This window comes from Lytechinus pictus, chromosome 6 (genome assembly GCF_037042905.1).
Source record: "Lytechinus pictus isolate F3 Inbred chromosome 6, Lp3.0, whole genome shotgun sequence".
NCBI lineage: Eukaryota > Metazoa > Echinodermata > Echinoidea > Temnopleuroida > Toxopneustidae > Lytechinus > Lytechinus pictus.
The window spans coordinates 21,795,183-21,860,578 of record NC_087250.1 but is presented as its reverse complement, the minus strand read 5'-3'; the positions used below and the strand labels follow the sequence as shown (position 1 = coordinate 21,860,578).

General features: G+C 37.3%; 3 protein-coding genes and 1 long non-coding RNA gene across 4 annotated transcripts; 3 read left to right on the top strand and 1 right to left on the bottom strand.

Annotated features, from left to right (window-relative positions):
* Nucleotides 1-948: 948 nt before the first annotated feature.
* On the bottom strand, nt 949-4,944 carry LOC135154431 (uncharacterized). Its single transcript, XR_010293824.1, has 4 exons — nt 4,897-4,944; nt 2,993-3,094; nt 2,457-2,576; nt 949-1,967 (listed from the first exon to the last, which is right to left on the bottom strand). It is a non-coding gene; the product is annotated as an uncharacterized LOC135154431 (long non-coding RNA).
* Nucleotides 4,945-13,746: 8,802 nt separating this feature from the next.
* On the top strand, nt 13,747-22,451 carry LOC129263138 (monocarboxylate transporter 6-like). Its single transcript, XM_064100477.1, has 5 exons — nt 13,747-13,945; nt 14,455-14,595; nt 19,498-19,647; nt 21,042-21,932; nt 22,320-22,451. The coding sequence occupies exons 1-5, from the start codon at nt 13,747-13,749 to the stop codon at nt 22,448-22,450; spliced, it is 1,512 nt and encodes a 503-aa protein (XP_063956547.1). The 3' UTR covers nt 22,451.
* Nucleotides 22,452-32,274: 9,823 nt separating this feature from the next.
* Nucleotides 32,275-45,817, top strand: LOC129263677 (uncharacterized). The gene is made up of 5 exons (XM_054901577.2): nt 32,275-32,981; nt 36,662-36,839; nt 41,449-41,687; nt 43,048-43,220; nt 43,869-45,817. The coding sequence occupies exons 2-5, from the start codon at nt 36,692-36,694 to the stop codon at nt 44,455-44,457; spliced, it is 1,149 nt and encodes a 382-aa protein (XP_054757552.1). The 5' UTR covers nt 32,275-32,981; nt 36,662-36,691; the 3' UTR covers nt 44,458-45,817.
* Nucleotides 45,818-51,532: 5,715 nt separating this feature from the next.
* On the top strand, nt 51,533-62,362 carry LOC129263678 (dual specificity protein phosphatase 3-like). Its single transcript, XM_054901578.2, has 5 exons — nt 51,533-51,713; nt 53,194-53,346; nt 55,630-55,744; nt 56,741-56,855; nt 58,174-62,362. The coding sequence occupies exons 2-5, from the start codon at nt 53,219-53,221 to the stop codon at nt 58,362-58,364; spliced, it is 549 nt and encodes a 182-aa protein (XP_054757553.2). The 5' UTR covers nt 51,533-51,713; nt 53,194-53,218; the 3' UTR covers nt 58,365-62,362.
* Nucleotides 62,363-65,396: the final 3,034 nt, after the last annotated feature.

Sequence of the window (65,396 nt, the reverse complement as noted above, 5' to 3'; positions counted from 1 at the left end):
ATTGTATCATAATTGTAAATATGAAATTGAAAGTGGAAAATAAAATAATTGAATTGAAACTAGACTCTAAATAGCCGGCAGAGGCCGCCGAACGGATCAAAGGGGGCTGTTGCACTGACCCAAAAGTCTTGTTTTCTTTTTTTTCTAGGGGGGGGGGGCGGGTGGGGGCAGAACATGGTTATTACAATTTGATGGTAATTTTCACTGGTTGAGTATGGTTACTGAAAAAAATAACTGTCACCACTAATAGAGTACATTTCTTGTTACAAATTTCGAGAAGCAAAAAAAAAATCTTTTGTTCAAGGTATAATACGTAAGGGGCCGGCCCCCTCATGGATCCCCGTGCCTGTTTTCTTCATCTGGCGTCCGTTTCATAATGAATTACAGCTATTTAAACATCGCTGTTATTGTGATTACCGTGGTAACCTAGATTATGATTGGTTATAGCAGTTACCATCGTAGTTACCTACGATGGTAACGGCTATAACCAATCATAATTACCATACTTGTAACTCATGATGAAACGGGCCCCAGTTTATTATGTTTAATACGTTTCCTGTCCCCTTTATTCTCCAGCATTTCTTGCTCTGTTTTTCCATTTAATAATTTTCCCACTCACGTTCTTTTGGTGCCGCCCTTCTCCTACATATATTTCCTTCTTCTTTTCCCACTTGTTATCTGTCTCCTGGTTTCCATAAATCTCATCTTATTTCTCTTCCACCCCTTTGTTCCTACTTTCCACCATTCATGCTCTCTTACCCCTCCCCCTCTAAATTATCTCTTCATATGTGCCCCTCCATTTCTTTCTCATCTCTTTTCAACCCCCTTCTCATCACTCTTTCTCTCGATCTCCATCTCATTTTGAATTTTGCCAATTCCAAATCCCTTTCATTTTAGCTCTGTACAAATACTATATGAATACAAATGAAAGACATGAAGGCATTTTCTGGTTAGTTGTGAATTTTATTAATAGCCAGAAAAAATATCACATTATCAGAGGATTTAGCCTTACTTTTTTTCTTAAGCGTATGTTAACACTTTGGATCGAACGAAAATGTTTTTTGTATGCAGGGGCAGCGATCCTGGGGGGCATAGTTCCCCCTACTTTTTGAAGCACTGAAAAGTGCCTTTAATTTATGTAAGAAAAATGCCCCCTCACGAACGTGTACTGTGTCCCTTTCACCTGACGAGAACCTGTTTTAGGTGTTACCAAGTGCTCTTCCTTGTATGCAAATTTTTACCAAAAAATGCCCCCCCGAACGTGTTTTGTGCCCTTTCATCTGAGGGCGCGTTTTATGTGTTAAAAAGTGCCCCCTCGCCTTCTTGTAAGTGCCCTAGCTTTCTCGAATGACTGCCCCCTTTTACCAAAGAAAAGTGCTCCTCAAGAACTTGTTCTGTGCCCCTTTCACCTGAGGACCCGTTTTATGGTCACCATGACGAGTGCCCTTTGAAACAAGAAAACAATAAGGAAATCCTTTGTGCATTAAGTTTAATAATTCATGTGAGTGGGGGTAGATAAGCAGTTTCGTACACTACAGATGGAGGGGGGGGGGCTTGAAGGACTCTTGCCCCCCCCCCCCCAAAAAAAGGGTGAAATATATCATTCTGAATATTTTGTCGAAATCTATCACAAAATTGGATTTTCTTTTTTAAAATGTCAAAATTTTGCTCTCTCGCAACTTCTTAAAAATTTCACATAATACAGCATTTTCCCTGTTCCCCCCCCCCCCACTTTCAACTTCACTTCGCCGCTCCTATTTGTATGTTTATAGCTTCTCCTTTTGCAATCAGTTTTAATGAAAATCAACAGGAAATTTCATACTTCATGAATTTGGGGTTGTGATAATAATATTAAAAAAATTTGACTTGAAAAAAAAAACCTTTTCCATCTTTATCAAGTGCTTCCTAAGCTAAGTCACTCTTCAATTTGTTGGATTTCTGGAATGAAAACATCTGTTACACCAGTCCTGCAGATTGAAAAAATATAGAAAGAAAATCAATGAATTTAAATTAAAATTGTCATGATTTGTAAAACATAAATGTTTTAAGAAAAGTAAGACTATACATACCGGTATATATATTTCTTCATCACATAACATAGGAAATCTTACTTCTACTAATTATAAACTTGTACTTCTACAAAGCATATCACTTAAACCTGTTCTATGCAGTTTACATACCACTCTCCATTATAACTACATGTACTCTATAAAAAAAAAAGTCAGAGATTTCCTATAAATATGAATATATGAATTAACATATATAAATTATATATAATAGTCAGAATTAAAGTTGATATGTTTTGTTGCACAGAATATTTTTATCTGCGAATAAAAACGACACCTAACTATAATCTAAACACAGAATTGAAATGGTTTTTTCAAAGGCAGGTCTATTTGTTGCCTAAAAAATTGTGAAAACCCCCCATTATTACAAATAATCACTAATTAACTCACTCATATAACTGCTGTAGGTTGTATTTCTCTTTGTGGTCCTATCACTGTTCTATTAGGCCTACTTCACCAAATGTTTATCATCATCAATCACCTCCATGGAAATTGTAGAGCTGCATCATCCTATTGGACAAAATGTAAAATAATAAGATTTAAAAAAGATTGTAAATCTACAAATATGAAATATGAATATCACACTAAAGAATGAATAAAATGAATTTTATAAAATATAAAACATGAAAAATAAATATTGCTTTGTTTATAAACAAATAGGAAATAAAAAGGCCATTTAAATAATAGTAGATCAAGGACATGACCTTATTTTATAAATTTGAACAAGGTACATAACTTTTGGCATTGGTTCTATTTTAGACTCGAGAGAGTCGAGAGCCTGTATATATAAGAAGTGTATATTCAGTATAGATCCTACCTCTTAGCAGTTGCTCAGGTTATTTTTATTTAATGTAAACATGGTTAACATTCATTTCAATGCATGTAATGTATCTGTAATTTTGTATGGGTTAGTATAACTTTTATACCTGGATGAGAATCTGCAAAATGATGCATGCACTTATGATCATCATGTTTAACCATAGGTACCGGGTAGACCTCTACTGTTTTTCTTGTTCTTCAAACTCAACCTGTTTGTGAAAGAAAAGAGAGAACAATAAGTGTCAAGTGATCTCTTTCATGGCCGTATGTACACTGTTAAAAAAAAAACTGATTTTACAGAAAAAAAACAAGATTTTGCAGAAAGCAATAACAATCATTCTGTAAATTCATAAAACAGGAATTTTTCTACAGAACAGGTCTGTTTAAAAAGGGGAAAATGGTGTTTTATTTAAGGAAATTTGTAAGGTTCCATACACCAAATACGAATTTCCTGTAATTTTACATGATATGATGTAAGATTATGCAATCTAGCTGGTAAAATTACAGGTGTTCTCGAGACTCTGCTGCAGGAACTTCTTTTATTTTAAGGATTAATTTTCTAACACTGTAGGGGGAGGGGTTTGGGTGGGAGCTGAAATGTGAAAACCTTCATAAAAAAAAGAATTGCATGAAATCCAATTTAGAAAATGCAAAAAACAGCCCTAAAAAAAGTTAGGCAATATTGGTTGCTTCGGGCCCTCGCTTTCTGAATTTCAGGTTTCTCTAAATTTTTCACATGTCTGCCCCCCCCCCCCAAAAAAAAAAAATCTGCATCTTTTAATTCCGAATCTTAATTCATTTGATTTTAACAACATAATTTCATAATCTCATGCACTAGGTCTAGATCTATTTGTAAAAAAGTATAGATCTAGTCCAACCAGAATCAGTGCTTCGTGACAGCATTCATGTATCTAAATAAGGTCTAGATCTAGACTATCGATAGACTCTCGATCTATCTAGCTAGACCTAGAATGTAAAGCTAACCCTTCGATGACTTTACCTAGATGTAGGCCTACCGGTATATCGATTTAGAAATTTTTGATGTCTGATTTAACCTTCATTGCCATTATTGACCGAGAGTAGATCTATAGATCTCCTTGGTCCACTAACAGTCATACTCGTACATATGTAAATGTAGTCGTTTAGGCCCAGACCTACATCTAGGCCTAAAATTATAGACCTAGATCCTAAGCCCTGGGGGTACGTGTCGAGGGTTGGGAAAGTAAAAGTTAGATGACTAGATTTTAATTAGGTAGGCCTAGATCTACGTACAACTACAAGCATCGATGGATAAAAATAACATAAACTGATGAAGTAAAATTAAGAGGCAAGACTAGGCTCTGTTAACCATGTTAGAAATTAGATCTTGATCTATTGATAATAAGAGTAAGACAAACATGCAGAGCAGCATGTTATTTCTAATAGTATACCGAGTCTAACTATATATTATAAATAACAATAAGAATTAAAATGGGTGGGGGGGGGGTAAATGCAGAAGAAGCCTGAAGTTATGCAAAATAAATTTGATATCTGAAACTGACGAGAATCTAGTGAGGATTGACACAATGATGACAGGCATATCTTCTTCCACACTCCGCTTCACAGTTTATTCCTGACTGAGTCTCGATCTACTGAAGATAGATGCAGATCTCCCTCTAGATCTATACGTTATACAGTGTACAAAAAGAAGCTTCATTCTTCTTGTTTTAATCAATCATGGGCTCCCGGCCCGATTTTCTCTCGATGCCCAGCCGGCTAGGAGCCCGTACAAAATACATGTGGTTGACACAGCGGCATAACCACTGAAAAGCAACATACAGGCTGCACTGGGCCGGGCGACGATGACAATCTAACTTCAATTTAAAAGACCAAATTCTGCTTTTCTTTAACAGAAGAATGATAGCAAACTCTCTAATTAGTTAAAGAAATAACCTAAGATCACAAAATACAGTGTGAAATATGTAAATAGTCCACTGAATTAATGTGGTTATATCAATTTATACGTACTCACCGGAGTGTTCGTAGGTCCATTTTTGTGTGGAAAGAAAAGTTTCTGAATGAATAAATTAGATGACGTAATGAGGTCAAATGAATACTTAATTCTGTAACACGATACCACTAGTATCGATGACAAAGAATCGGGGAAATCGCGTATTAATGACGCTCCTAGCCAATGAAAAGGCCGGATTATGAATATCTTCATGCTCATGAATGTCAATGAGGGCTTATTTTTGTCTTCAAATGATCGCGGTAGGCGGAGCCTAATCTCATTTGTTTTGTGCTGAACGCGCACGCAGCTTTCGGTCTAGTAATATATAAGGTCTTTGCCCTTGACTCATCGATGATTGATGATTCATCGACAGTCAGATGAAATTATAGTTGGCAAACCTTGGCCACACAGTTCTCTTTTGTGTGATCATATTCCTGTTATGTGCACTCTTAACTTATACAAACCTACGGAAGCTTAGACGTGCCCCCAGAAGACAAGATGAGAAGACGAGAAAAAGAGCCAAGATGACAAGAAGACGAGGAAAGAAGACAAGAATACGAGATCCTCAATCTTGTCATGTCGATTTATTTAGGATGAGAAGGCGAGATGACAAGATCCATTATCTCGACATGTTGACTTATTTTGGATGAGAAGATGAGAAGACAAGATCATCAATCTCGTCAAGTCGACTTATTTAGGATGAGAAGGCGAGATGACAAGATCCATTATCTCGACATGTCGACTTATTTAGAATGAGAAGGCGAGATGACAAGATCCATTATCTCGACATGTCGACTTATTTAGGATGAGAAGGCGAGATGACAAGATTCATTATCTCGACATGTGGACTTATTTAGGATGAGAAGATGAGAAGACAAGATCATCAATCTCGTCAAGTCGACTTCGTCAGGACGAGAAGATAAGAAGACAAGATCCTCAATCTCGTCAAGTCGACTTATTTAGGATGAGAAGACAAGAAGACAAGATCCTCAATCTCGTCAAGTCGACATGTTTAGGACAAGAAGATAAGAAAACAAGATACAGAATCTCATCAAGTCGAATTATTTAGGATGTGAAGATGAGAAGTCAAGATCCTCAATCTCGTCAAGTCAACTTATTAAGGATGCGAAGATGAGAAGACAAGATCATCGCGCTGGAGTTATCGACCAATAACGCCCGACCAATAAGGATTTTGAAGATAGCGGACTATAAATCATTATATTTTGCGTACAGTGTCTACAAAAGCACGAACTGAAATTGAAATTATATTAAAAGATATCAATTATCTATTGAAGTTAAAACTAAAAACTTATAAACATCTATTAACCATTAGTAATAATATAAGAATAATAAAACTCTCAGTGCAGATTGGTGGTTGCGGGAGCGAGCCAGATTAGGGGCGCGCATGGATGACAACGTAACAAAAAAGGTGATTTTCCTTTTTTTAAATCTTTATATGCCCACAATGCAAAAACAAGGATAAAAAACACATAGAACATGGCCCATCAGTTGGAGTAAATAGTGTGTGTGTTTGGATGGGGGATGTGACAGACACAAATTTTGTTCTCTTCAGTGAATGAGGATTTTTTTTTGGGGGGGGCTAGTTGTTGTTTTTTTGCAGGCGTAACCGTCAGTAAAAAATAATTATGGGTCACGGAGGGGGGGGGTGGCAAATATGGCATAAAAGACAAATTCTATTAATAAATGCAAGAGAGCAAAAAATTGAAACTACGGGAACATCAGCCTCATCACCCACTTTAGTTTGTTGCACAAGGGCGTAAATACGGGGGGATTCATGATCCGCCCATGCCGTTCTGTTTGTTTCTGTTTGTTTGGCATATAAATACCCCCCTCACTTTTTAAGACAGGAACGATATTTTTTAATCATAAACTGATTAATATAGGCTACTGCCGTTAATTCGTGGATTCGTCTGTTAATGCATTTGGAGTGCTTCGGTCGCTAGGCTCATTCGCTTAATCTATATAATATATCCCAATGTTAAATTCATGCACTGGCAGATCAAGGGGGGGGGGCACATCCCTATTGTGGAATATTCTTTTAAAAATAGATATTGCCCTTTTCCATGATAAATTTCACGTGCTGCAACACCGGGTCTAACTCTTATTGTTGCAATTAGAAAACTAAATCTAAGACCCCCTTAATCATGAAAAATAATTAGCGGAAATCTACGGCAAAATTCAATATTTTTCTTCAAAATAAAATATCGAGAGACATACCGCCATTTCGCCCAGTGAAGGTCCCATGCTGGAATCAGAGGTAAAAATGGCAGAGATAAAAATGGCAATTAATGGCCATTATTACCTCTGCCATTTTTACCTTTGCCATCATTACCTTTGCCCGTTTTTACCTCTGCCATTATTAGAAAAAGATTAACATTGTTAACACAAGGCGTAACTATCAATAACATTTTATGAACATTTATATTCTTTATCACCAGTTTTATTATGATCATCGTTTTGGATTATCATGATCATCATATTTATTTTTATTACCAGCAGAAGCTGACATCCCCTCCCAGTGGCGTACCGTGGGTCACGACATTGGGGGGGGGGGCACCAGCAAAATTCTTGAGTCACTTAGTGAGCGCGCGAAGCGCGCTCAGTTGTCAGGTATACTGACCTAATAGAGACATTTTAAGGAAGCACTTGTTGTCATTGTAATCATGAATAATATTCGCATCTCAGCAATCAAATAATGCGAGCGCGAAGCGCGAGCTGAAAATATTTGATATTCAGACCTAAAAAGGAACTTTATAATCGAATTTTTGTGATCATGATACGTACCTGTTTCGCTAAACAATGCGAGCGCGATGCGCGAGCCGAAAATTTTTGTATACATTGATCCCAAACAGGGAGATCTTAAGGACTATATTTTAGGAATCTCTTAATAGTATACATATCTCACCAAAGTCATCTAATGCGAGTGCCAAGCGCTTGCTGATTTTGTTAGAATTACATTTAAACACATATGAAACACTTGTAGTCATTGTAATCATGAATAACATAGGCATCTCACTAATCAAATATTGCGAGCGCGAAGCGCGAGCTAAAAAATCAGGAATTTCAAACACGAAGAGAGGCAATTTAAGGATTGTTTGTAGGAATTCGCAAAACCATACGTATTTCAATAACAAAATGATGCGAGAGCGAAGCACGAGCTGAAATTTGTGTTTATATTGACACAAAACAGGATTTTTTTTTAAAGGAGTATACATATCTCACTATAGTCATGTAATGCGAGTGCCAAGCACTTGCTGATTTTGTTAAAATTACATCTGAACACATGAAGCACTTTTTGTAGTCAAAGTAATCATGATTATCATACGCATCTCACTAATCAAATATTGCGAGCGCGAAGCGTGAAAATTTAGATAATTCAGACCTGAAGCGGGGCAGTCTAAGGCTTGTTTGTAAGAATTCACTAAGACCATTCGTATTTCACTAACCAAATGATGCGAGCGCGAAGCGCTAGCTGAATTTTTTTGGATATTTAGATCAGAAAAAGGGACATTTCAAGGACTGATTTTAGGAATTCATGGAGAGCAGACATATCTCACCAATCCACTGAAGCGAACGTAATCACGGACAGGAAATGTTTTATATTAAGACCTTAACATGGGGCAATCACTTTAAGTAGTCATGAAAAAGAACCATATGTCACTATATAAAACAATAATATATTTGGTGTATATTGACTTGAAAACAGGAGGTTTTCGTACAACAGGTTTATATATCTCTTTAAACAGACAATGCGAGCACCAGGAACAATGAAGATATGGACCCTGAGCAAATTATGTTTCATAAAGTTATATGATAAAAATGTTTCCTATGTAAAATAACATAACATGACCATAATACAATATACAATTATAATGAATAATAATTTCTTCTTTCCCACTACGTTCCTCTTCTTTTCTCCCTCTTTTTCTCCTTTTCCCCGTTTTTTGGGGTCAGCCGATGGGGGGGGGGGGGCACGTGCCCCCCATGCCCCCCTGTAGTTACGCCGTCCTCTCCAATACAAATCCTATTTTATAGAGGTTACTCGCACGCGACCAACACACTTAATCCCCTGCATCTTTAAACCATTTGCTTGGGGTGCAATTGCTCAGATAAAATCGAAATTAAGCGTATGCTTGATCCGACCGCTTATTCTTAATGCAATACATGTTTGGAAACAAAACAAACATGTCTCATCGTTCGTTATTTTATTATTTCATAATATCATGTTATCTTGTAAGGACATCACCTTTCTTTTTATCAAAATGAATTAATTTCATTTTCGGAAATACGCACCCTATTTAATTTTCGGATTAACGAACCTTATTTCGTTTTCAGACTAACACACCTTCGGATTAATGAACCTTATTTCGTTTTTCGACTAACGAACCAACGGAATAGCGAACCTCATTTCGATTTCGGATTAACGAACCTTAGGAATAACGAACCTACGGAATAACGGAGCTTCGGAATTACGAATGTATGCAAAATCTATGACCCAATCCTGGAAATAGGCGAAAATCGCAAAATCAAGCCAAAATTAATATTTTTCTTTGATCGAAATAAAACATACCGAATGACATATATTTGGAATAGTGATTGGCGTTTTCTAAAAGCGCAGATACTGTCCTTTCACTTAGTATAGGTCCCATGCTGGAACACTCAATCTAACTCTTATTGTTTACGATTGAATCTACGACACCTTCCAGGAAATAGGCGAAAATCGCAAAATCCCGCCAAAATTTATCTTTTTCTTTGATCGAAATAAAACATATCGAATGACATATATTGGGAATAGTGATTGACGTTTTCTGAAAGCCCAGCATGGAACCTACGACAGGTGAAAGGGGAAAATCTGGGCTTTCAGGAAACGCCAATCACTATTCCCAATATATGTCATTCGATATGTTTTATTTCGATCAAAGAAAAAGATTAATTTTGGCGGGATTTTGCGATTTTCGCCTATTTCCTGGAATGGGTCATAGAATCGTTTGTATACATTAAGAGTTAGTTCGAGTGTTCCAGCATGGGACCTACGGCAGGTGAAAGGGGAATATCTGGGCTTTTAGAAAACGCCAATCACTATTCCCAATATGTGTCATTCGATATGTTTTATTTCGATCAAAGAAAAATATTAATTTTGGCTTGATTTTGCGATTTTCGCCTATTTCCAGGATTGGGTCGTAGATTTTGCATACATTCGTAATTCCGAAGCTCCGTTATTCCGAAGGTTCGTTAATCCGAAATTGAAATGAGGTTCGCAATTCCGTAGGTTCGTTAGTCGAAAAACGAAATAAGGTTCATTAATCCGAAGGTGTGTTAGTCTGAAAACGAAATAAGGTTCGTTAATCCGAAAATTAAATAGGGTGCGTATTTCCGAAAATGAAATTAATTCATTTTGATAAAAAGAAAGGTGTTGTCCTTACAAGATAACATGATATTATGAAATAATAAAATAACGAACGGTGAGACATGTTTGTTTTGTTTCCAAACATGTATTGCATTAAGAATAAGCGGTCGGATCAAGCATACGCTTAATTTCGATTTTATCTGAGCAATTGCACCCCAAGCAAATGGTTTAAAGATGCAGGGGATTAAGTGTGTTGGTCGCGTGTGAGTAACCTCTATAAAATAGGATTTGTATTAGAGGGGACGGCGTAACTACAGGGGGGCATGGGGGGCACGTGTCCCCCCCCCCCCCCCCCCCCCCATCGGCTGACCCAAAAAAAAAACGGGGAAAAGGAGAAAAAGAGGGAGAAAGGAAGAGGAACGTAGTGGGAAAGAAGAAATTATTATTCATTATAATTGTATATTGTATTATGATCATGTTATGTTATTTTACATAGGAAACATTTTTATCATAACTTTATGAAACATAATTTGCTCAGGGTCCATATCTTCATTGTTCCTGGTGCTCGCATTGTCTGTTTAAAGAGATATATAAACCTGTTGTACGAAAACCTCCTGTTTTCAAGTCAATATACACCAAATATATTATTGTTTTATGTAGTGACATATGGTTCTTTTTCATGACTACTTAAAGTGATTGCCCCATGTTAAGGTTTTAATATTAAACATTTCCTGTCCGTGATTACGTTCGCTTCAGTGGATTGGTGAGATATGTCTGCTCTCCATGAATTCCTAAAATCAGTCCTTGAAATGTCCCTTTTTCTGATCTAAATATCCAAAAAAAATCAGCTAGCGCTTCGCGCTCGCATCATTTGGTTAGTGAAATACGAATGGTCTTAGTGAATTCTTACAAACAAGCCTTAGACTGCCCCGCTTCAGGTCTGAATTATCTAAATTTTCACGCTTCGCGCTCGCAATATTTGATTAGTGAGATGCGTATGATAATCATGATTACATTGACTACAAAAAGTGCTTCATGTGTTCAGATGTAATTCTAACAAAATCAGCAAGCGCTTGGCACTCGCATTAGATGACTTTGGTGCGATATGTATACTATTAAGAGATTCCTAAAATATAGTCCTTAAGATATCCCTGTTTGGGATCAATGTATACAAAAAATTTCGGCTCGCGCATCGCGCTCGCATTGTTTAGCGAAACAGGTACGTATCATGATCACAAAAAATCGATTATAAAGTCCCTTTTTAGGTCTGAATATCAAAAAATTTCAGCTCGCGCTTCGCGCTCGCATTATTTGATTGCTGAGATGCAAATATTATTCATGATTACAATGACAACAAGTGCTTCCTTAAAATGTCTCTATTAGGTCAGTATACCTGACAACTGAGCGAGCTTCGCGCGCTCACTAAGTGACTCAAGAATTTTGCTGGTCCCCCCCCCCCCCAATGTCGTGACCCACGGTACGTCACTGGGAGGGGATGTCATTTTTAATAAGAGCTTCTGCTGGTAATAAAAATAAATATGATGATCATGATAATCCAAAACGATGATCATAATAAAACTGGTGATAAAGAATATAAATGTTCATAAAATGTTATTGATCGTTACGCCTTGTGTTAACAATGTTAATTTTTTTATAATGCAGAGGTAAAAACGGGCAAAGGTAAAGATGGCAAAGGTAAAAATGGCAGAGGTAATAATGGCCATTAATTGCCATTTTTACCTCTGATTCCAGCATGGGACCTTCACTGGGCGAAATGGCGGTATGTCTCTCGATATTTTATTTTGAAGAAAAATATTGAATTTTGCCGTAGATTTCCGCTAATTAATTTTCATGATTAAGGGGGTCTTAGATTTAGTTTTCTAATTGCAACAATAAGAGTTAGACCCGGTGTTGCAGCACGTGAAATTTATCAGGGAAAAGGGCAATATCTATTTTTAAAAGAATATTCCAACTATAGGGATGTGCCCCCCTTGATCTGCCAGTGCATGAGCTTAACATTGGGATTTATCATCGCGAAATCCAATAAGAATATATTATATAGATTAAGCGAATGAGCCTAGCGACCGAAGCACCCAAAATGCATTAACATACGAATCCACGAATTAACGGCAGTGGCCTATATTAATCAGTTTATGATTAAAAAATATCGTTCCTGTCTTAAAAAGTGAGGGGGGTATTTATATGCCAAACAAACAGAAACAAACAGAACGGCATGGGCGGATCATGAATCCCCCGTATTTACGCCCTTGTGCAACAAACTAAAGTGGGTGATGAGGCTGATGTTCCCGTAGTTTCAATTTTTTATTAATAGAATTTGTCTTTTATGCCATATTTGCCACCCCCCCCCCTCCATGACCCATAATTATTTTTGACTAACGGTTACGCCTGCAAAAAAACAACAACTAGCCCCCCCCAAAAAAAATCCTCATTCACCGAAGAGAACAAAATTTGTGTCTGTCACATCCCCCATCCAAACACACACACTATTTACTCCAACTGATGGGCCATGTTCTAGGTGTTTTTTATCCTTGTTTTTGCATTGTGGGCATATAAAGATTAAAAAAAAAGGAAAATCACATTTTTTGTTACGTTGTCATCCATGCGCGCCCCTAATCTGGCTCGCTCCCGCAACCACCAATCTGCACTGAGAGTTTTATTATTCTTATATTATTACTAATGGTTAATAGATGTTTATAAGTTTTTTAGTTTTAACTTCAATAGATAATTGATATCTTTTAATATAATTTCAATTTCAGTTCGTGCTTTTGTAGACACTGTACGCAAAATATAATGATTTATAGTCCGCTATCTTCAAAATCCTTATTGGTCGGGCGTTATTGGTCGATAACTCCAGCGCGATGATCTTGTCTTCTCATCTTCGCATCCTTAATAAGTTGACTTGACGAGATTGAGGATCTTGTCTTCTCATCTTCACATCCTAAATAAGTCGACTTGATGAGATTCTGTATCTTGTTTTCTTATCTTCTTGTCCTAAACATGTCGACTTGACGAGATTGAGGATCTTGTCTTCTTGTCTTCTCATCCTAAATAAGTCGACTTGACGAGATTGAGGATCTTGTCTTCTTGTCTTCTCATCCTAAATAAGTCGACTTGACGAGATTGAGGATCTTGTCTTCTTACCTTCTCGTCCTGACGAAGTCGACTTGACGAGATTGATGATCTTGTCTTCTCATCTTCTCATCCTAAATAAGTCCACATGTCGAGATAATGAATCTTGTCATCTCGCCTTCTCATCCTAAATAAGTCGACATGTCGAGATAATGGATCTTGTCATCTCGCCTTCTCATCCTAAATAAGTCGACATGTCGAGATAATGGATCTTGTCATCTCGCCTTCTCATCCTAAATAAGTCGACTTGACGAGATTGATGATCTTGTCTTCTCATCTTCTCATCCAAAATAAGTCAACATGTCGAGATAATGGATCTTGTCATCTCGCCTTCTCATCCTAAATAAATCGACATGACAAGATTGAGGATCTCGTATTCTTGTCTTCTTTCCTCGTCTTCTTGTCATCTTGGCTCTTTTTCTCGTCTTCTCATCTTGTCTTCTGGGGGCACGTCTAAGCTTCCGTACAAACCTCCACTGCCTTCTAAAGTAATGTCATTCCGTAGGCTTGGAGTAATTGATATTGATGCGATGAAGCTTGATATAGCTGATAGTAATCTTTGCAAACATACACCTTGTGATCTTGAGGAATTGGTCTCATTACACTAAATAGTATCTTAGATAAACATGCACCTGTCGTAACTAAAAAAGTTGTTCTGCGAACTCAAGTGCCTTGGTTCACTGATAATGTAAGGATTTCAAAAATACAGAAAAGGAAAGCTGAAAAGCGTTGGTCAAAATCTAGGACGGAGAGCGATTGGAACAGGTATAAGTCACTGCGCAATCACAATGATTTAATTATGGAAAACAAAGTTGATCAAAAACAGTTATTTCGTGTTGTGAAGTCTCTGTTGAATATTGCTAATAAGCAACCTGTAATACCATGCATTCTTGACAAACAGGGCTTTGTGGATGATTTAGGCAATTTTTTTCAGAACAAAGTAATACAGATCCATGAAAATATTGAGTCAAGATTGAATGCAAGTAGCAATCCACGGATAGATTACCTTCAGGTTTCCTCCCATGATGTACCTGACTTTATTAACTTTACTCTTCTTTCAGAACATGATGTTAATAAACTGATAACCAAGTACAGCAAAAACTCGTGTGCATCGGACCCAATGCCCACAAAGATTCTTTTACAGTGTACGGACACACTGATTCCCACCATCACATCTCTAATTAATCTTTCATTGTCATCTGGTAATTTTCCTTCGCTATGGAAAACCGCTCTGAAAAAAACCTGTTTGGAAACAAAATTCTGTAATCTTCGGCCTGTAAGTAATCTGAAGTATGTATCGAAGCTCGTGGAAGGTGCTGCATATACGCAAATAATGAATCACCTTGACCGCAACTCTCTTCTTCCAATTAATCAGTCAGCCTACAGACAGTATCACAGTACTGAAACCACACTGTTAAGAATTAAGAGTGATATTCTCATGGCTATGGATGATAAGAAAGTCACCTTATTACTTTTATTAGATCTTATTAGATCATACTAACCTATTGCATGCACTAAACAAATACTTTGGTATTAAGGGTGTAGTACTTGACTGGATAGAATCATATTTAACTGACAGATGTCAGCGGATCCAAATTGATGAAACTGTTTCTGAAATTTTCCCAGTACCTTTCGGAGTCCCGCAAGGGTCCCGTCTCGGCCCTCTACTGTTCACTTTATACACAAGTCATCTCATTACAAATATACATAGTATATTTCCTCAAGTATCTTGTCACTGCTACGCAGATGACACACAGGTCTATCTGTCTTTTACGTCAGACTTGCTTGCTCAGCAGCAGAGCATCTCTCTTCTAGAAGATTGTGTTGGGTACATACATGAATGGATGTTGCATAACAAACTTATGCTAAATGACAGTAAAACAGAATTGCTAGTTACCGGCACATCTAAACAACTGAATAAGCTAGATTTTGACGGGATATCAGTTGGCAGTTCAGTCATAGAACCAGATTCTAATGTATGAAATCTTGGAGTATTTTTTGACTCGCAATTGAATATGGAAGCACATATTACCAATGTGTGTAAATCTTCATTTCATATGATATACAACCTCAGACGTATACGAAAATACTTTGACAATGAAAGCATGAAAACAATTGTCCATGCATGCATTATTAGTAAGGTAGATTATCGTAACAGTTTGCTGTATGGGCTCCCCTCGTCTCAAATTGGGCGTCTTCAGCGAGTACAGAACGCATGTGCACGGCTGATTTGTAGTCAATCTAGATTTTCAAGGATCACCCCTGTCTTAAAAGATCTGCACTGGCTTCCAGTTCGCCAACGAATATCTCTCAAGATTTTGTTAATCGTATACAAGGCACTAAGTGGCCAAGCCCCCAGTTATATTTCGGAGCTTTTACAAAGAAAAGCTCACAGACACTCTCACAATTAACCTGCGCAGTTCTCATGATAATTTGCTCCTTCATATCCCCACTCATAATACAAAGATAACTTTGGGAGATCGTGCTTGTGCCTGTGTAGCCCCAAAATTATGGAATGCTTTGCCGTATGTAATAAGATCCTGTCCATCAGTAGAAATGTTCAAACTTAAACTAAAAACCTATCTGTTCAAATAATTCCCATACATTTCTTTACCCCCTTTTCTAAATTTGTTCTCAAGCATTTCACCAGCTCTTAATTGCAGCTCAGTAGAATATATGCACATAGTTTCTGCGCTATATAAATCAGTATATATATGTACATATAATACTAGAAATTCAGCTGATGCTCGTGCAATATAATGGTCATTATTCTTTCTCAAACAACATATTTTTATGTAGGGGTCCTATTATTTGGAATAAGTTCCCTCAAAATATCAAGCAGTGCAAAACCCTTTAAAGCTTTAAAAGACATTTAAAAATACATTTCATGCAGAAAGTCTAATACTAAAAGTAATACTGATATAGATACAATTGTATACATGTTGTGTGTGTTTGTTCTGTATTTTCTCACTGCATTTGTTTTTCAATTGTGTTGTTTTGTGTTAATTTCAGGATCACTAATTTACAAGTTCTTTGTAAGTTTTCAGTGATCCTCCCACTATTCTTAAATATACTCACTTGTGTTATAATGTATTTTATTGATATATTTATACTTCTTGATTTGTATGTTTTTTATGAAGATTGTGGTAAATAAAGTTTCAATTTCAATTTCAATTTAAAGCAAATTTTTGCCGAACAAACAACTCATGAAAGATCAAGTCAACATCGGAAAAATGTTGATTTGAATCAATAAAGAAAACAAAATCATACAAGCATAGTGCTGAGAATTTTATCAAAATCGGATGTATATATATATATATCTTTAACTACATATATATATATATATATATATATATATATATATATGTATCTTTAGACCATGTAATTATAAGGCTAGAGGATAAAATACTCTCCAATTTCAACAGATGGTAGTAAAATGAGTAAAATGAGAATGAGTTAATGATTCTCGGTAATTATGCTGAATTCATGCTTATCCCACTTTGTTCTAAATTAGTGGATTGGTCGATTTTGAAGCACTGTTGAGGGAGTCATCCAATTCCTACTGGTACACTCGCGCCAATAAATTATATCGGGTATAAATAAATGTATCTTCACGTAATACTCGAAATCAGACTTAGGGCCTTTTCACACGTGAATCTTGAATCATCATTGTAATGATGATTGCAATTCGTCTTTAGAATCATCGGACCTTTCACACGGAAAATTCGTACCGTAATTTGAGTAAAACTTAACTGAAATTCACCTCAGGGGTAGAATTTTAATTCTTTATTTGTTTTCACACGTGCAAAAATTCGTCGTTTACCTATATTTTTCACTGGAATCATCATTCAAATTACTTTTTTTACCGTGAGAAAGGGTGAAAAGTATCGTGAAATTATTTTTTGAAAATATCAAAATGCTGACGTTACAATTGTATGTACAATTTAGGATTCATTTATTTTTCTCCTCCTATAGTCAGTGTAGTAAAATCACGCGAAATCGTCATTACGCAAACATGTCATAAAATGAGGTCACCACAGTGAATCGATAACAGCGAGAGCACTGCACATTGCCAACGGTTCACAGATATTTGCACGCAAACCCTATGAGAAACAAGCGAGAGCGAACGATTCCACGAGCTCTTCCCCCTTCTTTCCCTTCCCGGCGATTTGTCCCAAAACAAAAGGATTTCCGCAAACTACGATACTTTGTTTTTCAACTTTATTAGCATCCGATCTATCCATGCCGATTAGATTTTTACCGTGCCATTTTGTTATAAATTAGCAAAAGAACATGTACATCAGTTTTGCAAAGCTGAATAAAACGTCTGGTAGGCGTTTATGACAGCCGTCATTCACGTAAACTTTTGTATCCGATATGTGAACTTTCATTCTACACCGGCGTAGTGTACTGGTATGCACACAACGTCGTACTACTACAGTGATATTGAAGGTTATTTGCGTTAGTATTAATATTCAGAGGTGATATCAACGGGAGCATAAGATTGACATGTACAATAAAAACCATTAAAAACTATATAAAAATGATGTGTCCTTGATGCAGTTCACTGACACAGTGAAGGAATTATCAGGATCATCAATTACAAAACAGAAACATGATGAAATTATAAAACTTACATGACTTGTCCAATATCACATGAATCATAATATCCCTTATTTTTTCCTTTGGCTTTATAATGACTGTTAAGTGCAGAAAAGGGGGAAACGGTGACTATTTTAACTGGTATACTGGCTGGTTGGTCCCGTATAGTCAGTTAAAATGCATGTTTTGTAGGCCTACATTCACAATGATTACGATGGTCAGAGAACAATTTCCCTCATTCCTCTCAATTCTCTCTTATCATGCTTATCATTACATGTATCATGTGTATACCAGGGAGATGGGGTTTGGTGTGTGCATGCAAGGGAAGATACCTGAGGTATAGGCCTTAGTTTGTGTGTAAGTTCATTGAGCATGTTGGGTCGGCTCTTCGGTCAAGAACGCGGGTGCTGTGTGCATCATCGCACGGTGCAAGCTTCTGTGTCAAATACGCGCGAAACGACTATTAACAGGCTACAAAAATCACTCGACCATGCTGCCGCTATGCGAATTCGGTGTGCGAAGATTACGTAACTTTCACCGAAATTAACGCTACACCGTAATGACGATTTCGCGTTATTTTACTACACTGATAGTGATCTTCTCTTTTTTAATATTGCAGGCATTCGTGGTTCTAATCATGTTCTAGTATGGTTTCACACGTGCTAAGTATTCGTCATTAGCCTTATTTTTCACTGCAATCATTCAAATTACGATTTTTTTTACCGTGTGAAAGGGCGGTTTGTCTCCAACCCCCCCCCCCCCATTTTCGTTTCTCTTGTACTATAGGCATTCATATAAAAATGATACTGTTATTAATCATTAATATATCTTGTATGGTGTCCCTCTTCTATACGCAAAACAGCAATTCTGTCGATATATTTGAACGCTATATCTGAATACGATTTTGTATTCTTATTTTTAAGGTGTTCTATAGTTCTATTATTTCGCATTCCCTTCACCCCCCCCCCCTCTCTCTATCTCTCTTTCTCCTTATCACTCTCCTTTCCTCTCACTCTCTTGATTTATCTTCCATCTCTTTCTTTCTCTTTCTGTCCCTTTTATTTATCTACAATTTTCCTTCTGAACCTTGCACTTTTTCACTTCCCGTTGTCAATTGTCTTTGGCCTCCCCTCCTTTTCATCATCTTCTTTTCTCTTTCTGATCCTTTCTTTCTTCTCCCTTTCCCTTTATTTTTCCTTTCCTTTTCTTTCCCCTTACTTCGGTTCTTTTCTCTCTCTCCTTTTCCCTTCTCCTTCTCTTCGTCTTATTTATTTCCCCCTTTTTTATCTTCGTTTCCCTTTCTTTTTTTTGAGGGGGGGGGGGATACTCCTGGCACCCCTTTAAATTCGCTTCCGGGGTCCACCACTATACATGTGTAACAACTATTGTTGCATGTTACTGGTGCTTCTGCTGATACTAATCAGCCACTCTATACTCTTTCCATAACTATCATTCAAATCATTAACTGTTTAAATCTAAAATACAATCATTGTATTTCACAGGACCAATGGTAGAATACCTTTACCAAAGACTCCGCGGCGGATTTCGAAGGTGTCTCGTGATGGCTGGTGCAATGTTAGCAACAACGGGGCTCTTGCTCGCATCGTTAATTACCAACTGCGTTCAATTAGGCCTGTGTCTTTCTGTCGCCGGTATGGAATGTTTCAATGATAGCAATAAAGTATATCATTATTATAATGTTGTAAAAAAATATCATAGGTGGTGATGACATGTAGTGGTGATGGTTGGTTCTATGATATTTGCTCCGGTAACAACTGCTTCGCTCTAAATTTCACACATAAATCGAATGACCAACTTCAACCCTGGGTTTAACACTATAATCTACCCCAAACCTAACCCTAAAGCTATTAAATGAAACCCTATTGCAACCCTAACCCCTACCCTACATCTTAGACGGAATTAAGCAATAATCGCAGGAGCAAATGTCGTGTCACCTGGTGGTAATGGCGATGATGGTGACGACGATGAAAATAAACAGATTATTCCATTATTTATTTTATTCAATTATTTTAAGTTTAATTAGTTTCAATAAATAATATCAATACATACGAAATTTACGAACAAATTTAGAAATAAAAATTTCAACATTCACACAATAGAAAGAACATAATAAGTGAGGGTATGAGGGAACTAGAAAATGCCAAGGGCTTATCACACGCTGGTCCCAAAATAATTAACTTATTGAGTTTTTAATTAGAAGAAAAAGATCAAGAAAAATAAAAACAAACAGATAATCCAATATTTGTCTTTGAGAAAGCCGTTTATATACATTCTATTGATATCCATGCAGAGAAAAAAAATTATACTACAATTACGTTTAAAAGACGATCCAGTGAGCAAATTTTTTTATTTGGTATGTACAGTCTAGCACTTTATTCCAACAAAAGGGGTCGTGGTACAAGAACAATTTAAATTTGTAAATGATAAACGATTACTGGTCCATGTTTCATAAACATACTGAATGTACTAAATTAACAACTTCAGAAAAGAGACTTAACCTAATACAAGTCCTATTTCTCTTTTCTTCAAACAATAATTGGGACATCATCTGGTAAAGCGGTAAACTGCCGATTCGTATATTGCCAACTCGTCCACTAATCACGTGGTCTACTTTCATTTGTTCTAGTGCCATTCCGCCCATCAACATTTCATCTATCGACCATTTTGGTCATATAAACATCATTTCGTCTAATCACCAGTTCGTCTATGACCATTTCGTTTTATAAACCAGTAGGTATAATACCCATTTTCCATTCATTTCCCCCAATGAAGACTTAGTCCAATTAGACTAAATGGCTATCGGAGAAACTGGTTATTAGACGAAATGATGAGTAAACGAAATGGCATTCGGACCATGTAAATAGTGGACGAACCGATGGTAGAACAAATAATAGTAGACGAGTTGGGAATTAGACGAATTGGAATTATACCAATCGGAAATAAGCCCATTATCAGATCCCATTCGCTGCCTGAGTAGGGATTAAAGAAATAACGTCACGTTATTGTATATATTTGTCTCTTGCAGGACTCGGTGCCAACATTCTGTCGATCTCGCTCGTTATCACCTTGAGCAATCAATCTGGTGAAGCCTTCGGGATCTTTTACGGAATTGGCAAATCAGGATATGCCTTCGGGATGGCCCTTGTCCCTCTACTTGCTGACTACCTGATGGGAATATATGGCTGGAGAGGGTCTTTATTGATCATCGCAGGCATCATGGCACACCTTATACCTTTGGCCTTGATGGTGGGTCTCAACGTAGAGGGCGTCCCGCTTGGGGAATTCAGTGCAGAGGCAAGCGAAGATACAGCTTTAATACTGGGGTCATCCACTGGTAAACGGGATGAAGACGTTTCGAACATGAATAATGTGCATAGTGGAAAAGGGCGTTGCAAAAAAGGTCAATCGATTTGTTCCGAGCTTTACGCCACTGGATGCCGAATCATCAAGGACTCCATCTACAATCAAGATCGTATGATGGTCCTTCTGATGTTCCTTGGTCTGGTGTACGCCATTCTAAATGGTGGTTGGTACTCCTTCCTCATCCCACGTGCAGTGGCATTGATCGGGAAACCTACATCCAGGGCGTTATACATTGCTTACTCAGTGGCTACTGCAGCCTTTATCGGCCGTTGTTCCAGTGGAATGCTTATTGGTTCCAAACTATTCAATGGCAAATGCTTATTTCTTTTCCTAACTTTACTCAACATCATATCGCTTCTTGTAGATACCTTTGTTCCTGAACTTGCTGTGATGATTGTGACGTCATTCATTACGTCACTGACGATTGCCGAGAGGAACGTTCTCCTATTGGTGATTTGTAAAGAGAGGGCTCATCGTTCACACTTTCCAGTTATACTAGCCTCGTATGAGATTGTGTTGGGAGTCGGAACTTTTCTCGGATCTTCATTTTCTGGTAAGAACCGCCAGATTCAGTTAGAGCATTTTCATTTACACATCTAATAGTGGATGTACTTATTAGATCTCGTCCGTTAGTAGAAGTGCAAGACGTCAAGTCCTAACTGCAGATAATTGTCGATAAAATCACTGATAAGTAATTAAAATGCTGACGATTATGATGATGATGGTGATCAGGATGGTGATGATAATATTAATAATAATAATGATGCTGATAATGACGGTCGAAGATGAATGTATAACAGAACAAGACTGATGTTCCTTTGTCAAGCCACTTAATATACCAACACTTTTTTGCGACCTTTTGGGTATTGAAAGTCATTTAAGATTGGTGAGTGTTTATTGTGTCGATAAACAATATTCTACTGTTGATTTTTGCATACAGGTTTTATTGCAGATGTGTCAGGAACCTTTAACGCTTCCTTCATGTTCATCGCGGCGGTTGATGGCCTTGTCTTCTGTCTAATGCTTACTCCAATAATCATAGACAAGTGGCAGCAACACAGCATTGATTGACAATTCACTTTACGCACAGTCATCCAGATTGGACGCCCGGGGGGCCACTTACATTGACGAGTGGATACCATGCGCGACCAAAAAAACACGTAAAAAGGATGTCTTTTTCACGATAGGGCACGTTACGTACGTAACGTGATAAGGGTGTCAAAAACACAAAAATAATGAAAAAAGGGTATCTATTTCGCTAGGACAATTACGTGTTTAGGGTCGAATTTGCGGGGATGATAAATTAAAATTAAAATGTTTTATAAAGGATGTCCTTTTTGCCCCAACACTTCGTGTTTAGAGTCCAATTTGCGCGAGGTGTAGAAGATGGGGTCGTACTAAACCAAATTAGGTAAAGCCGACGACCGAAGGACCCGTAACAATAAAACATTCCTGTACTTGTTTAGGGGTTCATTTCAGGGAATATTTGCCAAGAGTATCGTTTTGTTTCCAATACTTGTTAAGGGTAGGGTTTCACACGCCAAAACTTGTTAAGGGGTGCATTTTCAGAATATGGAAATTACGTGTTTAGGGTGCTTTTCGAGACCCCATGGTCGCGCATGGTATCCACTCGTGAATGGAACTGGCCCCCCCGGGATTGGACGTTGACATTGAGCGGAGGAAACTACCTTTCCTAAAGCTATCGTAGAGGGCCAACTGACTCTGAAATGGTTCGGGTTGTGCTGAGAAGATTAGCACACCGGGTGGGGGAATTAGGGAGTCAGTCCCTCTACGGAAAGGTAACTTTTCTCTATCAACTTCAAATCTGAACTCATTTTTTTTCTTAATTGGGCGTTAATGGTAACCTTTCCAAAAGCTAACGTAGAGGGATTGAGTCCCAATTCCCTGAGCCCAGTGCAAATCCTAAGCAAGGGCACTCGGAAATCGAAGAATCCGGTGGGCTTTTCATAAAGCTGTTCGTAAGTTACGATCGACTTTACAAACGATTGGTGATCCTTTCTTGTGGTAAGTGATGCATGCTGAATTTCTATTTGCGTTGATTTAGCTCCTAAGAAAGGATCACCAGTCGTTCGTATTAAAAGTCGGTCGTAACTTACGAACAGCTTTTAATGAAACACCCTCCCGGGGCCCGTTTCATAAAACTTGTTAAAATAACAAATTTGTAATAACAGTTTTAAGCTACCGAAATCCTTCGATATGATTGGCCGATAGTAAACTTGTTATAGAAATTGGGCATTTGTTATAAATTATAACAAGTCTTTATAAAACGGGACCCTGGTCATATACTTTAGAATATGCTTTATCCCTACCTGTGACAGTATTCGAGGTACACGAATGAAATACAGACAAAGGCTTCTACGGGAGCTTCGAGACTTTATTCTTGATTCATCTTATTTCGATTTATCATCTTCAAACTTTGATAGCTCCAAAAGCTCCGTGAAAACTCTATCAAGGAAACATACAAAAAAGCATCATAAATACGTTGTGTACGCTTATGCGTGATCATCTGATAATTCACCCTTTCTTAAAGCAACAAACTAAACAATTATTGAGAAATGTGCTTAATCTGATAAATAAAATATATGTATATTGACACGTTGATTTACACAGCAATTAGAGTTGCCACTATACTATCAATAACTTCAGGTGTATCTTTGTGTTTTAAATATGAAGCTATATACCATATCTTGACTTTCAGCTGACCTACATATAGTGTAATCTTTCTGGTCATTAATTCCACAAAACAAAACCTGAATCTTATTTCAGTAAACTAATTATATCAAATTCAGTGAACATACATGAATCTCCTAATCATCACAATATCATATAATTTCATCTTCAAATGTGAGGATCCAATGTATAAGCAGACTTGACCTTATTTCTTGCTTACACAATCTTATAACACACATGTGAATGTATAATTGTTATGTAATCTACATGCACAGTAGCTGGATTTAGAACCTAAAACAATTCAACTTATTTTCATCTTTAACATTTATCATTTCATAAAATAAAGACTTCCTATGAGACACTAACCTCTTTGCCTCCTTATTGTATCAAAGTCAATAACCAGGTTTCCAGGATTCACTGGAACTTGGATGATATTGTCACCTCAAACCTGTCAATTCTTCCATGTTCATACAGTGATTGGTGCAATAGAAAACACTGTCCTATAGAGAACACTAGCTGGCGCTATGTCAATAAATGCCTTGCACAAGCAATGTTAATGACATATATGCACTGTGCTATATACAATCATTTGACCAAAGGTTTTTATAAAACATAACCAGAGATAAATGTTATATCATCATGGAAATATGAAATATATTAAATACTGTTTCTGCAATATTTCATATCAATATCAAATGAGAAATCATATATTTCCAATCAACTTTCACAACCCCCCCCCCCCCCTCCCTTTTCCCAATCCATGCCAGAATCTCATTTTATTTTTGGCAAAACAAAAAAGTTTAGAAAAATGCGTCAGTTATAACACCCAAGTCTAGTCTGTATACAGTCGGTTTATTTCCAATTAGTCCAATGCCAATACGTCTAATTACCAAATCGTCTACTATCAGTTGGTCTATCATCAATTCATCCACTATCTACATGGTCTAATTGCCATTTCGTCCGCTTACCATATCGCCTAATAACCAGTTGGTCCAATAGCCATTTAGTCCATAAACCATTTGGTCTAAATGAATGAAAAGACAATGGTATTAGACCAACTGGTTATTAGACGAAATGGTCATAGACGAACTGTGATTAGACGAAATGATGAATGGACCAAATGGTTATTGGGCCAAATGGTTGTTAGACGAAATGTTGAGTGACAGAATGGCATTTGACTAAAATGAAGGTAGACCATAATGGTAAGTGGACGAGTTGGCAGTGGACGAAATGATAATTTACCTTTACAGTGTACAGCACTTTCATTCGAATCACTCTTTTTATTAGGGTGGACCAAATAGTCCGTTGCCCTAGTGTAACAATTTATCAAGTGCTAACGAAGGTCAACAGATGTCCCCCGGGTCACAGCAACTAAAAGAGGATGCAAGATTCTAAAGGGATCGATAGGGGTTCAAAATATTTCGACCACCGTTGACCTTACGCAGAGCAACTAATTTTATGTAATTGTGGACATCGAGGGCCTACTATGGTATCACTGTTAAAGGGGGAAATTCACCCTGAAGAAAAAAAAATATATTGGTGAAGGTTTGAGGAAAATCCATCTAAGATTAAAAGAAGTTATTGAAATTTTAAGTTTTGGATTTGTGACGTCATAAATGAGCAGCTGCCATGACATGAATAACATGAATAAATTTTATTCTTCTTAAATGGTTCGTGACGACTTTTTTAGTGTTCTTTTTTGGGAAACGGGAGTGAAATGAGTTGGCTATTGAAATACTGAATGTACAATCAAAATCATTTTCAATTTTCTGAGAAAATGACATTTCATTGATATCTTACCATTTGATGTCGGAAAGCTGCTGGCATATGACGTCACAAATAAAATGATTGAAATTCTAATGATTTTTTTTTTTATTCTTTGATGGATTTTTCTCAAATCTTCGGCATTATTTCTTCATGAGTTTTTCTGTTGTATTACAATGATCTTTTTGTCAAGGTGAACTTCTCCTTTAAATATAATAATGGGTAGTTTTCCCCCTTTCGCCTTGCCTCCGATCCAACTAAACTAACAATGGTCATCAACGGATTTGTCTAAGATTGATTATTGATCTCTGCTAAGAACGTGCGTCATGATTCTATGGTCAGATATCGATTTTTAGGGGAGTGCATTTCTTTTGGGTTCGGAGTGACCTATCATTGACAATTCTGTCACTCTTGTCTGTATCGGACATCTACTTCATCTCCCCCCCCCCCCCCCTCCTTTCCTGGTTTATTTTTATTTTTTCGGGGGGGTGTTTTTTTTTATATTATTATTGTTTGTTTGCCCGTTTGTTGTTTTTCCTTTCCTCTTCCTTTCTTTCTTTCTTCTTATTCGTCGTTTATCGGGGGGGGGGGTGAAACGTGGCTGAGTGTGTGATTTGCTTATGTTTTATTTGTTTTTGTGTGCTGGTATCATAACTTCCTCAAATTATTTCTATTCAATGATACTGTAAACGAAAAAAATTGTGTTCAGCTTGAAATTTATCTATAATGTGTTTGTTTTTTCTGTTCTTATGTATTTTTAAAAGATTCTGTTCTGTATTCCTATTCCCTCTGTTATTATAAGTTGTTTAAAGAAAATGTGTACAGATTGACTCTCAGCTTACTTCTAGAATAATCAAGTTAAAATGTTTAGGTATGAATTGTGAATCAATTATGTTCAGGATTTCATGCTATACATTGTTTTTCACATGTTATTCATGATGAAGAAGAAATAAAATATTATTTTAAAACACTTAAAATGTCTTGCTTTTATTACTTATTTTTCGTTTCTCCTTTAATTTCTGCCCTTTCTCTTCCTTCATCTTCCCCTTACGGGATTTTCTTCTCTTTTTTTTTTTGGGGGGGGGAGTTGTTTTTGTGTCTTACGTTCCTCGGCATCGTCCCGCTTTTTTTCTTCTTGATTTTGTTTTGTATTGCATTCTTGTCTCTTTCCTCGTTTTCTTTTCTCCGTATAGCTTCTCTATTTTTCTTCCTCCCATCTCTTCTTTCCTTCTATCCCTTTCTCGAGTCTTTATTTGTCTTTTAGACTGTTGCTTAACTTTATTTTTCTCTATAAAATATTATTTTAAAACACTTAAAATGTCTTGCTTTTATTACTTATTTTTCGTTTCTCCTTTAATTTCTGCCCTTTCTCTTCCTTCATCTTCCCCTTACGGGATTTTCTTCTCTTTTTTTTTGGGGGGGGGGGGGAGTTGTTTTTGTGTCTTACGTTCCTCGGCATCGTCCCGCTTTTTTTCTTCTTGATTTTTTTTTGTATTGCATTCTTGTCTCTTTCCTCGTTTTCTTTTCTCCGTATAGCTTCTCTATTTTTCTTCCTCCCATCTCTTCTTTCCTTCTATCCCTTTCTCGAGTCTTTATTTGTCTTTTAGACTGTTGCTTAACTTTATTTTTCTCTATAAAATATTATTTTAAAACACTTAAAATGTCTTGCTTTTATTACTTATTTTTCGTTTCTCCTTTAATTTCTGCCCTTTCTCTTCCTTCATCTTCCCCTTACGGGATTTTCTTCTCTTTTTTTTTTTGGGGGGGGGGAGTTGTTTTTGTGTCTTACGTTCCTCGGCATCGTCCCGCTTTTTTTCTTCTTGATTTTTTTTTGTATTGCATTCTTGTCTCTTTCCTCGTTTTCTTTTCTCCGTATAGCTTCTCTATTTTTCTTCCTCCCATCTCTTCTTTCCTTCTATCCCTTTCTCGAGTCTTTATTTGTCTTTTAGACTGTTGCTTAACTTTATTTTTCTCTCTCTTCCTTACCACCCCACCCTTCTCTCTCTCTCTCTCTCTCTTCCTTCTTCTTTTACTATCCCTACCTCGGGGGAGTGTTTCATCAACATTTTCATCCGACAAGTTGTCAGATCTGACAACTTTCCTTGATTCTGGTTGGTTGAGAAGCACTGTTACTATAGTAACTGTCGGATAAAACAGGACTTGTCGGATAAAACGTCCGACAAGTCCTTTCATGAAACGCCCCCCGGGTATTCGCCTTCCTCTTCTATCGTTTGGTCAACTTATTCATGTTCCTTTTCTCTACTTCTTCTTATGCCCCTCTTGGCCCTCTCTCGCACTCTATCTTCCTTCTTTTATTACTAGCCCTTCCTCGATTCTTTCTCTTCTGCTTCAGCTTCTGCTGTTCAACCTGCTTTCGTTACTCAGTTGCTTTCTTTGATAACTTAATTTTCCTTTCCACTGTTTTTCTTATTCCTTCTTGTTTCCATTTCCAACCTCTGATGACCACCTTGTTCTTCCCCAGCTTCATCAGACTTATCATCAGCTACGGCTGGTGGGTGTTTCATAGAGTTGTTCGTAAGTTAAGAACGACTTTACGAAAGACTGGTGACCCTTTCTTACGCGCAAAACCCTCGCCAATGAAGGTTTTTGTGTATGTTATTTACCCCAAGAAAGGATCACCAGTCGTTCTTAAAGTCGCTCTTAACGTACGAACAGCTTTATGAAACGGCCCCCTGGTGGGTGTTTCATAAAGTTGTTCGTAAGTTAAGAGCGACTTTACGAAAGACTGGTGATCCCTTCTTGTTGTAAATGGTAAATTCATTGGCTATGGTTTAGCGCGTAAGAAAGGATCACCAGTCACATTCTTAAAGTCGCTCTTAACTTACGAACAGCTTTACGAAACGACCCCCTGACATATTCTTTGGTTTCCTCTTTTGTCCCTACTCTTCCATGTCTTCACTTGTGTTCATTTTCCATCCTGTTTCTTCTTTCCCCTATTTCTTTATTTTGTTCCTACAATGAATCTGACCAACTACAATTGCACAAAACAGACAATACACATCTGGCTTTACCAAGGTTTCCGAGACCTCTTGGTCATGTTGGTGAAACCTATAAAGTGTAAGTACTTCAGAAAGCTACTGTCAAAACATGCGTTATTGATGTATGATGTACTGATTTTAGAAGATATCCCATCCTCAATAATGATAAATTGCACATTCGTCTATTGCCAACTCGTCCACTCATCACACCGTGTACCTTCAAGGCGTCATTAAGTCTATGCCATTCCGTCCATCAACAGTTCGTCTAACAACGACTTTGGTTCAATAACTATTTGGTCCAATCATCATTTCGTCTGATCTCCAATCCGTCTATGACCATTTCGTCTGATAACCAGTAGGCTTTATTTTCATAAATTGTTTATATTTATAATGGTATAAGGACTAAATGCTATTGGACCAACTGGTTATTAATGTTAGACGAAGTGGTGAGTGGATTAAATGGCAATTAGACCATGTGGGCAGAGGATGAACTGATGGTAGACCAAATAATAGTAGACGAGTTGGTAATTGGACGAATTGGCATTAGACCAATCGAAAATGAATCCTAATATTTACCCTCGGTCTAAAAGCTCAGGGGTTCGTTGCAGAAAGAGTTGCGTTTAAACGCAAGTCAAAATATCAATCGCAAGTCCCAAATGCGCGCTGTTGATTGGTTGAAAATCAAGTTGCGCATGATTTTCGAAGTTGCGTTTGATTGCAACTCTTTCTGCAACTGGCCCCAGATCATTAATTGCCTGCATGATGTAGGTATTTCCGAACAGTTGCTATGTATCACAAAACAAGCAAATATAGAGAAAGTATAAGCTCAGGTGGGCGTTTCATAAAGCTGTTCGTAAGTTAAGAACGACTGGTGATCCTTTCTTGTGGTAAATGGTACATTGGCGATGGTTTAGCGCGTAGGAAAGGTTCACCAGTCGTTCTTAAATTCGCTCTTATCTTACGAACAGCTTTATGAAACGGCCTATTGTGTTCTTGGCAAACAGGGTATTCAAATCTTGTAATCATCAAAAGGCCCCCAAAAAAAACACAAACAACAAAATATGTAATTCATGCCTATATAATTTTGCTAGTGAAAATAATGTTTATGCGTGTATTATCAGTTTATTCAGATGATTTACGTCGAGGCCGTTTGGAGGTGATAAGAATTACTTAGCTGTGATCTTCAGTATTCCATGCTGAAAAAAACAATTACATCTAAATAAATCGCATGATATTCACCAGTCTGAGAAGAATTATGAAATTTTCATCAAAATTTGATAACAAATAACGAAAATATTTAATTTTAAAGATTAGCAATACATATATATTTTAAAGTTATGTTCACGTCATGAATAAGCAATAGGTGGTGATGATGCCGTGTTCTTATTTTCCTTTTCTTATGTTATTGCATGAAATCATAATTATTTCATATTTCAATGCATGTGTGTATAACGTGTGTTCCTCGTAACAAGATAATTTGCAGCAATTAATGCCTAATGCGTTAAAGTTGTCAATCCAAATGTGTTAATTCTTGATGCACACAATTTTAATAAATATTATTTCAAATTATAAAACAAAAATAATAAGAGGAGATATCATACCTTCTTCTTCTTCGGTGTTGAATTCCTCCGTTCACCGGAGAACTGCAAGCCTTTAGTGCAGTACAGCATGGTAAAATAATGAGCTATTAGTCACTCACGTACTGTTTGCAGCAGCATGATCAACAAGGCGCTGTCTTGAGAAATGTATATCAAACACAAATTGAAGAGTAACAGGATGAAAGTCAGGAAACTGATACGAGACATTGCCAATGACACCAAGGAGGATAAGTCTGGTTCTTGCAACATGAAGATATGAGTCTGTATTTGAAAAGCTTGAGAGATCATTACATATTATTCAGACCAAGTTTATGAAATTTACAGTCTTTTGTTTGTCTGATTTTACTTTATCTGTTCAAATCAAATTATATTTAGTCCGGAATACCCCCTTACAAGCCTTCGGCCTTGCAGCTTCCTCCTGCATCCAATTCTGCTGTCTTGGCCCCTGTACCGTTATTTTTAGCTTTGAAAGAGGTGACTGAGCCAACAGTCAGATGGTAATGTTGACGTTCTTGTACAAGTAATTGTAGAAAGTGGATGCTGAAGCCCCCCCCCCCCGTTCCACTTAAGAAAAATAAGAGTGCAGTGACCTTTACACTTCAGCAGAGTCACGGACCCGTCTTACAAAGAATCTCGATTGATCCGATCAACCACAACTATGGAAAGCCAGCAACGTCACCATTTAAAATGCATGTTTTTATTCAAAATGTATTCTAGATATCCTGTATATGCATACATTCATCGTTTCTCAAACATTAAGTGTGCTTCTTTTTTTATTTGCAAAGGAGTCTGCAAACTTCCGAAAAAAAAATTATTGATGGAGTAGAGGTTGATCGGATCAAACGTAACCCCTTGTAAGACGGACCCGGGGTCCATTTCAGCCCGATCGCACTAAGCAGCTCAAGAGATACATGTTTGTTGTCTCGACCTAATCATAATCTTAGCAAAGATTAGCCTTCTAAAACATTCGGAAGATAATAAAGACAACCCTTCTCATGACTTGTATCTGTTGTTTTTTGGGGACAATGAAGTTTTAGATACCAAGAGTGTCCTCTCATGCAGTGTATCTTTTCTTTGGTTTAGCGAGATTCATTCGAGCTCTCATCCTAAAAAATAATGTAATGAATTAATGTCATATGTCTGCAGAATAAATTCTAAAATTTGCAGCCTATTCTATGCTTGAGAAGATCGCACAAATAAAAAAAATATACAGATATATAATCTACATCGACCACCCAATCATACAAATTTCATACAAAATGGCATCTTTTATTAACTATTTAAATAACGTCATAAAAGCTTAATGGGGTTGGACATTGTATCATGTAGTAATGAATTGAACTACTGTATATCAACTGTGGCATGGTTTTTTCAGGATAATAGTCATTAGATATTATATTACATATTTCCAAAAAATCAAGTTGAAAAGTAACGTTGAGTTTCAAATTTCTTCCTTCTGATATAATGATATACATTATCAAATAAGCAGAATTGAATGAAAATAAATGTAGATATATGGAGTTATGGACGGAACATGAGAGCTGATTAAAGTAGGCAGTTAGAAAGTTAATAAGTATGAAGTGTAAAAATGACTCTTAAGAGCCTTACATTTTGAAATTCTTATTTTTCATCGCGCCTGTTTGAATAGTTACTTACACAAACAATCCTATTATACTAGTTAACATATATGTAAATTCCTGGTTCATCTTCCAACTTTTCCACCTATTGAATATACGGGTGTTTGTCGTTAATAATGCTTATTTATGTATTCCATCCCCATCTGTAATTCGGCATATAATTATTAACCCTGACCACTATAGTTACGCCTTTGTTGTGAAAAACTAACATTCGAATGATTGCAGGTATACGCATGGGTTTTATTAATGGGAACAAACGGGTCTGTCGGCTACTGCAGTAGACCTAGACTTCCCTTTGAAGACTTCTCCCAAAATATTGACTTTTTATTGATTACCTTTTTCTAAAAAAAATTCTAAAGACGCATACGTGTACTTTGACCAAGATACTGCCATCTGTGCATTAACTTAAGCCTATGCATTGATGCGTGAGTCGAGTGATACACAGAGGGTCGGTACGTACCGGTTTGTCATTGCGGGAAAGACTCTTCAAGCTATCGTGATGTGGGAAGTGGTTATGAAGGATGACTTTCTCACATTGAACATCGTCTAAAAAGGATTAACATTTTGTTTTCATTGGTATTCGTCATAACGATGTCATCTTCATCTTTGATGCACGAAACCAACACTGTTTGCGCCAGAAACACTAGATGATACTGGCAGTTTAATCTTTGTGTGGTAACCATCCAACGAGAGAAAGACGGATGCCCTTCTATTTCCGCCCCTAAGGATCGCTCTCATATCATCATCTTTGACACGTGCATCAGATATATGTTGGAAATATTGGGAACGAATGGGTGATATCGCAATGACTACACTGATAGCTGAGATACTATCGACAATCATATAGTTTCGATCATAACTCATATATGTCGATGATGTTATAAGAAGGTTTATATTTCGTGCAATTACCAAAGTAAGTATATACGTTCATCTACATTCATTTTCGTTTTGTTTTAAGGAGAATTATAAAGAGAATTAGTCGGTTTCATTTCTTTTTAATTTCCACAGAGCAAAAGGGGTAATGAATATATTAAGAAAAGTGCGGCATTTCTATAACATTGGATATAAAAACGATATGGGAGAAATAGGGAGAGCGTAGAATTGTAATTATTGTTGACCAATCGAACAATGGCTGATATACTAGTATCCTGTTCTCTCTTAAGCGATACTTTTTCAAAAGCGTTGTTGCATACTCACCTTAATTCCCAAATCGCCGCTATGATTGTTAAGAATAGGGCCTATGACATAAAACTACCTTATCCATGGTAAAAGTAGGCCCAACACATTAAAAAGGACGTTGTTTAAGCCTGTCATTCGAATAACAAGTTGTTTATTTATTTTTTCTTTTTTATAACCTTTTTAAACAACTTGTTTACCAAATTTAAACAGTAGTTGTTAGAGTGACGGGCTTAAGCAACGTGCTTAAAACAACGTTTTTACAGTGAATAATATAGGTTTTCCCGCTCAATTTCGCACTTAGTGCATGCAAGAGTATAAATAGTTCATTCAATCTCGCTAAAGAGCAACCAAAAATTCAAACTAGTCATTCAAAATCGCCATAGGGCCGCCAAAAATTCATAATGGGCAATCAGTTTGGCTATAGAGCAATCAAAAGTGTCAAAACATCATTCAGATTCGCCATAGTGCACTCAAGTTAACACCGGAGGTCACGTGACTGAAGACAGAGCGTTCAATTTCGCTATTGAGTATCCATGTTCATAACTAGTGCATTCAATTTAGCACTGTATCTATACATGACTTGTAATACATATTCAAACATTCTTCGCTTGTTTTTCCCAACCTGAAGTATGTGTGCCACCAGTGACCATTCATAAAACTGCACTGGACAATTTACATTATTCTTTACAGATGCTTGTAAAAAATCATGTAAATTACATAAAGAAGTGGCCTGCTTTTTTAGGAAGTTATACACCATCTGCAATTACGATATCATATTAAGTATATACATTTAGTTATTGTTTTTTAAGAATATAAAAGGTTGAAAAAGAATTATATAAGGGAAGAAAACCGTAGTCAATATCTTAATGTTTTATGAAAAGATTATTGTTATAAATGATTAAAGGCATATGAAAACAGATACAAGATAAAAAAAAAAAAAGTATGTTATGAAAGAAGAAAATCATGATATTGTATACATGCTAAAGTAATCAATGGCTGAAAAAGACCGAGTTTTGTGCTTTGAACTCTAACATGTAAATTTTCTTACCAAAGATCTGTAAAATATAACCATCTGCAATTACGATATATACATTTAGTTATCATGTTTTTTTAAGAATATAAAAGGTTCAAAAAGAATTACATAAGGGAAGAAAATCGTAGTCAATGTCTTAAGTTTTGATGAAAAGATTATTGCTTTAAATGATTAAAGTCACATGAAAACAGATGCAAGATAAAAAGAACATTAAACGTAAATATGAAAGAAGAAAATCATGATACATGCTATGATTATGTCTCTAGTCAATGCATATATCGAAGAGATGGTGCAAATGACAAGAAAATATGCATTAAGAACAAAAAATTACAAAGATAAAAAAGACATATGAATTAACACAGGGAAATGTCAGGAAATTTTCCTTCTGTTAATTTATATGCCTTTAGCCATCCAATATTTATATTTTTTTCGGTGACTTAAAGCCCATAAAATGGAAGATAATATAAACATGAGAAAGTTATAAAACAAATAGAAAAAATTACGTGTGCTAAATTGCATGCACAAATTGTATAATTGGATGCACAATGGCGAAATTGAATGCTCTAACATAGCTCGAGGGGGTTTCACGGGCAAACTTGGTTGCACTATGTACAAATTCGTATGCCGAATGGCGGATTTGGTTGCTCTAAAGCGATTATGAATGCCAAATGGCCATTTTGGTTGCACTATAGCGAATTTGAATGCCGACTGGTGATTTTGGCTGCACTGTCTAATAGATTGAATGACCTATTTATACTTTGTCATGCACTATGTGCAAAATTAAATGACCTATCTTTACTTTTGCATGCGCTAAGTGCGAAATTGGACGGGAAAACCTATACTAAAAGCTAGCAATGGATCATTCAAGTGGAAATTTTACACACGAAATGATACTCGATTCAAGTTATGTAATCGTTATTTGTTTATTCCATTGGTAGCACATTCCATGGCGCACAAATTGAATTGTTCGGGTCAATAAGGAAAACAACATTATTATTCATGAAGCAATTCAAATGTTTTTGCAGTAAACACCGAGGTTTCCTTTAAGCCTGACATGCGAAGAATAATAATTGACCGGATCCTACAATATGTAGGAAAATAGATACGGTTTCTAAGCCTATACCCACAGGTTATCTTTAAACGAATGTCCTCGACAAAAAGTTTCTAACATTTTTGGGTAGTTCTAGAAACCAAAGGAAGGACATGATGAGAAAATTGCCTGGATACGAGTAGACGATCGTCGAGGAATTTTCCTTTCCGTGTAAATAAAACCTTTAGTCGAATGGTATTAAAAAAATGGGGTGTGAAATACAAAGAAATCTTTCAAGAACTAGTCTAGGGAAAATATGCTTGCCTATATTTACTACACAGTGGGAGGGGGGGGGGGGGTTCGGGGTACAGTTGAATGACACGCCAATGCAAATGGGACTCTTACTAATGGAATCCATGCTCACATTTATTCGATAAAAATGCAGTGAAGTGTGGGTGGCGGTGTTTCTTTTTTTTTTGGGGGGGGGGGGGGGCTACCTCTATTTGACCTTCAGTTTCGAAGCTAACAAGGAAAATAAAGAGTAAAACTACTCAGACAGTATTTTGATAATGTTGACACTTTTTTTCCTTTTACTTCTGTTAGCAATGCTGGAAATGAAACACTGGCACACATTGGGTTCACATTGTATATTAGACCATGTGTAATTGTGATTCACACTGTTGAAATATTCAAATTGAATAGTGTGAAGGTGAGAATTGTGTTCCACACTGGGTGATTCCAAAGTCCGGTGTTGCCGTTGGTGTTGGAATCTGGATTGCTTCCACTAGCGCCGAAACCTATTCTGAGCTTGTTAAATTGATCCAGATCACACTATTGACATCTCAACAACTAGACTAGTGAGTGACTTTTCAGGACCATTTTCATTTTATGTTTGGTGTTATACTCGTGTATATTGACCTAAAGCCAACACCAAGAGGTCAACACTGAACTTGAAATCAACCACTGTGTACCTACTGCGGAACACACTGTGAGTTACTGATCTTTCTACAGTAGTACACGCTCCTTAAGATCTAATTTAGCTCTTAAGGAGCGTGTATAGTGACTGCACTTCGGAGTGCTGATTTGTCTATAGTTCAAATTTGAACGGGAAAAATCAGCACTCCAAAGTACAGTCACCATACACGCATCTTAAGAGCTAGATTAGCTCTTCGTTTTTTAGAGTGTAGGGAATTCCCCCCCCCCCTAAAACATTAGTCCTACTTAGTATTAACCCCCCCCCAAAAAAAAAAAAATACTCATGTGGACGTGCCACCGCCCCCTGTAACGCCCCTGTCGTAAAATCCCGAGACTACGATGATGTTTTGCCTTTCTTTGTGTTTGACTTATGCAGATTTTAAGCTCGTGATCGACGACATCGACGATGAGTAGCAGGCGGTCCATCGCGTCCTTCCTCGTACCGGGGAGGCTTCTCACTGTCAGGATGTTCGTCGTCGTGGTCGTCATCCAGATGGCTGTCGCGCTCCTCGTCGTCCTGTCATCCCGATACTTTGAATCTTCAGGAAGAGGAGGTAAATTAAAAAAAATAATAATAATACTAATAAATCATTTATTGTTCCAAATATAAACAAAAATACTCAAAAAAATCGTTTTGCCCAATTGATGGGGATTTCAACTTAACGATTTTTAATAAATCTAATCCCTATTATGATAACATTGGTAACACTACAATAAGCTACGATCTTGCATTTTACAGCATCTTTCCTATTGTTATACCATTTCAACATTTTATTTTCATTGTCATTTTACCATCTATTTGTTTATTTATTTATCTATGCATTGATTAATGATTGAATGATCCATTAATTCATTCATTTATGGATTAATATATATTTGATTTATATTTTTTAGAGAGAAGGGACATTGAAGATACTTTTAGACGAATATACCCACACATACACACACGCGCGCGCATCCCCCCCCCCCCCCCCAACTAACGCAGTACTTATTATTATGTCCACACCGTATAGCCTAATTGAGTCATTTGAGTGTTGAGTGATCACAAGCGACTTTAAAGTGCACTAAATTTATTAAACGACCAATTTTACACACTTAATGCACGATAGTTATTAGGTGCAAAACTGTTACTCAACTCTTTCTCTATAGAAGCATTCAAACGTGTCTAGTCTGATCCATGGTCTGAGCAAGCAAAACAGTGAACTGGATCCTGGTTAATCAAGTATTGAAAACAAAATAATGATTTAGTTATTTTGTTATGAGGCATGGCGGAAATCTGTCCCCAAAGGTAAGGAGGGGCTGGAAACTTTGACAAGCAAAAAAAAAGAATATCACCACAAAATTAAGGTCATTTTAACCCTCCCCTCAAAAAAAAAAAAAAAGGTTTTCAACCAAATATACATGTATTATTTCCATTGTTAATGATGTATTTTTCTTCATCATAACAGACCAAAAATAGTATAGGGGGCAATTGATATTGTGTCCCCCCCTACTTTTTTGGTAGGGGGACGCGTCCCCCTGTCCCCCTGGGATTTCCGCCAATGTTATGAGGGAAGAAGAAAATAGTGTAAGGAGGAATGGGAAGTTTCATACATACTTAAAAAGGAAGTTCACCCTGACAAAAAGTTTATTATAAAAAAACAGCAGGAAAATGTTTAAAAATATTGCCGAAGGTTTGAGGGAAAAATCCATCACAGAATTTAAAAGTTGTTAAGATTTTAGATATTTGATTTGTGACGTCATATGCGAGCATAGTTCCTTCATAGCGAATGGTAAAAAAATCAATAAAATGTCATTTTCTCAACAACAAAAAAATTGCTTTTACTGTAACTTTTGTTTATCAATAGACATATCATTTCACACCTGATCATAAAAAGAAAACAAAGATAAGTCATCAGGAACCATTAAAAAATGACATCCATGCATTTTATATTACTTAGCATATAGGGCAGCTACTCGATTATGACGTCCTAAATCCGAAACTTAACATTCTAAAAACTTTCCTAATCTTTAACGGATTTTCCTTACACCTTCAATATTTCTGCATTATATTTTTCTTCCATTTTTGCAACAAACTTTTTTCAGGGTGAACTTCCCTTTGTTTAAAAGGGAATGGTCAATGCAACTAATATGTTGGTAAATATGTGCACTGTCATGTTCTTGGAAGATCATGTTAATCTAATTGGCTAATAACAGCCCAATGTCATCTAAAAAATAAATTAGCGTCAGCAGCGTAATGAGGCCAGAATAAATCGGATCGGGGAAAATGTCTGAAAAGTTGTTAGCGAGCAAAAAAATTGAGGTTTTGCTTTATTACAAATATCCAATTTTGTGATAGATTTTAACATAGCAATAACAAAATGATATCATACTTTTCTCTTCTCTTCTTCCTTTTCTTTCCAATTTTTTGTTGTTCTTGGTCGAGAACTTTTTAAACTTTTATTTATATATTTCCTTTTGGGGGGCAAGTGCCCCAAGCTGCCCCCTCCCCATTTGTACGCTGCTCAGCTTCTTTAAGAAAATGTGCTTAAGCGTTGGCTATTTCCTAGCTGATGATGGTATTATAAACCTTCAAATCTACTGTTCTAGTTTACAGAGTATATGGTGAATGATTAATGTAACTGGTTTCAGAGGGAAAAGATTATGCCGATTTCAAGGGGCGACGGAGCTAAGTTGAAAAGTCTTAAAAAATAAAATAAAAGGCGAGAATACATACCTGCTCCTACTCGAAAACCTGCTTACTTTAACAGGGGCCCGTAACACAAAGGTTAGCGATTAATCGTACGCTTGATTTTTACGATTGATTGTACATTGTAGTCAATGGAATCAATCGTTAAAAAAAATGTTTTGCGATCATTGCTAAGCTTTGTGTTACGGGGCCCTGGTGATACTCATGGAGAGCTGTCATCACATACTTAAAGCCCCCATCACACTTATTCCGAATCAAGCAGAATTGGCCTGAATGAAAGGACTATTGTTTGACCACCAATTGGTCATTTAAATCTACTTCCAACATCGTTCGAGAATACCCCTCGAATGTTTTGAACATGACCAAAACCATCGGGACGGCCAAAAGAAACGACAAAAATATTTCGAATGCACTCAGAATGCAGTCAGAATATTTAGAATGCCCCTAGAATGTCCAAGAACGTAGCACGAATTATCAAGCTGACTCCATTGCGGTTCATTTTGACTAGTGTATGATGATACACCTGGTCAATTTACTGAATTTCATCTCCAGTTTGATGAATTCATAAGTTCCTCCCAAAAATTTCTAGATTTTTTGAATATTTTTTCTTTCCAGCTTCTGCTCGATTCCTGCTGATTCCGAATAAGTGTGACGGGGGTATAAGGAATCTTCTTAGATTTAAGAAGATATAGCTGAATAATAGCCGACATGCGTGCCATCATTGTCAGCCATGAAGATCTGACAGTTTCAATCCGATTAGGAGACTGGTTCATTGAATATATCATGGTCATCCGAAGGGTCCACACGGTCAATCAGAGAACTATATAGTTTTTCATTCTAGGTTTCCTGGTGGGTGTTTCATAAAGCTGTTCGTAAGATACGAATGACTTTACGCACGACTGGTGATCCTTTCTTGTGCTATGTGATATCCCTATATAATTGATTTATGACCTAAGAACATGTTCCAGTCGTGCGTAAAGTTGTGCGTAACTTTACGAACAGCTTTATGAAACACCCACCTGGTCACAATTCTCATTAAAGGGGGATCCAACCCAAATAAAAACTTGTTATAAGAAAAAGAAAAATCAGACAAGTTGATAGGTGAAAGTTTTAACAATATCGGACAAACAAAAAGAAAGTTATGATTTTTTGAATTTGTAAATATTGGTAATCACTATACCCATGGAGACTTCAAATTGGCCGCATATGTGATGTCATAGTGATGTAAGGCAAGGACTACTCTTCCATGTACTCCAATACATATTTTGGCTAGAATGTCATTTTTCCCAAAAGTTTTATTTCAAATTAAATTTTTTTTTCATGAGGACATAAAACAATATACTACCTGGGTTATATTTAGATTACTGCCCCACAAATCCCTGATAATAAAGTACATGGTCTATGGGAAAGTTGTCCTTGCCCCTTGTCATAATTTACTTACCCAGTTGCCAATTTGAAATCTACATACTATTAGTGATCTCAATTTTAAAGCAGCTATAACTTTCTTATTGCTTGTCCGATTTCTTTCAAACTTTCACCATTCTGTTTAATTTATTTTTCTCCTTCCCAACACAACATTTTATGGTCAAGGCTGGATTCCCCTTTAAATTTGGGGCCCTGGGAACGATTTATTTACTTGGGGTGCTGTAGTAAATGTGACAAGCAAAAATCAAAAGAAAAAACATGAGGGGGATTTCCTACAAAATGAAGGTTATTTCGTTCCCGAGAAACTTGACGAGCAAAAAAAATACAATCAAACAAACAAACAAATTTCACTACAAAACCAAGGTTATATTGGTCCCGAGAAAGGTGAAAAGCAAAAAACCCCAACTACAGAATAGAGGCTCAATTTTGTAACACCTGCCAGAATTCGAGGAGGTGCTTCCTATGGAGAATAATACACGCAGCACCCCTGGGAAAAAATATCGGGGTGCTTCAGTATCCCCAGCTCCCCGGCTTCCCAGGGCCATGCTTGTAGTTTATCATCATGCCATTTTGGTAAGACTTAAGAACACATCGAAACGCATTTCACTCATACAGTAAAAACTCATTCGTTTTTAAGAGGATTAGATTATTCTTTGACTGAACCAAGCACGTACGAATCAATGAATTAATGTCGATCAACCCAAGGCGGGTTGTAGAGTTTACACAACAATTATGAAATACATGCCTGTATTATGCTCCTGATTTAAACCTCATCTAAATGAAAGGTCCGTACGTATAATTCATTAGGCCTATCTGGTACTGGATAACTAAAATGATCGAAAACATAAACGAGGGAGCAAAGAGATCGACCTTAGAGATCGAGCTTACCACCGTGAGGTTTCTTGCATTACAAAGTTGAAAAGGGGGCTGCTTGGTGCAAACTTCTAGTAGAAATGTTGTAGAAATTCACAAAACAGGCACTTTACAAAATTAAACAAGAATTTGACCTAGAGACAAATCGATAATTGTTATATTTGATTTCTTTTCAGGTATCGTGCTAAAAAGGAGTCAGATACGTAAACAGCGCCCCCAGGGACAAAAACCAGCGCAGCCGGAATGGAGACCCGTGTTTAAGAGACCAACGCACAACGAAGACGTTATGAAGAAGTTCAGAAAGCTTGGCTTTAATGTGTCATTTGTACACCGTGAACCTATCATACCCGTGCCGAGTAAAATGGCCGAACTCAAAGAAGCCCTCTCGGAGAATGTACTTCCGGGGCTTTTCCAGGTAAAGAATGGGTCCCATGACATTTGCTCCGGAGACAATTGCTCCGCTCTAAATTCCACACACTAATCGAATGACCAACTTCAACTCTGGGTTCAACACTTTTATCTATCCTACACCTAACCATAAATCTAGCATAAAATCCTATTGCAACCGTTACCCTACATCTAAGATGAAAATAAGCCCGGAGCAATTGTCTCTGGAGCAAATGTACTGTTACCAATGAGTGACGATAGACACCAAAAGCAGCCCGAAATCTGTCAGGGTGTGTCAAAAACGAAGGGAAGCTTATTCATATAATATTCAGTGATGATGAACACTATTCTACTATCAAATACAACTCACTGGTATCTTTAAAAAAAATTGATTCAAGAGGCAGACGACCCCACCAAAAAGTTTATTTTCATTAAACTATTAAAAAAAAAACGATAAGAAAAATTAGCGATTTAATCAAACTTGGATGTAAGAAAGTTTCGCTTAATTTCACGGAACAGTTTATGGATAGGCACATTTTTGTCGCTACTCAAATGAAGGAACCGATGGCGTCGACCAATCACTACTTTTGTATCTTATTGTACGAATTGTTAAATAGTTCGTATATATCCTCATTATGATAGGAAACAAAATTTGATTCTTCCCTGAACAGTATGTGAATTGCCTCCAATGTAACCTATTGGGATTTAATGAACATTCTTTCTTATCGTCAAATCTGAAATAAAAAGAATCTGTCAAGGGTTGTCGGAGCCCTCCTCTATATTATGCAGAATGGCCCTGACTAATTATTAAATTTGTTCTCAGATCCGGTATGTGGACATTTCCAGATTTTTGTGACGTCACTATATAGCGTGGCAGCGGTGGGATAGCTGCACCAAGACTGTTACAAAAAGGGTTTATATTCACTTTGTGCACAAGTAGTCGCTTCTTCTACCTCATGAGGTAAAGGTATACATGTGCTAAAGCACAACTAGGTCTGTAATCAATTTAGTCTAATTGGCGTTTGGGCTACACTTGGTCTAATGATCACTTGGTCTAATTCTCACCAAGACTAATGTCCAGTTGGTCAAATTTCCACGTCATCTAAGATCGATTTTACTTCTTAGAAGACAAATTGCTTTATGAACAGAGCAGATAACCATGTGTGCTAATGATGTTGGACAAAGTGAATAGCGACGTCACAAAACTCTTGGTATACATGGTATAGCCTAACTGCATATTGTCTGGAAATGGGCTGTTAGACCAAAGGTCTGTTTGAAGGGAACAAGGATCAGACTAGACCATGTGAGATGGAATCAAACGGAATGAGGGAGCGGGAGTAAAACAATCGGGTAGATTGATAACTAAAACTATCCCTTCGTACCAACAGGTTTTCCGGACAGACAGCCAACAGTTCACATATGAGAAGCCGCCACCGTTCATCATACTCACAGCTACAGATAAAAACTTTATAGATTTAACGGACAACTGGCGAGCAAGCATCGATCGACTTAAGTTACCATACGATGTCCTTCTAATGGCAGAAGATGAAGAAACGCACAAGTAAGCCGACAGATACTTTCCAGAATTGAACTTTCTTTACTATATGTCCTCTTTTTCTCATCGGTTTCCTTCGCATTGTTTTTCTCCGACTCTTTCACCTATATTCTGTTACTTAAAAAAACCATTCTTCTTCTCCTCCTCCTCCTCCTTCTTCTTCTTCTTCTTACCTTCTTCCTCTACTTCTTCTTCTTCTTCTTCATACATCACCCATCAATTTCTAGGGTACTGGTTTAAAAAAGACCTTTGCCTAAAAAATGGAAGCTTGGAGGTGCCATCCAGATGTTCAGAGATTCATCTCGTGCATGCCTACACCTCTTCGGAAAAAAAGACGAGACGACGAGATACCGGATCTCGTCATATCTGCATCCTGTACTGGTAAAAGGAATGATCAGATGACGTGATCTTGTCATCTGATCATCTCTCCCACTGGATGTAAACATGACGAGATGGCAATTCTATTTTTTTCTTAAATTGGAAATAATAATGAAATTATACCCCTCCCCCCCCCAAAAAAAAAAAAAAAAAAAATCTGGAAACGTTTGCATATTGTTGGAAATCTTTAGGCTTATGGTTGACTGTCTCTAGGTCCATAGTAGACCAACTCATCTCTTCTATCGTAATGATTATTTTCTTCATTATGACTTCCAGATATTTCTTCGAGAAAACTACTCAGCGGTTTCGAACCGTCCTATCCAGCCAGTTCGCACTGCCCGGAAAACTTTCAAAGAACATCTCCACATACCAGCACCTCATTCGGCGAAGAACCGTCTACATCCTTTCCATCCTTCAGTCAGGATATGACGTTCTTCTCGTTGACATCGACGCAGTCTGGTTCAAGGATCCCGTGAAGCTGGTCCTTGATGAATACGATAACTACGACATCTGGCTTGCTCAGGGGAAAATGGCACGTTTCCCTTGCCCGTGTTTCTTCTACATGAAATCAACGTCTGTTGTGATTAAAATGGTTTATGACTGGATCGAAAGACTGGCCTACTATACGGGCAAAGTGGAAACGGACCAGGTCGCTTTGTCCTTTATTCTCAAGGAAAATAAACGACATTTGGGGATTCAATATTTTGATTACTACAAATTCCCGATTGGGAAACAGTTTTTCAATTGGACGTGGCATGACCAACATGCGGACCAAGTATATATAGCTCATGGAAACCATTTAGGACGATCAGATGGAAAGGTATCTACGTTTAAGGAATTCAACGTCTGGCTCCTTGATGAATAATGTTTCAGATTGCTTATGTGTGACGTCATTACTGGTGGCAGCGGTGGGATAAAACCTGTATCAACCTGCAAACTAAAACCAGTTTCTTTTTCAATACTTTCTTACCAACATGTTGACTTTGTGGATTTATTAGCTCCTTGATAGCTAATGTCAGCTTCTCTCAACTCGATGAAAATGAACAAATAACAGGAATGGTTTTCTTTTTGTTATGGAAGCTGAGAACTTTGAAAAACCCTTTTGTGCATGCTTAAATGCTACTACAGCAGCTGAAAATATACTCTCATGGGCACATACTGTATTGATTTGGGATTTCAGAGAGCGTCATTAAATCCTGTTTCCAAAATGGATGCCATTTTGGCTAAATGTCATGAGGAACTTGAGACGGAAAACGTTTTATTTGTTAGAATATGTTATAGTGACCCAAATTTGACTCATTTGAAACCACCCCCTAGAGTTCGGGACTTGCTACCCATTACTAAAGCTTTCCGTTAGTGACATTACTTTGTTGAAATTCAAAATAAAATTTATTCAAATTCCTTTAAGCGCATAGAGAGAAACTCAAACTTTTAGAACTTCATTAATAAAATATAACTCTTATTAGGAAAAATAGTTGTGTACATAAAATTTATAATGTCAGTTGTTCTAGCACCCAATATGATCTACTTAACTTGTAATGTCCCATTGGGGGCGACGCTATCGGGGCGAGGAGGGGTTGCAGGGGAGCGATAAAATGGAAGTGAAGAAAAAAAAGGAGGAGAATAAAGATGATATTAAAAAGAGGAATAGGTCGTGTAAATTCATTAATATCAATTTATATGTAATTCAACTCTGATAAATAACATGAATAAATTGGTCGTCTTGCTCCTTTCAAAATACCTTGTCGCCTTCCCAGTCTTCAATGGGCCACGTCTTACAAAGAGTTACGAATGATTCGATCAATCTTAAGTATATGGAAATCCAAGTGTCATAACTTTTTTCTTTTGGAAATTTCCTCAATGTCCTTTGAAAACTAAAAGAAGCACACTGAATTGTCAAGGAAACAGTAAATATGTGAATATAAGTCATTTCTAGAAAATATTTTGAACAAAAATGTATTTTAGATGTTGACGTTGCTGGCTTTCCATAGTTGCGATTGATCAGATCAATTGCAAGTCTTTGTAAGACGGGACCCAGAAGTTTGCTCATCAAACTTTGGTCAAAATCGGTCTCAAGCTCACCATTCATATCCTCAGAGGACATTATACCTGTGTGTCCCATTATTTACGTAGTTTCTATTCAATGTGCTAATTCTTCTTTTTTATCAAGTGGTTTGAATTTATATAAATCCATGCATTTTATTTGTTCATGGCGTTGACTCTTGCTCAAAATGTTTCTTAATTGCATTATTCACCAATATAGAGACAACTCCCAGTGTTTGACGCCCCCAAATTTAATTGGGGCAATCATTCTCCCTATGTGGTTACACCCTATTAGGTTAAATAAACTTGACCAGTTAGAGTTGACTGGTAACATGCAGTTACCAATTTTACCTCATAGCAAATTACCAGGGGGTGTTTCATATAGCAAGAGCGACTGTAAAACGTCTGGTGATCCTTTCTTAATATTACGCGCTACGGAAACCATCGCCAATGAACGTTTTGGTTTATACCATTTGCAGTAAAAAAAAAAAAAGGATCACCAGTCGTTCTTAAAGTCGCTCTGAACCTACGAAAAGCTTTATGAAACACCCACCTGCATGGACTAAGCAAGTTATCTATTAAATTTTACTTCTACACTCTGACTAATCTTAATGGCCCATATTCTGATAGCAGGTTTAAATTAAACTCAGGTTTAAAGTTGTGGTTTAAGTATGGATAGCCAATTGTTGCATAAATCATTAACAGGTAAAGATATCATATTTCAGCTCATTTGACTCTCAATTCATTCATAATTGTCTAAGAAGTATAACTAGATGATTGTTTTCACCATCGATGAATCCAGAAAGAGCACAGTAAACATAAGACACATACAACTTAATAAAAAATGTGATACTTTTGGCTTCCCATACTTAAACCACAACTTTAAACCTGAGTTTAAATTAAACCCGAATTCAGAATACGGGCCATTGGGTTTTGTGTGGATGTGGATGTGTGTGTCTTGAATGTAAACGAATCCCTTGTCCGTACGTTATTTTAATGAGTTACATATTTCCCCCCATATCCATTGACACGGCATTGTGAAAGCGAGCGCAGCAAGTGAACTAATGGAACTCACAATGTGTTCACACAATGTACGCAGTATGTTCATGGTGTATCCACAGTAAGTTCGCAGTGTGCACAGTATTCCCTATGTTCACACTATGTACAGTGTGTGTACATAGTGTATTTGCAGTGTGCTCACAATGTGTTCACACTGAGTCAAGTGCATTCAAAGTGTGTTGACATCGTGTCCACAATCATAGTTTACATGCTGGTAGAATGATCAGACTTGATAGTGTGGAATAATATCACACTGTATACACAAGTCATCGACTGTGATACTCTTTACAGTATTGTCTCTTAATAGACAATACTGCCCAACTTTGGCAAAAGGAAGCAAGTGACACAATTAAATTTGAGTTGTTGTTTCTGAAACACCCTTTGTATGTTGCACGTTCAGGCAAGATTTGGGGAAGAAATGACCATTCTATATGGAAAGATATTGAAGGAAATATGCTGTTAAAAGTGGCACCTATGTAAATGGCGAACACATGCATTGCTCATTTACAACAAATTATACTTTAGTAACTTGCTTCCTTTTGCCAAAGTACGGCAGAATAGACTAGAAACATTTGATTCGCACTAAGCATGCCCACGCTGAAAAAACTATTTTAGGCGATTCCATACGTGTTGTACGGGACATTTTGACAACAATTTCTAGTTTCCTAGCCGAATGCTTGAGCAATAAAATATTCTTGTTTGTCAATGACAAAGCTATTAGTGGGTAGTCATGTGAAAAAGTAATAGCCAACAAAAAAACAATTGATTATGGGGAAGTTATAGGTGAAAATGTTGTGTGTCGTACGGGACGCAGAAATATAATGTCGTACGACACGCAATATCTTAAGCTCTAATTCACCTATCTGCCTATGGACGACATATTTTTGTTGGTTGTCAGTTTTTTGCATGTCTACCCAGTAGTACTTTAATATTACCACAAAGCAAATTGAAGTTCTTCGTTCATTTGGACAGCAGGTTGAAAAATGTTGTGAGAATGGCTGATTTTTCTAGCATGGAATCGCCCTTTTGTTTGTCCACACTGTGAGTGTGAACACACTATCAGGCACATTTTGGGACACGTAGGCCCTGCTATATTTTGAAGGAAAAAAAAATCCTAGGAGATAAAATTAAACACATTATATTTAAGTGACATGGGATTAGACATTTATTTCTGCCGAATACAAAATTAATGTAGCCTACAACAGAATCAAAGTCTTATTATAATAAAAACTGATAACATCTCTTATTTACCCAGGGAAGCCACTATCAGTGAGCTTTGCATTAGGCCTTCTTCATTCTCATAATTTATGTCGAGCGCCTGATAAGAAGGCAGAAGGTCCCATTTGTACAGTCTTTGGTATAAACTCGGCCGGGGATCGAACCCACGAACTCCCTCAGGCGGGCGCACTACCATTGAGCCACTATGGGACCTCTATGCCCGGCTGTAATGCAGTGGCGTAACAGGCGGGGGGGGGCAGGGGGGCAAGTTGCCCCCCTGGCAAATTTCACCGGGAAAATAAAAGAAAAACGGGAAAAAGAAAAAAAAAGAGGGAGAAAGAAAGGGAAAGGGGAAGGAAAGGGGAAAAGGAAAGGGAAAGGGAAAAGAAAATGACGAAAGAAGAACATTTGAGAAAGAACAAATCATTCCGAAATAGGAAAAGGAAAAGGAAGGAAAGCGGGAAAATGTACGAAAGAAGAACATTTGAGAAAGAACAAATCATTCCGAAATAGGCCTATGTAATGCAATAGCAAGGTGGGAAATGAATTAAAAGATGAAAAAATGGCAAACAATAGCGGGAAATGAAGGTAGAGAGGGTTAGTCAAAAGCTAAATTGGGAAAGAAAAGGGACAAGGAAAAAACATAATAACACGACCGGGCTGCCGATGATTGAAATTAAAGAGCGGGAAAAAAGATGGACTGCATACAACATTGTGTTATAAGCTTGCTAAATTTTATGCAAATAAGCTACCGGGGCTTTGCCCCAGACCCCACGCAGTAGGGGCTCTTCATTTATAACCTTCAAATGGCTCTATAACGCCCCCCCCCCCCTCGTTCAATCACAATCAATCACTGGCATACAGGCGCGGGGGGATCTTGGTTCCACACCCAAGAGAAAATAAAAGAAGTTGTAGGAGACAACGTATAATGAAATGAATGAAAACAATGAAATGTAATATTTGCTGAATATAATGGAAAAAGCTATCACATAATTAGAATTTAATTTCAATTGGCAATTTTTTTTCCAGCTCGCTTTGCATGCTGGCGACTTTTTTTTACAAATTTTCCCACATTGCTATGTTTTGCCCCTTAAAAATATTTGGTTCATTATGCAACCGGGTTGAATAAATGTGTTGTATAAAAGCTATATTCTGTATGACCGCGATTTGATTAAAATAGCGGCAATCTGCGAGGTTTAAATGGCTTTGATATCAAGAAGTTCCGGGAGCTCCGCCCGGACCCCAAACGCACAGCACTGCGTATGGAAGGGTTGGGCCATGGCCCCCAAAAGTTCTACAAACAAGAATAATAAAAAAAGAGGAAAGAAAAGCAAAGGAAAAGTGTAGAATATATGATTTTATTTACTGAATATAATGTAAAAAAATAGCTCAAAGTTAGATTCTCATGAAAAGGTGATTTTTTTTTCTCGCTCGCTTCGCTCGCTCGGGACTTATTTAAAGCAGCTTTTTAGCACATATGCTATACTGCTCCCCTGTTTTTTTATCTTCTTTTTTTTACTGTTCACGCTACTTCCACAAAGAATCCTGTTCACAGTGGCGTAGACCACAAAAAAGGAATCTAAAGAGAGAAGAGTGAAATATATTATTTTCTGGATATCATGTCAAATTAAATCTATCACAAAATTTGATTTTTGTATAAAAAAGGTCCAAATTTTTGCTCGCTCGCTTCGCTCGCTCGCAACTGTTTTTAAAGATAAATTCTGCCCGATACGCAATATCTGGCCTTCTCAAAATAGTCGCCTCATTACACCATTACGCCTGTTCATACCATGATATGACCGGGAAATTTTTGGATCTTGCCCCCCCCCCCCCCCTGGCCACCGACCCCTGTTACACCGCTGCTGTAATGCTCAGTCACTCTTTGTGAAAGGAATGTGTTTGTCTAAAGCTTTAAAATGTTATCTTGATTTCTTCCGATTTTGATGAGGCATTTAATCTATAGAGCCTGATTGTTTTTCTTCTTTATTCAAATCAATTACTGTATAGTTTGGATGGGTGAACTACCTTGCCCTTCAAATAAAAAGGTAAAAATAAACAGAGCACTCTCTTATCTTCCCGTTGTTGCCCGCAATCATAACAGCTAATCATTATGGCAAGTGAAATAAGGAAGATCAGTAAAAAAAAAGACACTTGTCCTGCAATCTCTCAAGCCAAACAATAATATTTTCCCCCTTATCTGCTTACTTTTTTTCCTTATTTTCTTTCTTTCTTTCTTTCTTTCTTTCTTTCTTTCTTTCTTTCTTTCTTTCTTTCTTTCTTTCTTTCTTTCTTTCTTTCTTTCTTTCTTTCTTTCTTTCTTTCTTTCTTTCTTTCTTTCTTTCTTTCTTTCTTTCTTTCTTTCTTTCTTTCTTTCTTTCTTTCTTTCTTTCTTTCTTTCTTTCTTTCTTTCTTTCGTTCGTTCTTTCTTTCTTTCTCTATTAAACATGTTTTATGTAGGGGTTTGTTCAGAAAAAAATGACGAGCTAAAAAAAAAGAAAGAAAGTACTGTCATTGCTCTCAAACCCCCTTCATTTTGGCAGCAATTACCATTTTTATTTATTCATTTTTTTTATTTTTTGCTTGTCAACCGGCTTTCCTGAGGTGCTGACAATGTTAAATAACATACGCAGCGCCCCTGATAAATGTGTGTGTTCAAGTGTAGTAATTTAGTTGAGCAAAGACATTTCAAGTGATTTCTGATTGATAAACTAGACCTACATAGGCCTATTTATGTTTTTTTCCTAGAGCGAGCGGTTTGGAAAAACATGTTCAAACCTGAAGTTGTGAAACTCGCTTTTTGGACAATTATCGCGCATTCCTTTTAAAAGAACATCCTTGCGAGAAGTTGCGAGCGTAAATCGCGAGCTCAAATTTTGGTCATTAATTCATGTACCAATAGGACCTGAAAATCAAACATTCCAAGAAGGGTTTTTTATCAAAGAGATGCGAAGAGTGCGAAGCACGAGCTGAAAATTTGTGATATTCCAACCTAAAAATATGACATTCTAAGCACGTTTTGTAACCAAGAACAGAATGAGTACCTTAATTAGCCAAAGATTTTGAGCCAAAGATTTTGTGAATTTCTAACCTAATGTTTTTATTTCAAATCAAAGGTATTTTGTTTTAAAAAGGGCACATATCATTTTGAAAAACGGGCACTTTCCATTTTGAAAAAGCGCATTTCTCCCTACGGATAGGGGGGGGGGGGGCAAGTGTTAGTGCCCCTGGTTTCGCCGCCCCTGACCCACTAGCGTACCTAAGGGGGGCAGACTGCCCCCCTGACGAGTCACAACTCATGCAGGGGACGTATCCCTACCCCCTAACGAGTCACAACTGATAAAGGGGACGCCCCCCCCCCCCTTTTGGAAGCCAAATTAATAATTTGTAATGTAAAAATGCAATAAAAACAGACGTGAACCCCTCTTTTGAACTTGAAGACTTTTTCTTTTTTTTGCTTGTCAATTTTTTTCGCGGACAAAATATCCTCCAAAAAATCCCCCCCCCCCCTTCTGGAAAATCCTAGGTACGCCAGTGCCCTGACCCCAAGGGTTATGAAAGTAAAAGAGAAAAGAAAAGGAAGACTCAAAGTGAGAGGTTTTGTCCGTCATCAAGCATCGATTGCAGACAGAGCCCTCTACGTTCATTGGGTCAGGAATATCAACATTGCGCAATATTGTGAGACTAAAGGCAGCGGCCGTCAGAATTTTCTGCCAAAAAAGTCAAAGCCAAAGGCTAAGATTTGGCGTTTTGACGGTGTTTTATCGGACATGCTGGAAGGACCTGTTTGCAGGGAGACAATTCGTGAGTAGATGACTCTTTATTTGGCTGGCTTTCTAACGATTAGTTTACAGGAAATGCAGTAAACATGGTAAAGCTTCTCCATTTCAATTTTGCTGTGTAGCGGAGGCTCGGAGCTGAGCCTCTCGAGTCGCTTGGCCGACACTCTGGCCCACCCAATTAGCAATGCATGGCTCGACTCCATGGAGCTCCGCTGCGCCCGCGGAATTGCAGCGCTAAGAGTTAGTATTAGTAACTTTATTAAAGATTAGGAAATGAAGTCAGGAAGTCAGACCACAACAGATGGCCTGTATTCAAAAGCGTTTCAATTATGCATATTTATCATATTATCATGCTACTGACTAGGGATTCACACTCTAGCCTCTGGCTCTAGTCTAGCCTCTAGGCTCTAGCCGTGGTTTTTTAGTACCAACTGGGAAGGTCAGTTATTTAGTTACGGTACTTAATGCAAACAAAAACAAACATTTTTTTAGAAAAGGGGGATGTGTCTGGAATAGACTAGGAGAGGGAAAGGAGGAAGTATCTATTCAAAAGATCTGCTTTGTGTTCAAATAGCCTAATCATTCTAATGTTAGTGGGATGTTTATTCACAAATTAATTATTCTTTGCTTTAAAAGGGAAATAAAAAGTTGAATTTATATTTAGTCTTAGATGAGGACAAGTAAAAAAATATCAGATTCAGAGTGACAAGTAGCTTTTAGATTTGTGAAAATGTGATAAATATCAGACAATAACCTTAAAAACATTGTTTTCACCATTTTTTTTTTCAAACTTTCACCATTCTGCCTCAAGTTTCTCCTATCCCACACATCATTTTATAACCAAGGCAGAGTTCCCATTGAATCTAATGGTAGGCACTCATTCAATGAACAAACAAGGTTCTCTACTACTCCCTGTGTAGTGAAATAAGGTTGGCAATTCTAGGCTTATTTTCTCTTGTTCTTGAGAACAAATACTTGATTTCATTTTTACATAATCAGTATCCATTGCAGCTATTCATATCAATTGACCCAGAAGTAAATTGAATTATTTTTATTATTTCATTTTACATTGAAAATAGAGATTGAAAAATGACAATTTTCTTGAAATTTTACTGTCCACCAATAGATGATGTATGCAAAATATGCCCAAAAGTCAAGTTTTTGAGTGCTCTGATGAATACAAAAATTATTTGCATGTTACTTTATATGAGAATGAATTGCAACTGTATGGAAATTAGTATTTTGGTCACAAAAGTGATATTTTAATGAAATTCTTTAATGTATGATGGGTACTGCATTGGCATACCATAGTCCTACATGTAAGATTCCCCACTGGCAGGGTGGTTGCAGTGAACAGGTGATGGTAGGTGGGTTTGAACAAATAAAGTTCTGGAAATGTGAACAATTTCTGAATAATCAAAAGTTGAATCAAAACAAATCAGATCAAAAATTGTGTTACTTATGATGATACTTAGTAAATGTTTGTTATTCTTTTCACTCAGTTATTTCAGTCATCATCCTCTCACTATGGCAACCAAGAGCGCTTCCTGTACTCCGGAAGAACTGGAGTCTCTGTGCAGGGCTGGTGTGGGATTCCTGTACGAACCAAGCTGTGACGTTAATGAAGTTTATGATCGTGTGTTTGTTGGTGGAGAGTAAGTCTTGATAGTCAGAATGGCCCAAAGTGACAAAGGTGGTTTTGAAAACCTTCAGTTAAACCCATGGTTTATGCAGATTTCCTGTATAAATTACGCTTGTTTACCGTGTATGTTAAAAAATATCCAATGCTGATGCGTGCTTTTGTCCAAGTGTGCCATTTAATTCTAGTGTTTGTAGGAGGAATCCTTAAAGGGAAATCCAGCCTTGGCCATAAAATGTTGTGTTGAGAAGGAGAAAAATAAATTAAACAGAATGGGCAAAGTTTGAAAGAAATCGGACAAGCAATAAGAAAGTTATAGCTGCTTTAAAATTGAGATCACTAATAGTATGTAGATTTCAAATTGGCAACTGGGTAAGTATATTATGACAAGGGGCAAGGACAACTTTCCCATAGGCCATGTACTTTATTATCAGGGATTTGTGGTTTTCTCATAAGTACCCATTCCCCTGGGGCAGTAATCTAAATATAATCCAGGTAGTATATTGTTTTATGTCCTCATGAAAGAAAAATATAATTTGAAATAAAACTTTTGGGAAAAATGACATTTTAGCCATAATATGTATTGGAGTACATGGAAGAGTAGTCCTTGCCTTACATCACTATGACATCCCATATGTGGCAAATTTGAAGTCTCCATGGGTGTAGTGATTACCAATATTTACAACTTTTAAAAATTCATAACTTTCTTGTTGTTTGTCCAATATTGTTCAAACTTTCACCTATCAACTTGTCTGATTTTTCTTTTTCTTATAAAAACAAGTTTTTATTTGGGTTGGATTCCCCTTTAATTCAAAACAGTGGACTCAGTTAGCGTGGTTGACCATGACAACAGGCGTCAATTCAAAACCATCTTTGTGAAATTGGGCCGATGATTTCTTTGTTTGATTTCATTTTAATCTGCCTTCCAACAAACTACACAAGGCGATGATTGGCAGTATAATGGTCTGTAAAGGAGAAGAAGGTGGATGAGGGGAGGGGGGGGGGGGATGGAGAACGAGGGAGGAGTTTGATTTTGGAATTTAATGAAATTCATGACAATTATTTTTCAACTTATATAATAGAAAATATTTACATTGCATGTTCTTAACTATAAGTCAATCTATTGAATAATTTATCGAAGCGTTGTATGGAAGCTTAAAAGTGCCACCCAGATGTTCAGATAATAATCTTGTTATGTCTACATCCCTTAGAAAAAAATGTCCACATGACGAGATATGTCTACATCCTGTAGGAGAGATGATGAGATGACAATATCTTGGATCTCATCATATCTACATCCTGTGGGAGAAGAATGATCAGATGACAAGATCTTGGATCTCGTCATGTCTACATCCTGTGGAGGAGATGATCAGATGACAAGATCTTCGATCCGTGATCATGTCATCTGATCATCTCTTCTAAAAGATGTAGACATGACGAGTTACGAGATCATGACATCTGATCATCTCTTCCACTGGATGTAGACATGATGAGATCCAAGATCTTGTCATCTGATCATCTCTCCCACGGGATGTAGACATGATAAGATCCAAGATCTTGTCATTTGATCATCTCTCCCATGGGATGCAGACATGACGAGATCCCAGATCATGTCATCTCATCATCTCTCCCACAGGGTGTAGACATGACGAGATCCAAGATCTTGTAATCTCATCATCTTTTTTCAAGGGTTGTAGACATGACGAGATTATTATCTGAACATCTGGGTGGCAATTTTAAGCTTCCATAGCATTGTGATGTTTCAGCCATTTTGAGACTTGCTTTGTTATCAGAGGGTTATGTGTTTGATTCCTGTCATGTCCTCCTGCCCTTTTTAAGGCATCGATCCACACTTTGAAACTCTCCACCCAGGTGTTAAATGGGGACTCTGTAGGATGCAATTAAGTACATGTATGTGAGGCAGTTGAATTTAGAAACTCTTGTTAGAATGTTCCCCTGGGCCTAAGGAGTAGAAAGAGGTGCATACAATGTGTGCGGCCAAGCCAGGGGTAAATGAATAAAGCCTTTAGATATTGCTTGTTTTGTTTTAGTTTGTTTTTTTCTTTCTTTTTGTAAATTTATTTCACATCTCCTAAAAATTCTGATGCATTTGTTGTGAAAGTGGAATATTGTTGGTGTTATGATGTAAGGTATCTTGGCTAATGCTCAAAGTTTTCTTTCTGTATTGGTGATTTTTTTTTCTTATAGAGTTTGAGTGGAATAAATATATGGTTGATCAATCGACTGAGTTGCTATTCTATTTTAATCTGACAGTGTTTACTTCACATTTTTTTCTCAGAGAAATAGCCAGGGATCTGAACAAGCTTGCAGACCTAGGTATTACTCATGTGTTGAACTGTGCTGAAGGCCCGGCGAGGATGTTTCGGGTTGATACAAATCAAGCATATTATGTTGTAAGTTTTGGCACGTTGTGGTCACAAGGTTTTGAATCTCACCTTCCAAACAGAGGGCTGTGGGTTCGAACCCTAGCCATGGCATCTTTTCTTTTAGCAAGAAATTTATCCACACTGTGCTGCGCTTGACCCAGGTGAGGTGAATGGGTGATCGGCAAGATTAATTCCTTGAATGCACTGAGCACTAGTGATGGTAGCTCGAGCTAAAGCGGGGGTAGTAGTAGCAGCATATTGTATCATCGGGCCAAAAGTGCTATATAAAAACCAGCTATTATTATTATCATTATTATTGTTATTAAGTTACCAAAGTACACTTGACTTGGCTCTAGGCCAAGACCAGCAAATGTGACGTGAGGCCTTCCTCGAATCCTTTCATGATTTTGTATAATACTTGTTTTTTCCAAAAGGTTTTTTTTTTTCATTTGAAAAACCAAAATTTAAAATGGTCTTTTCTAGTCATAAAAATGCCCATAATCTTTAATTGGTGACGCTGACGTACCATGAATTCAGGTTATTAAGAGGCACAGGAAATCCCATTTTAAGGTTCACAAAGTGTTTCAGGAGTGTTTAAAGTTAAATATTCAGCAGATAAGAGCATTGTTTTGTTGTAATCTACTTCTCCATTCCTTTCAAATAATAATTATTTTGGCTTCCAATATCGTTGAAAGGTCTTTCAAGATGTTGGGGTGTTGTGGTCTAGTGGCTACGAATCGCGTCTTTCAATCAGAGGGGCGTGGGTTCGATTCCCGGCCAAGGCGTGTTTTCTTCCAGCAAGAAATTTACCCGCATTGTGCTGCACGCAACCCAGGTGAGGTGAATGGGTACGCAGCAGGATTAATTTGTTGAATGTGCTGAGCGCTGGAAGGCAGCTCGGGCTTAAGCTGGGGTAATAATATATATTGCGCCTTGGAATAGATTAGTTCTTGATAGATAGCGCTAAATGCTTTTTATTGTTATTAAGATTTGTTTCTTTTATTATTTTCTTCATCATTCTAGGATGCAAACATCAAATACTGTGGTCTTCCCGTCTCTGATGAGCCCAGGGCTAACCTAAAACAGCACTTTGGTACAGCCGTTCAGTTCATTGATGAAGTACTTGCACAACAAGAGGGTACGTTTCATTTATACAGTTCTTTTATTTTTCCTGGATAATAATAATAATATGCATTTATATAGCGCCATCTAGTCTTTCGGAGGAGACTCTAAGCCGTCGGTCCTGTGTAAAGGAGAGTCACACCATTTGCACGTTAAAAAACCTACTCCTCTTTTCGTAAAGAGTAGGGAAGTTATCCCGGGGAAGTAGTTAACCTATTAATTTATTACTGATAATTACTATTTTATCATCCTGTTCCTTTGTAAAGTTGCATTAGGGTAATTTGTACTGTAACCTTTCCAGATTAACTGTCTGACACTTATATGACACGCATGTGTTGATAGTGTCGTTAATTTTTCATCAATCAATCAATTATATAGCGCCATCTATCTAGAAATATTCTATTACGAGGCGCATTGTTATTATTATTATTGTTTCCCGGGCTTTAGCTCGAGCTGCCTTTCAGTGCTCATTGCATTCAAGGAATGAATCCTGCTGGTGCCCATTTACCTCACCTGGGTTGAGTGCAGCACAATGTGGATAAATTTCTTGCTGAAGGAAATTACGCAATGGCTGGGATTCGAACCCACAACCCTCTGTTTCAAAGACTAATCCACTGGGCCACAATGCTCCACATGGATCTACATGTGGGCAGGGGGACACTGGAGAATTTTGAAGGGGGCCACAAGCAGCACTTTGGTAGTTCATTTCATTGATGAAGTTCTTGCACAATAGGTTAGGTTTCACTGCAGCACTTTGAGTTTTCCCGCTTTTAGGAAGGGGGACATGGGAATATTTTGATGGGGGGTGGCACTTATGTACTGCTGTTCAGTTCTTTGATGAATATCTTGTGCACAGCAAGAGAGTAGGTTCCACTGCAGAGCTTTTAGTTTTCCTTGTTCTAGGAAGGGGGAACACTGGAGGATAGCTTTTCAAAATGCAAGAACGGTGAAGGATATTTAGGGGTACCATGAACAGAGCATAAATCAACCAAACTACACATAACACTTTATCATTCTCTTTCAAACTGATCTATTCCAATGTATTTGACCATGTTTGCTTACCCACAAAATGTAAAACCTTAAAAGGTTTTACATTTTACATATTTACTCCAACTCAAGGCATAATATATGACATTGACATTCTTGACAAAATAGATTATCAGAAATATCAATTGTAGCTTTCAGGTATAATTTCATTTTAATTCCTGGAATTTTCAGTGTTTGTTTGAAAAAGATAATTAATTTTTTAATAGTTAGTGGCACAATGCGGAGTTGAGGTAACTTTGATTTGGTAAGCTAGGTTTTATCATTTATTTTTATTATTTTCTTTCCAGCCAAGGTGTTGATTCACTGCGTTGTGGGATTCAGTCGGTCGGCGACGGTGGCCATCGCATACCTTATGATCAGACGTGGAATGACCGCTCAGGAAGCAACGTGGGCAGTCAGGAAAAAACGGGAGATTGGACCCAACGATGGTTTCTTAGTACAACTATGTGAACTAAATGCAGAATTACTTCCAAACTAAACAAGGATAGTGCTATATAGGAATAGTATATTGACTTGAGGTTGGTGTTTCGCAAAGCTGTTCGTAAGTTACGAGCGATTTTACAAACGACTGGTAAGCCAAGCTTGTAGTAAAGCTTTGAGCACAGGAACAGGAGCCCCTGGGGCCTGTTGCAGAAAGAGTTGCAATCAATCGCAACTCTAAAAATCATCGCAACTTGACTTTCAACCAATCAAAAGCGCACATTTGGGACTTGCGATTGAACTTTTGGCTTGCGTTTAAACACAAATCTTTCTGCAACGGGCCCCAGGGAGACTAGCTTAGCCGGGGTAATATAGGAGCACCTTGAGCACCGAACAAGGTGGATATGTGCGCTATATAAATCCTATATGATTATTCTTTTTAATATTAAAGCGCCACATTCTCATTGATGTTGATTTGGGGTCTAAGAAAGTATCACCAGTCGTTCGTAAAGCTGCTCGTAACTTAATAACAGCTTTATGAAACACCTAACCGGCGGGTGTTTCGTGCAGCTGTTTGTAAGTTATGAATGACTTTACATACCTATGGGCCCTGTGACGTAATACTTGGCCATTGAATTTTAGGCTCAATTTTAAGTTTGATCATGTAAAATAATCAATGCAGTCAATCGTAGACATCAGGCGGGTGTTTCATAAAGCTGTTCGTAAGTAATGAACGACTGGTGATCCTCTCTTTTGGTAAACGGTATACACCATTGGCGATGGTTTAGTGTGTAAGAAAGGTTCACCAGTCATTCTTAAAGCTGCTCTTAACTAACGAACAGCTTTATGTGATAGGGTGCTGGTGACTCTTGCGGTACGTGATGTGTCTCTATGCAGATAGCTTTGTTCATGTCGTTTGTAAAGTCATGCACGATTTTACATACAGGTTTATGAAACACGCACCAGGGGCTTGTTTCGTAAAGGACTTACAACTGTTGTAACTTTGCCATTATGGCAACTACCATGGTAACAGGGCTCAGCAGCCAATCAGAATCAAGGTTTCCATGGTAGATGCCATAATGGCAAAGTTACAACTCCTTTATGAAACACGCACCAGTGTCGTCTATTGAAAGAGTTGGGTAAACTTGTATTTGATTGGCTAAGAGGCACCATTACTGCTGTAATTCGGTGGATTCACAATGCGGTGGGCCATCTATCGATTGCAACAAACAGGGCCAAAGTTCGGGTGTCGACATCGTGCATAGGTAGCATACGGTGCTATTGTATTGTGACTGTGAAGCTTCAAACACGAAAAAGATTTGGCAAAATTAGAGGAAGAATTCACCGAAAACGGTCTAAACTTGGTAAACAAATCTGTGGCAAATTTATCTCCCTCCTGGACACTGCTAAACAGCATATACAAGCCAGTTCAGATGTGTCGGCCATCGCAGCATGATGGCATGCATGCACTAGCATGCAACAGATGATGATAATTCCCATGAGGCATTGCGAATTTCGGCCTATCAACCGATAGATGGTGAATCCACCAAATTATCGGATTGAACAGACTTAGTCGGATCAAACGTCCTTTCAGAAAAATGCTGCCCAGTTGTTCATGAAACACTTTTCAGGCAATGGGCTCAGTGGGTTGACAAAACTTGGATTGGCAAGACTCTCTCAATATACGACATTGATTAGCATTATTGAAAATGAATAGCGCCATCTTGTGGTGAAATTTAGAAAAAATGTGCTAGCAGGGGGACCACAAGTGTCTACTACATCTATAGGCTGCTTTAATTAAGTATGGACGTTCTTGGCCCCGTACCACAAATCTTAGAAATTAATCAAAAGGCTGATGTATGGTCGATTGCATTTATCATTATGTATACTTAATAGTAGAGATCAGCTTTAAGATTAATCGCTTAGGTTTGTGTTGTTAAGCCAATGAATGCATGAAGGTACATTGTAATCTCTTCAGGAGAGAAAGATCAATTTCCCATATTCACCAGAAGGTGGCGCTATTCATCAGTATAATTACATCCTTTGAAACAAACAAGTAATATTATATTATATGGTACTTTACATGTAACCTTTTACAGATTTCAAGTCAGTGACTGCAAATAATGATGGGAAACTGTATCAGCTTAGAATGGTCAGCTTTAAAGCATTTTAATAGGAATCAGCAGCAGCTAACAAAATCTTTTATACTCTCTGTTTGTGTGTGAGTGACATGTAATCAACATAATTTTAGTAATCTGATGATTTTTTTTTTATGCATCCTTTTTTGTTTGTACACTTTGATATGCATGTTATGCATTGTACAGTCGACAGGGCCCTGGGAACGATTTTTCACTGGGGGTGCTGATGTAAATTTGAAAAGCATAAAAATTCAAAAAAAAGTTTTTCACTTACAAATAAAGGTCATATTGGGACCAATGAATTTGAAAAGCATAAAAAAGGGGTTTCATTCCCGGGGGGGGGGGGGCCACTTACATTGACGAGTGGATACCATGCACGACCAAAAAAACATGTAAAAAGGATGTCTTTTTCAAGATAGGGCACGTTGCGTACGTAACGTGATAAGGGTGTCAAAAACACAAAAATATTGAAAAAAGGGTATCTATTTCGCTCTGAAAAATATACGTGTTTAGGGTCAAATATGCGGGGATGATAAAACAAAATCAAAATGTTTTATAAAGAATGTCCTTTTTGCCCCAACACTACGTGTTTAGAGTCCGATTTGCACGAGGTGTGAAAGGTGGGGCCGTACTAAACCAAAATAATGGTGTGTAAAGGTAAAACCGACGATCGACAGACCCGTGACATAACAATAAAATATCGTTGTACTTGTTTACGGGTTCATTTCAAGAAATACTTGCCAAGAGCATCGTTTTGTTTCTAATACTTGCTACGGGGTGCATTTTCAGAATATGGAAAATACATCGCTGTACTTGTTCAGGGGCTCAATTCTGGGAATACTTGCCAATAGTATTTGTTTCCAATACTTGTTAAGGGTAGGGTTTCACACGCCAATACTTGTTAAGGGGTGCATTTTCAGAATATGGAAAATACGTGTTTAGGGTGCTTTTCAAGACCCCGTGGTCGCGCATGGTATCCACTCGTCAATGGAAGTGGCCCCCGGGGGTTCATTACAAAATGAAGGTCATTTTCGTTACATGTTTCCATTTTACACATCTCCCGGAATAACTGGGGGTGCTGCCTATGGAGAATGATACACGCAGCACCCTCAAGGAAATCTTTTGGGGGTGCGTCACCCCTGCTTCCCAGGGCCATGACATTTGACCTGCATGGATTTATGCTAAAAATGTAGCATTGAACATCAGACAATGTAGTCAAAATTGCAGCATTGTTTTTTTTTATTCATATATTTTTCTTGCATTGTTAAACATGAAGAGCTGGTTATCAATTCTACGCCATTTTGAGGTCCAGCTATTATATTACCTTTGTTTGACTATAGGTAGCCTACACTGCATTCTGCGTCATGTAAGTCATGTAAAAAAAAAAATACTAGCAGAGGGCTCAGGACGATTTTACCTCGGAAATAGCTCAAAGAGCCCTGAAAAATACTCCAATATCACTGATTTTATGCAGTAGGCAGCCCCAAAAAATGTAAGAAAAATTGCCTGGTTTCAAAGTATTTTAATAGGTTACTTAGGTGTAACTATATATTAAAAGCTGCTGGGTTGAAGAAGTAGAATATTTTTTTCTCCCTGTCTCTCAACCATGCCTAAATAGACCTGACAATCAGAATTGTAGCTAGGGAATGCCCTTTTTTAAACCACAGATTGTAGTTGTATTTTTAAGTTTGGTCCGAGTTGAAAAGATCTTCAGGGTCCTGTAACAGAAAGGTTTGCAATTAATTGTGCGCTTGATTCTAACAATTGATTGTACATTGTAGTCAATGGAATCAATCGTAGAGAAATGTTCTATGATCATTGCTAAGCTTTGTGTTACGGGCCCCTTGTGTTACAAGTTGTTTTTTTATGCTTTTTTGTTGTCTTTCATGTGCAAATATAGATTTTTATTACCTCAAAAGGTGGATTTGAAATCATGTTGTGTTGGTAACCTTTTTATATCATTGAAAAAACAGAAGAGAATGGCCAGAGGTCCTTGATATATGGTAGTGGGATTTAGGCACCACTTTATTTTTAGTATCTTTAAAGGTAATTTCAGCTTTCTTCTGATAGCTGCCAGAAGTGAATGGATTGATGGGTGGGTGGGTGGATGAATGGATGGAGAAATGGAAGGATGGGTGGATGAATGAAGATAATTACTCTGTAAAATCATATAACTTTGAATAAGTGCACGAGTCAATTCTTGAATGAATGAAAGAGCGAACAAGCAACAGAATTGGTAAAGGTTAGATGGATGAAGGAATGGAAGAACGATTGAAAGGGCGTCTGACCAAATGAATGAATGGATTGATGAATGAATGAACGAATGAATGGATGGATGATTGAAGGAACAAATGAATGAAATAATTTCCAATGTATGGATTAATGAATGAATAAGAGTGATTCATATACATGTAGCGATACAATTTCTCATAGTCGCCATATGCCATTTATGTTGTAAATAATATATAGGCTAAATATGACAAATGCGTATATCTGTCCTAGTTCTTATTTCATTAGAAAGACAAATAGAAATCCTAGTGGTACAATTTAATCAGAACTGACATTTTAATTTCATTCAAATTTTTCAGCACAATTTAAATTCTGCGTATGGTTTATAATCTCCAAACGTCTTTTTTATAATGCACGTGTGTATATCTGAACAAATTGTTTCAAAACCAACTGACAGCCGAGTTTCATTTTTGTCAATAATGGAAATCATAAAAGATATAATACCTCCTCTTATCAAAATTATCATTATTACGCATCAATCAATGGTGAATTTCTTTTTTTAAATTACGATTGATTCTCGTTTAGGAATGTTGGTAATTTGTGTTCATAATTTTCCACTTAACCTGACGTTGACTATAAATTGACAATATACAATCATGTTAACTTGTCATTGTCCTGAACAAATATCAATGATGCCTTAAAATATACATGTATATGCATCAAGATTATTTCATTCGTCCGCGAATATAAGTCTACAAAAAAATGTAGTTTTCAATGGCTTTTAAACAAGGTGAAAATACAATATATCATAGAAATCGGGCCTATAGAAAACCCGGGGATAGAAAACTACTTTTCATAAACAAACAAAATAACTTAATAATAACTGTGCAATCTTTTGATACTCCTTAAAATTCATAATATAAGTCCTTCGAACAGACACACAGGGGCGGATCCAGGAGGGGGCCGAGCCGGCCCCGGCCCCCCCCCCTATTTTTTGACAACCTGCAGAAAAAGTGTACTATAGGAAAAACACTAAAGAAAAGTAGGAAAGAGGTATCATACCCAGGATGTGTAATTTACAACCTCGTAACGGCCGGCCCGACCCCGAAAGGAAACAAGAAAAGGGTGAGGGGAAGAATTGGAAAAAGAACTTTATATAAAAAATTTCGCTCGCGCTTTGCGCTCGCATTGCCTGTGCCAATGAATCCCATTCAAGAGGATTAAATGACACTTATATATCCAGATCTGAAATCAATTTGCACACAATATTTTAGCTCGCATCAAGCTTTAATTATTTTGTTTGTTTTACACAAATTGTTTATATCAATATTTTCAGCTCGCGCTGAGCGCTCGCATTGTTTGATTTGTGAGTTACCTATCCTTTTTGGAAATTCTTACCAAATTTTGTCAAAATGCTCCTTTATCATGTCAGTATATAAAACAATTGAGCTTGTGCTTCGCGCTCGCATTTATTTGTTTGAGACACACAGCCTTTTCTGTATTTAAATAAAAACGCGCTTAGATTGTCCAGTTTTCAGGTCGGAATATAAAAAAATTTGAGCTCGCGCTTCGCACTCTCATTATTTAATTGGTGATACTTGTATTCTCTTCATTAATCACTAAAAACAGTCCTAATTGAGTCCCTTTTCACGTTACTATGATAAAATTTCAGCTCGCGCTTCGCGCTCGCATTGTTTAGTTGGATACTTATCTTTTTCATGATTATAAAATCTCCTCAGAATCTTCAGGTCTAAGGACATAAAATATCAAAGAATTTGAGCTCGCGCTTCGCGCTCGCATTATATATTAAGACCACATGAGATACCTTATCTTGTTTATAACAATAAAAACTAACATATACTTAAAACTTCAGTCTCTAGTAAGGACTACCCCCTGAACCCCCCCCCCCCAAAAAAAAAAAAAATCAGATTATAGCGGCCAATCGAGAAAAATGTTGATGAAAATATTTTTCGGCCCCCCCTATTGGCGAAAGCTGGATCCGCCCCTGACACAGGCACTGGGGCTTCCTGTGGGTTACTGTTTTTGGAAATATTCGCATCCATCGATAGCAATCAAATCATTATCAGCAACATCCGCATGACGAATAGCCCGGCTGTTCAACTCGCAGACACTCTCATAGGCTCGTGTATTGAACGACACACAGGATTCCGTCATGCTACACAAAGATGCGCAATCGAGGGACGTCATTGGCTGGTGGGTGGCGATCACGTGGTTTAGAAGGCAGCGTCGTGTGTTGACTGGCGTGAAAATGGCGGACTCGTGGTTGAATTCTGCAGGTGAATAAGAAATTGTGATATAATCATACAAGAATGTCACAATTTGATCCCAACATATATAAGTTAGCATTTGACAAGAATTTGACGTTTCAAAGGAAAAATTTGAGAAGAGAAAGGGGGACAAAATGAGGAAGGAAATAGAAGAACATAAAATGAGTTTGGGATCCGTTTCATTTATTCAATTTAGAATAAGATGACATATTGAATTCATCTTGTTCACGGTCCACGTACCCCACCCCATCCCCGTAAACAAATCATACACGGGAGCTGGCCCTAAATAATAAAAGACTTCCGTTTTGTCCAGCTGTTAAAAATGTATGCGTTTATTATTATTTTGTTCATAGTATTGGAGTTAGAGTTTAAAAAACCCGAAAAATAATTATTGGGCAAGACATGAACTTAGCGCTTGGGGAAAATAGGCCAGTG

Coding starts and splice junctions, on each gene's coding strand:
- LOC129263677 (XM_054901577.2), top strand. CDS start 36,692: ATGAGTAGCAGGCGGTCCATCGCGTCCTTCCTCGTACCGGGGAGGCTT. Junction 41,688..43,047: donor TACTTCCGGGGCTTTTCCAG/GTAAAGAATGGG, acceptor TCGTACCAACAG/GTTTTCCGGACAGACAGCCA. Junction 43,221..43,868: donor GAAGATGAAGAAACGCACAA/GTAAGCCGACAG, acceptor TATGACTTCCAG/ATATTTCTTCGAGAAAACTA.
- LOC129263138 (XM_064100477.1), top strand. CDS start 13,747: ATGACAAGATTGAGGATCTCGTATTCTTGTCTTCTTTCCTCGTCTTCT. Junction 13,946..14,454: donor GAAGCTTGATATAGCTGATA/GTAATCTTTGCA, acceptor CTCTTCTTTCAG/AACATGATGTTAATAAACTG. Junction 21,933..22,319: donor TCTCGGATCTTCATTTTCTG/GTAAGAACCGCC, acceptor TTTTGCATACAG/GTTTTATTGCAGATGTGTCA.
- LOC129263678 (XM_054901578.2), top strand. CDS start 53,219: ATGGCAACCAAGAGCGCTTCCTGTACTCCGGAAGAACTGGAGTCTCTG. Junction 55,745..56,740: donor CAAATCAAGCATATTATGTT/GTAAGTTTTGGC, acceptor TCATCATTCTAG/GATGCAAACATCAAATACTG. Junction 56,856..58,173: donor AGTACTTGCACAACAAGAGG/GTACGTTTCATT, acceptor TTTTCTTTCCAG/CCAAGGTGTTGATTCACTGC.